The 72,089-nt window shown below is 42.5% G+C and overlaps 2 long non-coding RNA genes across 2 annotated transcripts; both read right to left on the bottom strand.

Moving 5' to 3' along the window:
• Positions 1-28,615: 28,615 nt before the first annotated feature.
• On the bottom strand, positions 28,616-42,334 carry LOC142485005 (uncharacterized). Its single transcript, XR_012798341.1, has 7 exons — positions 42,245-42,334; positions 40,691-40,802; positions 36,999-37,118; positions 35,915-36,012; positions 34,251-34,361; positions 31,027-31,136; positions 28,616-29,658 (listed from the first exon to the last, which is right to left on the bottom strand). It is a non-coding gene; the product is annotated as an uncharacterized LOC142485005 (long non-coding RNA).
• Positions 42,335-66,448: 24,114 nt separating this feature from the next.
• Positions 66,449-69,984, bottom strand: LOC142485010 (uncharacterized). Its single transcript, XR_012798350.1, has 3 exons — positions 69,461-69,984; positions 68,345-68,440; positions 66,449-66,900 (listed from the first exon to the last, which is right to left on the bottom strand). It is a non-coding gene; the product is annotated as an uncharacterized LOC142485010 (long non-coding RNA).
• Between the last annotated feature and the right edge of the window lie 2,105 nt (positions 69,985-72,089).

The following is a 72,089-nucleotide window of genomic DNA, read 5'->3' as shown; positions in this document are numbered from 1 at the left end:
TATCGTATTCCCCTATAACCCTGGGCCAAACAAAAATAGAAAAATAATCCTAACTTTCAACCCTAACTTTCAACCCTAACTTTCAACCCTAACTTTCAACCCTAACTTTCAACCCTAACTCTTCTCTGATTGGTTAGTACCCAAATGAGTCACATACCTAAATTTTCGTATTCCCCTATAACCCTGGGCCAAACAAAAATAGAAAAATAATCCTAAGTGTCAACCCTAACTTTCAACCCTAACTTTCAACCCTAACTTTCAACCCTAACTCTTCTCTGATTGGTTAGTACCCAAATGAGTCACATACCTAAATTTTCGTATTCCCCTATAACCCTGGGCCAAACAAAAATAGAAAAATAATCCTAAGTGTCAACCCTAACTTTCAACCCTAACTTTCAACCCTAACTTTCAACCCTAACTCTTCTCTGATTGGTTAGTACCCAAATGAGTCACATACCTAAATTTTCGTATTCCCCTATAACCCTGGGCCAAACAAAAATAGAAAAATAATCCTAAGTGTCAACCCTAACTTTCAACCCTAACTTTCAACCCTAACTTTCAACCCTAACTTTCAACCCTAACTCTTATCTGATTGGTTAGTACCCAAATGAGTCACATACCTAAATTTTCGTATTCCCCTATAACCCTGGGCCAAACAAAAATAGAAAAATAATCCTAAGTGTCATCCCTAACTTTCAACCCTAACTTTCAACCCTAACTTTCAACCCTAACTTTCAACCCTAACTTTCAACCCTAACTCTTCTCTGATTGGTTAGTACCCAAATGAGTCACATACCTAAATTTTCGTATTCCCCTATAACCCTAACCCTAACCCTAACCCTAACCCTAACCCCTATAACCCTGGGCCAAACAAAAATAGAAAAATAATCCTAAGTGTCAACCCTAACTTTCAACCCTAACTTTCAACCCTAACTTTCAACCCTAACTCTTCTCTGATTGGTTAGTACCCAAATGAGTCACATACCTAAATTTTCGTATTCCCCTATAACCCTGGGCCAAACAAAAATAGAAAAATAATCCTAAGTGTCAACCCTAACTTTCAACCCTAACTTTCAACCCTAACTTTTAACCCTAACTCTTCTCTGATTGGTTAGTACCCAAATGAGTCACATACCTAAATTTTCGTATTCCCCTATAACCCTAACCCTAACCCTAACCCAAACAAAAATAGAAAAATAATCCTAAGTGTCAACCCTAACTTTCAACCCTAACTTTCAACCCTAACTTTCAACCCTAACTTTCAACCCTAACTTTCAACCCTAACTCTTATCTGATTGGTTAGTACCCAAATGAGTCACATACCTAAATTTTCGTATTCCCCTATAACCCTGGGCCAAACAAAAATAGAAAAATAATCCTAAGTGTCAACCCTAACTTTCAACCCTAACTTTCAACCCTAACTTTCAACCCTAACTCTTCTCTGATTGGTTAGTACCCAAATGAGTCACATACCTAAATTATCGTATTCCCCTATAACCCTGGGCCAAACAAAAATAGAAAAATAATCCTAACTTTCAACCCTAACTTTCAACCCTAACTTTCAACCCTAACTTTCAACCCTAACTTTCAACCCTAACTCTTCTCTGATTGGTTAGTACCCAAATGAGTCACATACCTAAATTTTCGTATTCCCCTATAACCCTGGGCCAAACAAAAATAGAAAAATAATCCTAAGTGTCAACCCTAACTTTCAACCCTAACTTTCAACCCTAACTTTCAACCCTAACTCTTCTCTGATTGGTTAGTACCCAAATGAGTCACATACCTAAATTTTCGTATTCCCCTATAACCCTGGGCCAAACAAAAATAGAAAAATAATCCTAAGTGTCAACCCTAACTTTCAACCCTAACTTTCAACCCTAACTTTCAACCCTAACTCTTCTCTGATTGGTTAGTACCCAAATGAGTCACATACCTAAATTTTCGTATTCCCCTATAACCCTGGGCCAAACAAAAATAGAAAAATAATCCTAAGTGTCAACCCTAACTTTCAACCCTAACTTTCAACCCTAACTTTCAACCCTAACTTTCAACCCTAACTCTTATCTGATTGGTTAGTACCCAAATGAGTCACATACCTAAATTTTCGTATTCCCCTATAACCCTGGGCCAAACAAAAATAGAAAAATAATCCTAAGTGTCAACCCTAACTTTCAACCCTAACTTTCAACCCTAACTTTCAACCCTAACTTTCAACCCTAACTTTCAACCCTAACTCTTCTCTGATTGGTTAGTACCCAAATGAGTCACATACCTAAATTTTCGTATTCCCCTATAACCCTAACCCTAACCCTAACCCTAACCCTAACCCCTATAACCCTGGGCCAAACAAAAATAGAAAAATAATCCTAAGTGTCAACCCTAACTTTCAACCCTAACTTTCAACCCTAACTTTCAACCCTAACTCTTCTCTGATTGGTTAGTACCCAAATGAGTCACATACCTAAATTTTCGTATTCCCCTATAACCCTGGGCCAAACAAAAATAGAAAAATAATCCTAAGTGTCAACCCTAACTTTCAACCCTAACTTTCAACCCTAACTTTCAACCCTAACTCTTCTCTGATTGGTTAGTACCCAAATGAGTCACATACCTAAATTTTCGTATTCCCCTATAACCCTGGGCCAAACAAAAATAGAAAAATAATCCTAAGTGTCAACCCTAACTTTCAACCCTAACTTTCAACCCTAACTTTCAACCCTAACTCTTCTCTGATTGGTTAGTACCCAAATGAGTCACATACCTAAATTTTCGTATTCCCCTATAACCCTGGGCCAAACAAAAATAGAAAAATAATCCTAAGTGTCAACCCTAACTTTCAACCCTAACTTTCAACCCTAACTTTCAACCCTAACTTTCAACCCTAACTCTTATCTGATTGGTTAGTACCCAAATGAGTCACATACCTAAATTTTCGTATTCCCCTATAACCCTGGGCCAAACAAAAATAGAAAAATAATCCTAAGTGTCAACCCTAACTTTCAACCCTAACTTTCAACCCTAACTTTCAACCCTAACTTTCAACCCTAACTTTCAACCCTAACTCTTCTCTGATTGGTTAGTACCCAAATGAGTCACATACCTAAATTTTCGTATTCCCCTATAACCCTAACCCTAACCCTAACCCTAACCCTAACCCCTATAACCCTGGGCCAAACAAAAATAGAAAAATAATCCTAAGTGTCAACCCTAACTTTCAACCCTAACTTTCAACCCTAACTTTCAACCCTAACTCTTCTCTGATTGGTTAGTACCCAAATGAGTCACATACCTAAATTTTCGTATTCCCCTATAACCCTGGGCCAAACAAAAATAGAAAAATAATCCTAAGTGTCAACCCTAACTTTCAACCCTAACTTTCAACCCTAACTTTCAACCCTAACTCTTCTCTGATTGGTTAGTACCCAAATGAGTCACATACCTAAATTTTCGTATTCCCCTATAACCCTAACCCTAACCCTAACCCAAACAAAAATAGAAAAATAATCCTAAGTGTCAACCCTAACTTTCAACCCTAACTTTCAACCCTAACTTTCAACCCTAACTTTCAACCCTAACTTTCAACCCTAACTCTTATCTGATTGGTTAGTACCCAAATGAGTCACATACCTAAATTTTCGTATTCCCCTATAACCCTGGGCCAAACAAAAATAGAAAAATAATCCTAAGTGTCAACCCTAACTTTCAACCCTAACTTTCAACCCTAACTTTCAACCCTAACTCTTCTCTGATTGGTTAGTACCCAAATGAGTCACATACCTAAATTATCGTATTCCCCTATAACCCTGGGCCAAACAAAAATAGAAAAATAATCCTAACTTTCAACCCTAACTTTCAACCCTAACTTTCAACCCTAACTTTCAACCCTAACTTTCAACCCTAACTCTTCTCTGATTGGTTAGTACCCAAATGAGTCACATACCTAAATTTTCGTATTCCCCTATAACCCTGGGCCAAACAAAAATAGAAAAATAATCCTAAGTGTCAACCCTAACTTTCAACCCTAACTTTCAACCCTAACTTTCAACCCTAACTCTTCTCTGATTGGTTAGTACCCAAATGAGTCACATACCTAAATTTTCGTATTCCCCTATAACCCTGGGCCAAACAAAAATAGAAAAATAATCCTAAGTGTCAACCCTAACTTTCAACCCTAACTTTCAACCCTAACTTTCAACCCTAACTCTTATCTGATTGGTTAGTACCCAAATGAGTCACATACCTAAATTTTCGTATTCCCCTATAACCCTGGGCCAAACAAAAATAGAAAAATAATCCTAAGTGTCAACCCTAACTTTCAACCCTAACTTTCAACCCTAACTTTCAACCCTAACTTTCAACCCTAACTTTCAACCCTAACTCTTCTCTGATTGGTTAGTACCCAAATGAGTCACATACCTAAATTTTCGTATTCCCCTATAACCCTAACCCTAACCCTAACCCTAACCCTAACCCCTATAACCCTGGGCCAAACAAAAATAGAAAAATAATCCTAAGTGTCAACCCTAACTTTCAACCCTAACTTTCAACCCTAACTTTCAACCCTAACTCTTCTCTGATTGGTTAGTACCCAAATGAGTCACATACCTAAATTTTCGTATTCCCCTATAACCCTGGGCCAAACAAAAATAGAAAAATAATCCTAAGTGTCAACCCTAACTTTCAACCCTAACTTTCAACCCTAACTTTCAACCCTAACTCTTCTCTGATTGGTTAGTACCCAAATGAGTCACATACCTAAATTTTCGTATTCCCCTATAACCCTGGGCCAAACAAAAATAGAAAAATAATCCTAAGTGTCAACCCTAACTTTCAACCCTAACTTTCAACCCTAACTTTCAACCCTAACTCTTCTCTGATTGGTTAGTACCCAAATGAGTCACATACCTAAATTTTCGTATTCCCCTATAACCCTGGGCCAAACAAAAATAGAAAAATAATCCTAAGTGTCAACCCTAACTTTCAACCCTAACTTTCAACCCTAACTTTCAACCCTAACTTTCAACCCTAACTCTTATCTGATTGGTTAGTACCCAAATGAGTCACATACCTAAATTTTCGTATTCCCCTATAACCCTGGGCCAAACAAAAATAGAAAAATAATCCTAAGTGTCAACCCTAACTTTCAACCCTAACTTTCAACCCTAACTTTCAACCCTAACTTTCAACCCTAACTCTTCTCTGATTGGTTAGTACCCAAATGAGTCACATACCTAAATTTTCGTATTCCCCTATAACCCTAACCCTAACCCTAACCCTAACCCTAACCCTAACCCCTATAACCCTGGGCCAAACAAAAATAGAAAAATAATCCTAAGTGTCAACCCTAACTTTCAACCCTAACTTTCAACCCTAACTTTCAACCCTAACTCTTCTCTGATTGGTTAGTACCCAAATGAGTCACATACCTAAATTTTCGTATTCCCCTATAACCCTGGGCCAAACAAAAATAGAAAAATAATCCTAAGTTTCAACCCTAACTTTCAACCCTAACTTTCAACCCTAACTTTTCTCTGATTGGTTAGTACCCAAATGAGTCACATACCTAAATTTTCGTATTCCCCTATAACCCTAACCCTAACCCTAACCCTAACCCTAACCCTAACCCTAACCCTAACCCTAACTTTCAACCCTAACTTTCAACCCTAACTTTCAACCCTAACTCTTCTCTGATTGGTTAGTACCCAAATGAGTCACATACCTAAATTTTCGTATTCCCCTATAACCCTGGGCCAAACAAAAATAGAAAAATAATCCTAAGTGTCAACCCTAACTTTCAACCCTAACTTTCAACCCTAACTCTTCTCTGATTGGTTAGTACCCAAATGAGTCACATACCTACATTTTCGTATTCCCCTATAACCCTGGGCCAAACAAAAATAGAAAAATAATCCTAAGTGTCAACCCTAACTTTCAACCCTAACTTTCAACCCTAACTTTCAACCCTAACTCTTCTCTGATTGGTTAGTACCCAAATGAGTCACATACCTAAATTTTCGTATTCCCCTATAACCCTGGGCCAAACAAAAATAGAAAAATAATCCTAAGTGTCAACCCTAACTTTCAACCCTAACTTTCAACCCTAACTTTCAACCCTAACTTTCAACCCTAACTCTTCTCTGATTGGTTAGTACCCAAATGAGTCACATACCTAAATTTTCGTATTCCCCTATAACCCTAACCCTAACCCTAACCCTAACCCTAACCCTAACCCTAACTTTCAACCCTAACTTTCAACCCTAACTTTCAACCCTAACTTTCAACCCTAACTCTTCTCTGATTGGTTAGTACCCAAATGAGTCACATACCTAAATTTTCGTATTCCCCTATAACGCTGGGCCAAACAAAAATAGAAAAATAATCCTAAGTGTCAACCCTAACTTTCAACCCTAACTTTCAACCCTAACTTTCAACCCTAACTTTCAACCCTAACTCTTCTCTGATTGGTTAGTACCCAAATGAGTCACATACCTAAATTTTCGTATTCCCCTATAACCCTGGGCCAAACAAAAATAGAAAAATAATCCTAAGTGTCAACCCTAACTTTCAACCCTAACTTTCAACCCTAACTTTCAACCCTAACTCTTCTCTGATTGGTTAGTACCCAAATGAGTCACATACCTAAATTTTCGTATTCCCCTATAACCCTGGGCCAAACAAAAATAGAAAAATAATCCTAAGTGTCAACCCTAACTTTCAACCCTAACTTTCAACCCTAACTTTCAACCCTAACTTTCAACCCTAACTCTTCTCTGATTGGTTAGTACCCAAATGAGTCACATACCTAAATTTTCGTATTCCCCTATAACCCTGGGCCAAACAAAAATAGAAAAATAATCCTAACTTTCAACCCTAACTTTCAACCCTAACTTTCAACCCTAACTTTCAACCCTAACTTTCAACCCTAACTTTCAACCCTAACTCTTCTCTGATTGGTTAGTACCCAAATGAGTCACATACCTAAATTTTCGTATTCCCCTATAACCCTGGGCCAAACAAAAATAGAAAAATAATCCTGTCAACCCTAACTTTCAACCCTAACTTTCAACCCTAACTCTTCTCTGATTGGTTAGTACCCAAATGAGTCACATACCTAAATTTTCGTATTCCCCTATAACCCTAACCCTAACCCTAACCCTAACCCTAACCCTAACCCTAACCCTAACCCTAACCCTAACCCTAACCCTAACCCTAACTTTCAACCCTAACTCTTCTCTGATTGGTTAGTACCCAAATGAGTCACATACCTAAATTTTCGTATTCCCCTATAACCCTGGGCCAAACAAAAATAGAAAAATAATCCTAAGTGTCAACCCTAACTTTCAACCCTAACTTTCAACCCTAACTTTCAACCCTAACTTTCAACCCTAACTTTCAACCCTAACTTTCAACCCTAACTCTTCTCTGATTGGTTAGTACCCAAATGAGTCACATACCTAAATTTTCGTATTCCCCTATAACCCTGGGCCAAACAAAAATAGAAAAATAATCCTAACTTTCAACCCTAACTTTCAACCCTAACTTTCAACCCTAACTTTCAACCCTAACTCTTCTCTGATTGGTTAGTACCCAAATGAGTCACATACCTAAATTTTCGTATTCCCCTATAACCCTGGGCCAAACAAAAATAGAAAAATAATCCTAAGTGTCAACCCTAACTTTCAACCCTAACTTTCAACCCTAACTTTCAACCCTAACTTTCAACCCTAACTCTTCTCTGATTGGTTAGTACCCAAATGAGTCACATACCTAAATTTTCGTATTCCCCTATAACCCTGGGCCAAACAAAAATAGAAAAATAATCCTAAGTGTCAACCCTAACTTTCAACCCTAACTCTTCTCTGATTGGTTAGTACCCAAATGAGTCACATACCTAAATTTTCGTATTCCCCTATAACCCTGGGCCAAACAAAAATAGAAAAATAATCCTAAGTGTCAACCCTAACTTTCAACCCTAACTTTCAACCCTAACTTTCAACCCTAACTCTTCTCTGATTGGTTAGTACCCAAATGAGTCACATACCTAAATTTTCGTATTCCCCTATAACCCTGGGCCAAACAAAAACAGAAAAATAATCCTAAGTGTCAACCCTAACTTTCAACCCTAACTTTCAACCCTAACTTTCAACCCTAACTCTTCTCTGATTGGTTAGTACCCAAATGAGTCACATACCTAAATTTTCGTATTCCCCTATAACCCTAACCCTAACCCTAACCCTAAGTGTCAACCCTAACTTTCAACCCTAACTTTCAACCCTAACTTTCAACCCTAACTTTCAACCCTAACTCTTCTCTGATTGGTTAGTACCCAAATGAGTCACATACCTAAATTTTCGTATTCCCCTATAACCCTGGGCCAAACAAAAATAGAAAAATAATCCTAAATTTCAACCCTAACTTTCAACCCTAACTTTCAACCCTAACTTTCAACCCTAACTTTCAACCCTAACTTTCAACCCTAACTCTTCTCTGATTGGTTAGTACCCAAATGAGTCACATACCTAAATTTTCGTATTCCCCTATAACCCTGGGCCAAACAAAAATAGAAAAATAATCCTAAGTGTCAACCCTAACTTTCAACCCTAACTTTCAACCCTAACTTTCAACCCTAACTCTTCTCTGATTGGTTAGTACCCAAATGAGTCACATACCTAAATTTTCGTATACCCCTATAACCCTGGGCCAAACAAAAATAGAAAAATAATCCTAACTTTCAACCCTAACTTTCAACCCTAACTTTCAACCCTAACTTTCAACCCTAACTTTCAACCCTAACTTTCAACCCTAACTCTTCTCTGATTGGTTAGTACCCAAATGAGTCACATACCTAAATTTTCGTATTCCCCTATAACCCTGGGCCAAACAAAAATAGAAAAATAATCCTAAGTGTCAACCCTAACTTTCAACCCTAACTTTCAACCCTAACTTTCAACCCTAACTCTTCTCTGATTGGTTAGTACCCAAATGAGTCACATACCTAAATTTTCGTATTCCCCTATAACCCTGGGCCAAACAAAAACAGAAAAATAATCCTAAGTGTCAACCCTAACTTTCAACCCTAACTTTCAACCCTAACTTTCAACCCTAACTCTTCTCTGATTGGTTAGTACCCAAATGAGTCACATACCTAAATTTTCGTATTCCCCTATAACCCTAACCCTAACCCTAACCCTAAGTGTCAACCCTAACTTTCAACCCTAACTTTCAACCCTAACTTTCAACCCTAACTTTCAACCCTAACTCTTCTCTGATTGGTTAGTACCCAAATGAGTCACATACCTAAATTTTCGTATTCCCCTATAACCCTGGGCCAAACAAAAATAGAAAAATAATCCTAAATTTCAACCCTAACTTTCAACCCTAACTTTCAACCCTAACTTTCAACCCTAACTTTCAACCCTAACTTTCAACCCTAACTCTTCTCTGATTGGTTAGTACCCAAATGAGTCACATACCTAAATTTTCGTATTCCCCTATAACCCTGGGCCAAACAAAAATAGAAAAATAATCCTAAGTGTCAACCCTAACTTTCAACCCTAACTTTCAACCCTAACTTTCAACCCTAACTCTTCTCTGATTGGTTAGTACCCAAATGAGTCACATACCTAAATTTTCGTATACCCCTATAACCCTGGGCCAAACAAAAATAGAAAAATAATCCTAACTTTCAACCCTAACTTTCAACCCTAACTTTCAACCCTAACTTTCAACCCTAACTTTCAACCCTAACTTTCAACCCTAACTCTTCTCTGATTGGTTAGTACCCAAATGAGTCACATACCTAAATTTTCGTATTCCCCTATAACCCTGGGCCAAACAAAAATAGAAAAATAATCCTAAGTGTCAACCCTAACTTTCAACCCTAACTTTCAACCCTAACTCTTCTCTGATTGGTTAGTACCCAAATGAGTCACATACCTAAATTTTCGTATTCCCCTATAACCCTGGGCCAAACAAAAATAGAAAAATAATCCTAAGTGTCAACCCTAACTTTCAACCCTAACTTTCAACCCTAACTTTCAACCCTAACTCTTCTCTGATTGGTTAGTACCCAAATGAGTCACATACCTAAATTTTCGTATTCCCCTATAACCCTGGGCCAAACAAAAATAGAAAAATAATCCTAAGTGTCAACCCTAACTTTCAACCCTAACTTTCAACCCTAACTTTCAACCCTAACTTTCAACCCTAACTTTCAACCCTAACTTTCAACCCTAACTCTTCTCTGATTGGTTAGTACCCAAATGAGTCACATACCTAAATTTTCGTATTCCCCTATAACCCTGGGCCAAACAAAAATAGAAAAATAATCCTAACTTTCAACCCTAACTTTCAACCCTAACTTTCAACCCTAACTTTCAACCCTAACTCTTCTCTGATTGGTTAGTACCCAAATGAGTCACATACCTAAATTTTCGTATTCCCCTATAACCCTGGGCCAAACAAAAATAGAAAAATAATCCTAAGTGTCAACCCTAACTTTCAACCCTAACTTTCAACCCTAACTTTCAACCCTAACTTTCAACCCTAACTTTCAACCCTAACTTTCAACCCTAACTCTTCTCTGATTGGTTAGTACCCAAATGAGTCACATACCTAAATTTTCGTATTCCCCTATAACCCTAACCCTAACCCTAACCCTAACCCAAATGAGTCACATACCTAAATTTTCGTATTCCCCTATAACCCTAACCCTAACCCTAACCCTAACCCTAACCCTAACCCTAACCCTAACCCTAACCCTAACCCTAACCCTAACCCTAACCCTAACCCTAACCCTAACCCTGGGCCAAACAAAAATAGAAAAATAATCCTAACTTTCAACCCTAACTTTCAACCCTAACTTTCAACCCTAACTTTCAACCCTAACTCTTCTCTGATTGGTTAGTACCCAAATGAGTCACATACCTAAATTTTCGTATTCCCCTATAACCCTGGGCCAAACAAAAATAGAAAAATAATCCTAAGTGTCAACCCTAACTTTCAACCCTAACTTTCAACCCTAACTTTCAACCCTAACTTTCAACCCTAACTCTTCTCTGATTGGTTAGTACCCAAATGAGTCACATACCTAAATTTTCGTATTCCCCTATAACCCTAACCCTAACCCTAACCCTAACCCTAACCCTAACCCTAACTTTCAACCCTAACTTTCAACCCTAACTTTCAACCCTAACTTTCAACCCTAACTCTTCTCTGATTGGTTAGTACCCAAATGAGTCACATACCTAAATTTTCGTATTCCCCTATAACCCTGGGCCAAACAAAAATAGAAAAATAATCCTAAGTGTCAACCCTAACTTTCAACCCTAACTTTCAACCCTAACTTTCAACCCTAACTTTCAACCCTAACTCTTCTCTGATTGGTTAGTACCCAAATGAGTCACATACCTAAATTTTCGTATTCCCCTATAACCCTGGGCCAAACAAAAATAGAAAAATAATCCTAAGTGTCAACCCTAACTTTCAACCCTAACTTTCAACCCTAACTTTCAACCCTAACTCTTCTCTGATTGGTTAGTACCCAAATGAGTCACATACCTAAATTTTCGTATTCCCCTATAACCCTGGGCCAAACAAAAATAGAAAAATAATCCTAAGTGTCAACCCTAACTTTCAACCCTAACTTTCAACCCTAACTTTCAACCCTAACTTTCAACCCTAACTCTTCTCTGATTGGTTAGTACCCAAATGAGTCACATACCTAAATTTTCGTATTCCCCTATAACCCTGGGCCAAACAAAAATAGAAAAATAATCCTAACTTTCAACCCTAACTTTCAACCCTAACTTTCAACCCTAACTTTCAACCCTAACTTTCAACCCTAACTTTCAACCCTAACTCTTCTCTGATTGGTTAGTACCCAAATGAGTCACATACCTAAATTTTCGTATTCCCCTATAACCCTGGGCCAAACAAAAATAGAAAAATAATCCTGTCAACCCTAACTTTCAACCCTAACTTTCAACCCTAACTCTTCTCTGATTGGTTAGTACCCAAATGAGTCACATACCTAAATTTTCGTATTCCCCTATAACCCTGGGCCAAACAAAAATAGAAAAATAATCCTAAGTGTCAACCCTAACTTTCAACCCTAACTTTCAACCCTAACTTTCAACCCTAACTTTCAACCCTAACTCTTCTCTGATTGGTTAGTACCCAAATGAGTCACATACCTAAATTTTCGTATTCCCCTATAACCCTGGGCCAAACAAAAATAGAAAAATAATCCTAAGTGTCAACCCTAACTTTCAACCCTAACTTTCAACCCTAACTTTCAACCCTAACTTTCAACCCTAACTTTCAACCCTAACTCTTCTCTGATTGGTTAGTACCCAAATGAGTCACATACCTAAATTTTCGTATTCCCCTATAACCCTGGGCCAAACAAAAATAGAAAAATAATCCTAAGTGTCAACCCTAACTTTCAACCCTAACTTTCAACCCTAACTTTCAACCCTAACTTTCAACCCTAACTCTTCTCTGATTGCTTAGTACCCAAATGAGTCACATACCTAAATTTTCGTATTCCCCTATAACCCTGGGCCAAACAAAAATAGAAAAATAATCCTAAGTGTCAACCCTAACTTTCAACCCTAACTTTCAACCCTAACTTTCAACCCTAACTTTCAACCCTAACTTTCAACCCTAACTTTCAACCCTAACTCTTCTCTGATTGGTTAGTACCCAAATGAGTCACATACCTAAATTTTCGTATTCCCCTATAACCCTGGGCCAAACAAAAATAGAAAAATAATCCTAAGTGTCAACCCTAACTTTCAACCCTAACTTTCAACCCTAACTTTCAACCCTAACTCTTCTCTGATTGGTTAGTACCCAAATGAGTCACATACCTAAATTTTCGTATTCCCCTATAACCCTGGGCCAAACAAAAATAGAAAAATAATCCTAAGTGTCAACCCTAACTTTCAACCCTAACTTTCAACCCTAACTTTCAACCCTAACTTTCAACCCTAACTTTCAACCCTAACTCTTCTCTGATTGGTTAGTACCCAAATGAGTCACATACCTAAATTTTCGTATTCCCCTATAACCCTGGGCCAAACAAAAATAGAAAAATAATCCTGTCAACCCTAACTTTCAACCCTAACTTTCAACCCTAACTCTTCTCTGATTGGTTAGTACCCAAATGAGTCACATACCTAAATTTTCGTATTCCCCTATAACCCTGGGCCAAACAAAAATAGAAAAATAATCCTAAGTGTCAACCCTAACTTTCAACCCTAACTTTCAACCCTAACTTTCAACCCTAACTTTCAACCCTAACTCTTCTCTGATTGGTTAGTACCCAAATGAGTCACATACCTAAATTTTCGTATTCCCCTATAACCCTGGGCCAAACAAAAATAGAAAAATAATCCTAAGTGTCAACCCTAACTTTCAACCCTAACTTTCAACCCTAACTTTCAACCCTAACTCTTCTCTGATTGGTTAGTACCCAAATGAGTCACATACCTAAATTTTCGTATTCCCCTATAACCCTGGGCCAAACAAAAATAGAAAAATAATCCTGTCAACCCTAACTTTCAACCCTAACTTTCAACCCTAACTCTTCTCTGATTGGTTAGTACCCAAATGAGTCACATACCTAAATTTTCGTATTCCCCTATAACCCTGGGCCAAACAAAAATAGAAAAATAATCCTAACTTTCAACCCTAACTTTCAACCCTAACTTTCAACCCTAACTTTCAACCCTAACTCTTCTCTGATTGGTTAGTACCCAAATGAGTCACATACCTAAATTTTCGTATTCCCCTATAACCCTGGGCCAAACAAAAATAGAAAAATAATCCTAAGTGTCAACCCTAACTTTCAACCCTAACTTTCAACCCTAACTTTCAACCCTAACTCTTCTCTGATTGGTTAGTACCCAAATGAGTCACATACCTAAATTTTCGTATTCCCCTATAACCCTAACCCTAACCCTAACCCTAACCCTAACCCTAAACAAAAATAGAAAAATAATCCTAAGTGTCAACCCTAACTTTCAACCCTAACTTTCAACCCTAACTTTCAACCCTAACTTTCAACCCTAACTTTCAACCCTAACTCTTCTCTGATTGGTTAGTACCCAAATGAGTCACATACCTAAATTTTCGTATTCCCCTATAACCCTGGGCCAAACAAAAATAGAAAAATAATCCTAACTTTCAACCCTAACTTTCAACCCTAACTTTCAACCCTAACTTTCAACCCTAACTTTCAACCCTAACTCTTCTCTGATTGGTTAGTACCCAAATGAGTCACATACCTAAATTTTCGTATTCCCCTATAACCCTAACCCTAACCCTAACCCTAACCCTAACCCTAACCCTAACCCTAACCCTAACCCCTATAACCCTGGGCCAAACAAAAATAGAAAAATAATCCTAAGTGTCAACCCTAACTTTCAACCCTAACTTTCAACCCTAACTTTCAACCCTAACTTTCAACCCTAACTCTTCTCTGATTGGTTAGTACCCAAATGAGTCACATACCTAAATTTTCGTATTCCCCTATAACCCTGGGCCTAACAAAAATAGAAAAATAATCCTAAGTGTCAACCCTAACTTTCAACCCTAACTTTCAACCCTAACTTTCAACCCTAACTTTCAACCCTAACTTTCAACCCTAACTCTTCTCTGATTGGTTAGTACCCAAATGAGTCACATACCTAAATTTTCGTATTCCCCTATAACCCTGGGCCAAACAAAAATAGAAAAATAATCCTAAGTGTCAACCCTAACTTTCAACCCTAACTTTCAACCCTAACTTTCAACCCTAACTCTTCTCTGATTGGTTAGTACCCAAATGAGTCACATACCTAAATTTTCGTATTCCCCTATAACCCTGGGCCAAACAAAAATAGAAAAATAATCCTAAGTGTCAACCCTAACTTTCAACCCTAACTTTCAACCCTAACTTTCAACCCTAACTTTCAACCCTAACTCTTCTCTGATTGGTTAGTACCCAAATGAGTCACATACCTAAATTTTCGTATTCCCCTATAACCCTGGGCCAAACAAAAACAGAAAAATAATCCTAAGTGTCAACCCTAACTTTCAACCCTAACTTTCAACCCTAACTTTCAACCCTAACTTTCAACCCTAACTCTTCTCTGATTGGTTAGTACCCAAATGAGTCACATACCTAAATTTTCGTATTCCCCTATAACCCTAACCCTAACCCTAACCCTAAGTGTCAACCCTAACTTTCAACCCTAACTTTCAACCCTAACTTTCAACCCTAACTCTTCTCTGATTGGTTAGTACCCAAATGAGTCACATACCTAAATTTTCGTATTCCCCTATAACCCTGGGCCAAACAAAAATAGAAAAATAATCCTAAATTTCAACCCTAACTTTCAACCCTAACTTTCAACCCTAACTTTCAACCCTAACTTTCAACCCTAACTCTTCTCTGATTGGTTAGTACCCAAATGAGTCACATACCTAAATTTTCGTATTCCCCTATAACCCTGGGCCAAACAAAAATAGAAAAATAATCCTAAGTGTCAACCCTAACTTTCAACCCTAACTTTCAACCCTAACTTTCAACCCTAACTCTTCTCTGATTGGTTAGTACCCAAATGAGTCACATACCTAAATTTTCGTATACCCCTATAACCCTGGGCCAAACAAAAATAGAAAAATAATCCTAACTTTCAACCCTAACTTTCAACCCTAACTTTCAACCCTAACTTTCAACCCTAACTTTCAACCCTAACTCTTCTCTGATTGGTTAGTACCCAAATGAGTCACATACCTAAATTTTCGTATTCCCCTATAACCCTGGGCCAAACAAAAATAGAAAAATAATCCTAAGTGTCAACCCTAACTTTCAACCCTAACTTTCAACCCTAACTTTCAACCCTAACTCTTCTCTGATTGGTTAGTACCCAAATGAGTCACATACCTAAATTTTCGTATTCCCCTATAACCCTGGGCCAAACAAAAATAGAAAAATAATCCTAAGTGTCAACCCTAACTTTCAACCCTAACTTTCAACCCTAACTTTCAACCCTAACTTTCAACCCTAACTCTTCTCTGATTGGTTAGTACCCAAATGAGTCACATACCTAAATTTTCGTATTCCCCTATAACCCTGGGCCAAACAAAAACAGAAAAATAATCCTAAGTGTCAACCCTAACTTTCAACCCTAACTTTCAACCCTAACTTTCAACCCTAACTCTTCTCTGATTGGTTAGTACCCAAATGAGTCACATACCTAAATTTTCGTATTCCCCTATAACCCTAACCCTAACCCTAACCCTAAGTGTCAACCCTAACTTTCAACCCTAACTTTCAACCCTAACTTTCAACCCTAACTCTTCTCTGATTGGTTAGTACCCAAATGAGTCACATACCTAAATTTTCGTATTCCCCTATAACCCTAACCCTAACCCTAACCCTAACCCTAACCCTAACCCTAACCCTAACCCTAACCCTAACTTTCAACCCTAACTTTCAACCCTAACTTTCAACCCTAACTCTTCTCTGATTGGTTAGTACCCAAATGAGTCACATACCTAAATTTTCGTATTCCCCTATAACCCTGGGCCAAACAAAAATAGAAAAATAATCCTAAGTGTCAACCCTAACTTTCAACCCTAACTTTCAACCCTAACTTTCAACCCTAACTCTTCTCTGATTGGTTAGTACCCAAATGAGTCACATACCTAAATTTTCGTATTCCCCTATAACCCTGGGCCAAACAAAAATAGAAAAATAATCCTAAGTGTCAACCCTAACTTTCAACCCTAACTTTCAACCCTAACTTTCAACCCTAACTCTTCTCTGATTGGTTAGTACCCAAATGAGTCACATACCTAAATTTTCGTATTCCCCTATAACCCTGGGCCAAACAAAAATAGTAAAATAATCCTAAGTGTCAACCCTAACTTTCAACCCTAACTTTCAACCCTAACTTTCAACCCTAACTTTCAACCCTAACTTTCAACCCTAACTCTTCTCTGATTGGTTAGTACCCAAATGAGTCACATACCTACATTTTCGTATTCCCCTATAACCCTGGGCCAAACAAAAATAGAAAAATAATCCTAAGTGTCAACCCTAACTTTCAACCCTAACTTTCAACCCTAACTCTTCTCTGATTGGTTAGTACCCAAATGAGTCACATACCTAAATTTTCGTATTCCCCTATAACCCTAACCCTAACCCTAACCCAAACAAAAATAGAAAAATAATCCTAAGTGTCAACCCTAACTTTCAACCCTAACTTTCAACCCTAACTTTCAACCCTAACTTTCAACCCTAACTTTCAACCCTAACTCTTATCTGATTGGTTAGTACCCAAATGAGTCACATACCTAAATTTTCGTATTCCCCTATAACCCTGGGCCAAACAAAAATAGAAAAATAATCCTAAGTGTCAACCCTAACTTTCAACCCTAACTTTCAACCCTAACTTTCAACCCTAACTCTTCTCTGATTGGTTAGTACCCAAATGAGTCACATACCTAAATTATCGTATTCCCCTATAACCCTGGGCCAAACAAAAATAGAAAAATAATCCTAACTTTCAACCCTAACTTTCAACCCTAACTTTCAACCCTAACTTTCAACCCTAACTTTCAACCCTAACTCTTCTCTGATTGGTTAGTACCCAAATGAGTCACATACCTAAATTTTCGTATTCCCCTATAACCCTGGGCCAAACAAAAATAGAAAAATAATCCTAAGTGTCAACCCTAACTTTCAACCCTAACTTTCAACCCTAACTTTCAACCCTAACTCTTCTCTGATTGGTTAGTACCCAAATGAGTCACATACCTAAATTTTCGTATTCCCCTATAACCCTGGGCCAAACAAAAATAGAAAAATAATCCTAAGTGTCAACCCTAACTTTCAACCCTAACTTTCAACCCTAACTTTCAACCCTAACTCTTCTCTGATTGGTTAGTACCCAAATGAGTCACATACCTAAATTTTCGTATTCCCCTATAACCCTGGGCCAAACAAAAATAGAAAAATAATCCTAAGTGTCAACCCTAACTTTCAACCCTAACTTTCAACCCTAACTTTCAACCCTAACTTTCAACCCTAACTCTTATCTGATTGGTTAGTACCCAAATGAGTCACATACCTAAATTTTCGTATTCCCCTATAACCCTGGGCCAAACAAAAATAGAAAAATAATCCTAAGTGTCAACCCTAACTTTCAACCCTAACTTTCAACCCTAACTTTCAACCCTAACTTTCAACCCTAACTTTCAACCCTAACTCTTCTCTGATTGGTTAGTACCCAAATGAGTCACATACCTAAATTTTCGTATTCCCCTATAACCCTAACCCTAACCCTAACCCTAACCCTAACCCCTATAACCCTGGGCCAAACAAAAATAGAAAAATAATCCTAAGTGTCAACCCTAACTTTCAACCCTAACTTTCAACCCTAACTTTCAACCCTAACTCTTCTCTGATTGGTTAGTACCCAAATGAGTCACATACCTAAATTTTCGTATTCCCCTATAACCCTGGGCCAAACAAAAATAGAAAAATAATCCTAAGTGTCAACCCTAACTTTCAACCCTAACTTTCAACCCTAACTTTCAACCCTAACTCTTCTCTGATTGGTTAGTACCCAAATGAGTCACATACCTAAATTTTCGTATTCCCCTATAACCCTAACCCTAACCCTAACCCAAACAAAAATAGAAAAATAATCCTAAGTGTCAACCCTAACTTTCAACCCTAACTTTCAACCCTAACTTTCAACCCTAACTTTCAACCCTAACTTTCAACCCTAACTCTTATCTGATTGGTTAGTACCCAAATGAGTCACATACCTAAATTTTCGTATTCCCCTATAACCCTGGGCCAAACAAAAATAGAAAAATAATCCTAAGTGTCAACCCTAACTTTCAACCCTAACTTTCAACCCTAACTTTCAACCCTAACTCTTCTCTGATTGGTTAGTACCCAAATGAGTCACATACCTAAATTATCGTATTCCCCTATAACCCTGGGCCAAACAAAAATAGAAAAATAATCCTAACTTTCAACCCTAACTTTCAACCCTAACTTTCAACCCTAACTTTCAACCCTAACTTTCAACCCTAACTCTTCTCTGATTGGTTAGTACCCAAATGAGTCACATACCTAAATTTTCGTATTCCCCTATAACCCTGGGCCAAACAAAAATAGAAAAATAATCCTAAGTGTCAACCCTAACTTTCAACCCTAACTTTCAACCCTAACTTTCAACCCTAACTCTTCTCTGATTGGTTAGTACCCAAATGAGTCACATACCTAAATTTTCGTATTCCCCTATAACCCTGGGCCAAACAAAAATAGAAAAATAATCCTAAGTGTCAACCCTAACTTTCAACCCTAACTTTCAACCCTAACTTTCAACCCTAACTCTTCTCTGATTGGTTAGTACCCAAATGAGTCACATACCTAAATTTTCGTATTCCCCTATAACCCTGGGCCAAACAAAAATAGAAAAATAATCCTAAGTGTCAACCCTAACTTTCAACCCTAACTTTCAACCCTAACTTTCAACCCTAACTTTCAACCCTAACTCTTATCTGATTGGTTAGTACCCAAATGAGTCACATACCTAAATTTTCGTATTCCCCTATAACCCTGGGCCAAACAAAAATAGAAAAATAATCCTAAGTGTCAACCCTAACTTTCAACCCTAACTTTCAACCCTAACTTTCAACCCTAACTTTCAACCCTAACTTTCAACCCTAACTCTTCTCTGATTGGTTAGTACCCAAATGAGTCACATACCTAAATTTTCGTATTCCCCTATAACCCTAACCCTAACCCTAACCCTAACCCTAACCCCTATAACCCTGGGCCAAACAAAAATAGAAAAATAATCCTAAGTGTCAACCCTAACTTTCAACCCTAACTTTCAACCCTAACTTTCAACCCTAACTCTTCTCTGATTGGTTAGTACCCAAATGAGTCACATACCTAAATTTTCGTATTCCCCTATAACCCTGGGCCAAACAAAAATAGAAAAATAATCCTAAGTGTCAACCCTAACTTTCAACCCTAACTTTCAACCCTAACTTTCAACCCTAACTCTTCTCTGATTGGTTAGTACCCAAATGAGTCACATACCTAAATTTTCGTATTCCCCTATAACCCTGGGCCAAACAAAAATAGAAAAATAATCCTAAGTGTCAACCCTAACTTTCAACCCTAACTTTCAACCCTAACTTTCAACCCTAACTCTTCTCTGATTGGTTAGTACCCAAATGAGTCACATACCTAAATTTTCGTATTCCCCTATAACCCTGGGCCAAACAAAAATAGAAAAATAATCCTAAGTGTCAACCCTAACTTTCAACCCTAACTTTCAACCCTAACTTTCAACCCTAACTTTCAACCCTAACTCTTATCTGATTGGTTAGTACCCAAATGAGTCACATACCTAAATTTTCGTATTCCCCTATAACCCTGGGCCAAACAAAAATAGAAAAATAATCCTAAGTGTCAACCCTAACTTTCAACCCTAACTTTCAACCCTAACTTTCAACCCTAACTTTCAACCCTAACTCTTCTCTGATTGGTTAGTACCCAAATGAGTCACATACCTAAATTTTCGTATTCCCCTATAACCCTAACCCTAACCCTAACCCTAACCCTAACCCTAACCCCTATAACCCTGGGCCAAACAAAAATAGAAAAATAATCCTAAGTGTCAACCCTAACTTTCAACCCTAACTTTCAACCCTAACTTTCAACCCTAACTCTTCTCTGATTGGTTAGTACCCAAATGAGTCACATACCTAAATTTTCGTATTCCCCTATAACCCTGGGCCAAACAAAAATAGAAAAATAATCCTAAGTTTCAACCCTAACTTTCAACCCTAACTTTCAACCCTAACTTTTCTCTGATTGGTTAGTACCCAAATGAGTCACATACCTAAATTTTCGTATTCCCCTATAACCCTAACCCTAACCCTAACCCTAACCCTAACCCTAACCCTAACCCTAACTTTCAACCCTAACTTTCAACCCTAACTTTCAACCCTAACTCTTCTCTGATTGGTTAGTACCCAAATGAGTCACATACCTAAATTTTCGTATTCCCCTATAACCCTGGGCCAAACAAAAATAGAAAAATAATCCTAAGTGTCAACCCTAACTTTCAACCCTAACTTTCAACCCTAACTCTTCTCTGATTGGTTAGTACCCAAATGAGTCACATACCTACATTTTCGTATTCCCCTATAACCCTGGGCCAAACAAAAATAGAAAAATAATCCTAAGTGTCAACCCTAACTTTCAACCCTAACTTTCAACCCTAACTTTCAACCCTAACTCTTCTCTGATTGGTTAGTACCCAAATGAGTCACATACCTAAATTTTCGTATTCCCCTATAACCCTGGGCCAAACAAAAATAGAAAAATAATCCTAAGTGTCAACCCTAACTTTCAACCCTAACTTTCAACCCTAACTTTCAACCCTAACTCTTCTCTGATTGGTTAGTACCCAAATGAGTCACATACCTAAATTTTCGTATTCCCCTATAACCCTGGGCCAAACAAAAACAGAAAAATAATCCTAAGTGTCAACCCTAACTTTCAACCCTAACTTTCAACCCTAACTTTCAACCCTAACTCTTCTCTGATTGGTTAGTACCCAAATGAGTCACATACCTAAATTTTCGTATTCCCCTATAACCCTGGGCCAAACAAAAATAGAAAAATAATCCTAAGTGTCAACCCTAACTTTCAACCCTAACTTTCAACCCTAACTTTCAACCCTAACTTTCAACCCTAACTCTTCTCTGATTGGTTAGTGCCCAAATGAGTCACATACCTAAATTTTCGTATTCCCCTATAACCCTAACCCTAACCCTAACGTTTATCTCTATGGCAATGAACAGACCCGCTTATTGCCCCCCGGTCCGACCCCCCAGAGATGGACTCCAACTGGACAAGCACAGTCTCACCAAGTATGTGGAGGGCACTGATCGGATTGACATGTTTCTAAGGAACTTTGAAATGCAGTGCCGGCGGTACGGGGTGCTTCCCCAGCATAGGGTTGCACGCCTGGACCCGCTACTCTCCAGCTTGGCTAAACAGACTTTGATGGCGCTTACAGAGGAGTTTGCTGATGACTATGACCACCTGAAAGAACTTTTGCTGTTTCAGCATGGTTTTACCCCTGAAGCTTACCGGGGTAAGTTCCGGCTGGAGGAGAGGCACCCTCAGGAGACCTATGTCACTTATGTGACCCGCATGGCTTTGTATGGGTTACACTGGGTGGAGGGCTCTGAGGCCAAGACTTACCAACGCCTGCTGGACCTCATCTTTCAGGAGCAGCTCATGCAGCAGTGCCCGCCGGCGGTGAGGGCTTTTGTGTATGATAAAAAGCCCAAGACCTACACCGAGGCGGCGAGGATGGCAGATGACTATGTGGTCAGCCGGTCCCAGATGACCGCCAAGGTACCAGCCAAAGCGGTAACCCCACCGGCGCCGGCCAAGAAAGCTGTGAGTACCCCCCAGTGGACCCAAAAGCCGCCTGCGGGCAGCGGGTCACAGAAGGCGGGAGAGCTCCGGCATGAGCGCCGGTGCTACAATTGCAACAGCACTGGTCACATCAGACCAGATTGCCCGGAACCCCTGCGTTCCAACGGACCCTATCGAGGGCAACGCACCCCAGCTGCAAAGCCGGTAGCCCGCGTGCGGGTGGCTTCCACCAAAGAACCAGGACCGGTCATGGAAACAACTCCCAGCGAGACGTCCCATGTCACCCCTACCCCGGTTTCTTCAGTGCCTACAGCCAGGAGCGGAGGACATCACAGCGCAGACCTGCAGCAGACGGACGGCAGGAGCAAGCATCTCACCCCGGTCACAGTCGGTGACCGGCAAGCAGTTGGCTTACTTGATTCAGGAGCTGCAGTGACCCTGGTCCGACCCGATATGGTCCGGCCAGAGGAATTGATCCCAGGCCCTGGGATACAGATCACTGTGGCTGACGGAGAGCCACGTTTCCTGCAGGTGGCCCGCATTTTTTTGGATTGGGGGGTGGGCAAGGGTGTGCGGGAGGTGGGGGTTTTACCAGGTTTGGATGCTGAAATTCTTTTGGGCAATGACCTGGGACCGATGACCTGCACCTACGACCGTGTGCCCCAGCCCGCTGCAGTGGCGGCGGTTACCCGGAGCCAGACCGCGGCAATGTCGGCGGTGGCCACCCCAGTCCCCCAGCCTTTGGGACCAACGTTAGCGGAGGGCACAGAGGAGCCCAGGGAGGTAAGCCAGGATCAGTTGCAACCACAGGCTGACTTACTGTTCCCCCTTACCGTGTCCCCTTCCCCTGACAATGACATGACTGGGGGGGGGCAGATTTAGGAGCCCAGTTTAGGGAGGCAGTGAAGGCAGACCCTACCCTGGCCGGCGTGAGACTTCGGGCGTCCGAATCTCAGGCAGGGGAAGGCACTGAGCGCTGCCTATGGCATAAGGGACTCCTATACAGAGAAGAAGGGAACCCGAGAATAGAGAAGGGATTGACCGGTAAGCGACAGCTAGTAGTACCCCAGGGGTACCGACAGCAATTGTTATGGGTAGCTCACTCTATTCCGTTAGCGGGACATCAGGGGGTCACCAGAACGCGAGCCCGGTTATTGCAGCGTTATTTCTGGCCGGGGGCATCCAGGGATGCGGCTGATTTCTGCCGCTCCTGTGATGCCTGCCAGCGAGTAGGTAAGGCGGGCGACCGTGTGAAGGCACCCCTGAGACCCCTACCGATAATAGGGGAACCCTTCCAGAAGGTAGCGATGGACCTGATAGGACCCCTCATGATTCCTAGCAGGTCAGGGAAGTGCTACATCCTCACGGTGGTGGATTTTGCCACCCGGTACCCTGAGGCGGTAGCGCTGGGCACCATAAGTGCCAAGACAGTGGCAGCAGCTTTGCTGAACATTTTTGCTAGGGTAGGTTTCCCTAGTGAGATCCTAACTGATCAGGGGTCGCAGTTCATGAGTGAACTGTTACATTGTCTCTGGGATGCCTGCGGTGTACAGCACCAGCGCACTACCCCTTACCATCCCCAAACAAACGGATTATGTGAGAGGTTTAATGGTACCCTGAAGCAGATGCTTCGGACCTTTATAGAGGCGGAGGGGAAAGACTGGGAGATTCACCTGCAGCACTTGCTGTTTGCATACCGAGAGGTACCGCAAGAATCTACAGGCTTCTCCCCCTTCGAGCTACTATATGGCCGCAGGGTACGTGGACCTCTGGACCTCTTCCGTGAGGGATGGGAGGGGAAGACTACTGCTACTGATGCTTCAGTGATCCAGTATGTAGTAGATCTCAGAGACCGGTTAGAGATGCTTATGGGGGTGGCCCAGGACCACCTCAGGGCTGCTCAGACCAAGCAGAAGCAATGGTATGACCAGCAGGCCGTAGCAGAGAATTCATCCCAGGACAGCAGGTGCTTGTTCTCAAACCCACTCGGGAGAACAAGCTGATGGCTGCCTGGTCGGGACCGTACCCGGTTATCCGAAAGGTGAATGAGTGCAACTATGTTGTACAGGTAGCGCCTGAGAGGCACAAGACATATCACATTAATATGTTAAAGGAATACAGAGCACCGAGTATGGGAGCAGTAATGGCCATTTGTAGCCCACTGCTGGAGGATCCGGCGAGCAATGCTCTGCCTGATCTCCTAGGGGAGGCAAAGCAAGGAAACACTGTTGAGCAGGTAGAGATCGGGGCACAGTTGAGTGCTAGGCAGAAGGGAGAAGCCAGGGACATGCTAGCTCAGTATAGCGCCCTCTTCACTGACATGCCAGGGACCACACATCTCACCAAACACCCAGTACACACAGGGGACCTGCAGCCTCTGCATAAGCACGCTTATAGAGTGTCAGCAGAGGTCAAGACAAGTATGGAGAGAGAGATTGAGGAGATGCTGACCCTAGGGGTAATTACTCCGTCCCAGAGCCCTTGGGCAAGTCCAGTAGTCCTAGTGCCTAAGAAGGACAAAACCACCCGGTTTTGTGTGGACTACCGGTTGCTCAACGCTGGGACGGTGTCAGATGCTTACCCCATGCCCCGCATGGATGAGTTACTAGATGAACTCGCGGGGGCAAAGTATCTGACCACCATGGATCTGAGCAAAGGCTACTGGCAGATTCCCCTGACCCTGGAGGCTAGGGAGAAGTCAGCATTCTTCACTCCAAGTGGCCTCTATGAGTTTTTGGTGATGCCATTTGGGATGAAGAATGCCCCGGCTACCTTCCAACGCCTGGTCAATAGGTTACTGGAAGGGATGCAGAGCTATGCCAGGGCTTACTTAGATGACATTGCTGTCTTTAGTAATTCCTGGGAATCCCACATAGGACATGTAGCTGCGGTGCTGGATAGAATCAGGGAGGCTGGGCTTACCTTAAAACCCACTAAGTGTATGGTAGGTATGGCAGAAGTCCTGTACTTAGGGCACAGGGTGGGTGGAGGGCATTTCAAGCCAGAGCCAGCCAAGGTAGAAGCCATAGTTCAGTGGCCTGTTCCAAAAACCAAGAAACAGGTCATGGCCTTTTTGGGCACCGCAGGGTACTACAGGAAATTTGTCCCACAGTACAGCGCCGTGGCCAAACCCCTGACTGATCTGACTAAGAAGCAACTGCCTGTGCTTATTACCTGGTCTCCTGCTGTGAAACTGCTTTCCAGGCACTGAAAGCTGCGCTTGCTGAGGCCCCCATCCTGGCTGCCCCAGATTATACCAAGCATTTTCTTATTCAGACTGATGCCTCAGACTTTGGTGTGGGGGCTGTGTTGAGCCAGGTGGGGGACGACAGCAAAGAGCACCCTGTGGTGTATCTCAGTCGCAAACTGCTCCCCAGGGAGGTGGCATATGCCACCATTGAAAAGGAGTGCTTGGCCATTGTGTGGGCACTCAAAAAGCTCCAGCCCTATGTCTATGGGAGGGCTTTCACGGTCATTACCGACCACAATCCCCTGAGCTGGCTACAGAGGGTATCAGGGGAAAATGCCAAACTGCTGAGATGGAGCTTGGCTTTGCAAGAATTTGAATTCACCATTCAGCACAAAAAGGGTAGTGAAAACAGCAATGCTGATGGACTTTCACGCCAGGACTATCCCTCTGAGACTGAATTCATTAATGGTGCCAGCAGTGCCCCACTCCCCGTCAGGGCCAGTGGGCCACAGGACACGCATTAAGAAGGGGAGGTGTAGAGGGAGAGAGGGCGTGGCCCGGTTTTAAAGGGGTTGCACCCCATTTGGCCACCCCTGACCGCACCAGGGAGACAAGGGGTTAACTGGGCTGAGGTCCAGAAATGTGATGTAACCCTTGTTATGACATGTAAATGTATTTTCCCCTGTTCCATTGTAATGTCTGGTTACTCAGTGTTTGCATCACACACACACTAGAATCCATCCGGGAGCACAAGGGTTAATAATTCTTTAATGATTATAGCTCTTTGTGTAAGTTTCCCGCCTTTTCGGGCACCATTTTGCAGGTCCCCATTGGCCGCCATTAGGGCTCAATGCATTTCAATAGGAATTTGTGCTGTTTTCGTCCTGTTTCCTGTAGTGACCAGCAGGTGGCGTCCGAGAGGGAGAGCGGCGGTTTCCCATTGAAAGTCAATGGGCTCATTGACTTCAATGGAGATGCCTCGAGGTAACCTAGTTGGCTGCCGTCCAGACCGCAAACCGCAAAGCGGATACAATGTCCTTCAAAAGAGCTAAAATCACTGGGTCAAGTTCAACGTCAATTAGCGGGGAAATAAACTGTTTTAGGGCACCTAGGGATAAAATTCTTTTTGCCCCTAGTTCCTAAGCGTCCCCCCACTCGACCACCACCGGGTCCCCGAATCCTGGACCCCCGATAAGGGTCGAACCAGATAGAGCGGGTCGCGCCATAGGCTTTGCCGGCGGCGGCAGAAACGGCTCAGAAAAATGACTAAGTGAGAAATGCTGAATTTTAGGAATCCATATCTCCGGTTCCGGAGGGTTCAGCGGATCAGGGTTTGGGGTATCTGTAGCCACTGCTCCGGCATCGCTGCAGAACCATCCTTGACCCGCTTGGACCAACCCGACGGAGTATGGACCCCCTTGAAGTTCGGGACTTTTCCCATAAACTTCAATGGCAGAAAACCCCCATTGACTTCAATGGCGGCGATTTACCATTGAAAGTCTATGGCGGAGCTGCCCGTTGTTTTCAATGGGGATTTAGTGAAAAGCTGAGATTTCTTTTTCAATGGAGATTTTTGTATTAAAATGATTTAATGTGCATTGGTGTAACTCCGGTTTCTTAGGTCGTAGCAAGTCGCTTTTTGGACCATATGGTGTCCCAGTTCTGGCAATGCGAACTGGGAAGTTTGGACCTGCTAAACCTAACGGAACCGGATATTTTAATACGTTTATGTTTTATGCTTAATAGTGTATCTTAAGGTATGGACAAAGACCCAGAAGAGATTCTTTTGGGCCATAAGGTAGCAGATGGCCCTGGGGACGCCGCTATGTCTAGGATTTAAGTGCTGTTCAAAGAGTTTTATCACCCTCACTGTTTATCCGAAGCCCAAACCAGGGCAGGTCTTAAGTGTTCCAGTTAACACCTTTCAACAAAGGTTTTCCTGCCAGAACTCCAAATGGTAGACTGTCTGGCATTCCTGACGTAAATGTGGGGCTTCAGAAATGAGACCCCCAGAGTTCTACTGCGCATGTGCCAACTAGCAGGGGGGCATGGGTCAGAATGCTTTCCCACGTTAGTGAGTGGCTGGAGGTAATTGTAAACCAATCCCCTGTGCTTAAGGTTAAGAATAGAAGGAGAATGGTTTATAAACTGCTGTCCACCCATATATCCTTTGTCTTCGTTTGCTGATATGGTTACCTGATATCACCTGAATGATTTCCTCACTGCTGAAAGAAATGCTACATCATACTTCTCATTCCCCAACCCTTAAGTAAGTGTACTTCTTGTTCGTTACTGTATTATCTGTTGTGTTCACCTATATTCTAAGGAATAAATACAATTTATTATATCTTAAGCCTCGTTCAGTTCAAACCCAATTATTTTTGTGTAATATTAATAAGCCTGTGGAAGCTATCGTCACAAGGAGGTATTATAGTGTGTATTGTGGGGAGAATTAGTGTGTGTGTTGTTTGGGAGTGATATTCGGGAGGATTGTGTATGCAGAAGGAAGAATGAGTGAGGGGGGAGTAAGGGAGCAGGATTGAATGAGAGGGGGTCATTGAGTGATAGCGGGGAGGGGAGGGAAGAGTGAGGAGAGTGGGTGTAGGAGGGAGCAGTGCAAGAGACCGTCGGGGGCAGAATACATGGTGAGAAGGGAGGCTGCCTAGAAGCATAAAAATCTACTTCACCACTGTTCTGTACTCTCTTCAATACTCTGTGTTACAGATCTCTCTGGCAAGAAATGGGGTCCAATGGCAAAGACTGCTCTAAATAAGATAGTATAAATGAACACAGAGAGAAATTCCAAAGAGTAACCCAAGAAAATACAAGTGAAATCTAATCGTAAGGTAATTAGTCCCATTAAGTGAAATACATAAAGGAATAGTCCATAAAAAAGCACAAAGGAAAAAAATAGGAGTACTTTATTGTGATGTTACATTTCAGAGAATATAAAATTATAGGAAAACAATTCCACTTTGTTCAGAAAACCAGAAAGTCTTGGTCCCAGGTGGACTGAATTTTTATTGCAAATAAGTTCCTTAATACACAAGTAAAGAATATAGTTACTTATTCTATTCTCTACTGTAAGACGTGCCACATTGCCCAATATTTGGGTACAGTGCCCAGATTGTGACCATGCACTACAGAGGTGAGATTCCCCCAACTCCAATTTGCTACACACTCCAAGAGAGATTATTGTGATCAGAGGTGGAATGAGAGGGGTGAGAAGGGTCGCTGCCCAGGGAGTAGCCTGACAGGGGGTACAGAAATCTCTTTTGGTGCATATATTGCGGAGCTGCATTGATTGACTTGTCAATCAGCTCTGCTGCCTATCCCATTGACATCATGATCCGGCACTGTGATCAGCTGCAGCGCTGACCCAGGTGTGTTAGTGCAGCACTTTACAGGGAGGGAACAGAGGTTGTGGATGACAGATGCTGGGGATAGGCCATGAGTACGGGCCAGAGTAAGGTGGAGACTTTCTGTACTCTGCATACAGGACACTGCATGCATGACAGTGTCTGTGTGTGTGTGTGTGTGTGTGTATTCCAAGTGTCAGTGTGCATAAGTAAGTGTGCTCTGTAAGTATGCCTGTGTGGCAGGTATAGGGGGGTGGTTCAGCTGGAGGAACTTATCCAGGCACAAAAGCACATAGATGCCCCAGATTATACCACCCCAAATGCTGATAATATCCTGCTGCACTTTACAGAAGATGATGCAGATGTCAGTGGGTGGTGGGTTCATTAAATCCATCCATCATATCATAGCCACACTGTGCATATGATGTACTGAATCAATCACAGGAAGACATCTCCATGGTAGGGGTAGAAGTTAACAGAATATGTCCAGCACTGTGGTGTGTAGCCCATAAATAATAATTGTGCACATTACAGAACATACTTGCAACTGCAAGATCATTTTGCTGCTTGTAGTGTTTGCTCTTGTCCTGTGCAGTGTTGTCGTAGATCCGTCTCTTCAGTGTTCACTGCAATAAAAGTAAGACATTGCATTAATATTACAGAAGTTTGGGAGCTGAAATCCCACTATGCTGCAGACATTTTCCCTTTGCATAAGATTCTTGTGATTATATCTCAATGATGATCAATAACAACTACATCATAACACAGCCGCTCAATACAAAATATGTATTTGCTATCAATGGTCATGGAGGCCAAACGTCACACAATGTACAGATATACTGCTGCGGCCGAGTTTATTCGAGCATTTGCCCGTTCTTGGCCGCAGCAGTAACCTGGCGCGCGCCGGAGGGTGCCGGGCGCACGCCGAAGCAGCGGAGCGCCCTCCGATCGGGGCTTTCTCCCTTCCGCTGCCGGGTCCGTCGGGTCCCCCGGAACCCCCTGCCGCTGTCCCCCACATCGCGGGACACCAGTGCTCCCTCGGGGAGCCCTGGACGCGCGTGCAGGGGGCGCAGGCACCCGATGACGCGTGACCGTGCATAGGTGATGCGCGGCACGCTGAGGGAGTGCGGCTAGCACGCCGGGGCATCCCCCGGCTTGCGGTGCTAGCCGTGCTTCAATAAAACGTGTCGGTAGTGTAGCAAGGATTATTTCTTCCTCTGGTGCATTATGATGGGATGTGTTGTAAGATTCTGCATTATTAGCATCACTGAATCTTTTGGAAACTGAGTAATATTCTATGTTTTAATGCAATATTATGGATGATCAGCCGGTAAAATAAAGCTTACTGTATCTGTAGCCATGCTCTACCCATGATGTGCTGAATCAATGACTGCAGAGTGATTCAGAGTGGTAAACATGACTGGAACTCATCTCTGAATAGAGGACAGAACAGCAGTGCAGAGTAGGAGGTGAATGTATCTCAAATGGAAGACTTAGTAGCTGTGTGGGGAGTAGACAGTACAGACTGATCAAATAAATAGTTAAAGGAGTATCTTCAACATTACTTGGCTTTGTTATCAACATTGAAGTTTCTCTTGTTTTTTCTGTTCTTTAAATCACTACTACTGATGCCATGTGTAACCTGTACTGAGAGATATACTCTACTGGCCTAGATGAAACCATATGATGCAAACAGGATTCATCCCACTCCAGATTCATATGATTGCACCACTTCAACCTTTAATAAAACACATAGAACTACAGCAGTGCGCTACTGCACATGTTCTTGTTATGAATGGTAGTAGATGTGGTCCTTGGGTCAATACTTCATACAGCAGCCACACTCTACTCATGATGTATTGAATCAACAAAAACCTGCATGGTACAGATCACAGGAAGGGTAGAGTAGAGGGGAATATGTCCAATGCGAAACCCTTAGCAGCTGGATTGTGTGGAGTCAACAAAACGACAAATACTAAATGAGAAATATACACATTGCTTATCTGTCTCTGTGTAGTCATTTTCCTCCTCTTCAACTGTCTTTCAAAATTTCTCTTCTGACAGAAAAGAAACACATGGCTTCAATATTCACTGTTCTTCCCTCCTGAAATAAAAGTTAAGCATTGCATGGTTATGATCATACATACAATGAACCTTGCGCCAAACCATGTGATCCAAAGTAAATCCACCTCCCTCCCATAGCTGTGTTCCTTCTAGAGCTTCTACCACACAAGTCATTAATGTTCGTGACACTGTACTGCAGTCACAGTCTGCACACAAAGTACTGAATCAATTACATCACACTGAAAAGGCAGTCTACATGATGCAATAGTTAACCATAATAACTCTGTCATGCAAATGACAGGAAAACCTATATGTATATCATTAGGGGAGAGGGGAAAAATAATTAAAAAATAAGTGCGACAAATAAAAACAGATTATAGGAAAGTAAATCCTTGCCCTGGGAACTTTACAATCTAATAGAAATGTTAGAAGACTTAAAGAGAGGCAGCAGTTGGGGGAAGAAGTGCAGTAGAAGTGCAGTAGATGACAATGCTTGTCCTTAATGGTGGGTACAAGTGAGAGAACAGTAGAGGTGAAAGAAGTTTACAGGAGACAGTTATGGTTATAGTGCAAGAGACAAGCAAGGGCATAACGAGAGATCAAAGATGATATGCAAGAAGGAGCAGATTAATGGAGAGCCTTAACAAAAAGGTAAGGAGGAGAACTTTGTAGGTGATACAAAAACTTGATGGGATGCCAGGACAGGGATTTAAGGAGATGAGCAGAGACTGTTGTGGGAGAAAGTGAGATAATTCAAGCAGCAGAGTTTTGCATAGGAGAAAGTTGTGAAGCATGGAGGCCTGTTAGTAGTATGTTAAAATAACCTATAGGATAACAGTATACATTGGAGTTTTAGCAGTAGGTTGAGAGGGGAAAGGGAAGATCTTGGCAATATTACAGAGAAAGAGGCAACACATTTTACCCATAGCCGTGCATGTGAATGGAGATGGAATTGAAGAGCCAAATGTTACTCCTATGCAACATGTTTGATGACAAGATAGATGGTAGTACTGTTTACTGTGATGGAGAAAGGGGATAATATGAGCCCAGTGTTAGACATTAAGTTTAAGGCAGTGGAGTGCCATCCATGAGCATATAGCCAGGAGACAACCCAAGAGTAGGGACTGGATTGCAGGAGTGAGAACAGGGGTGGATAGATTTGTGTGTGTATCATCCGCATAGAGATTATATCTAAGGCCAAAAGCATTGATGAAGTCACCAAATGATAGTATGTAGAGAGAAAGAGAGATCTCAGAACAGAGCCCTGATGTATACCCACAGACAGATCAATAGAAGACGAAGACATGTTAGCAACAGAGATGGAGAATGTGTGACAGGAAAGTTATGATGAAAACCAGGATAGAACTTTGTTACTGATACCAAGAGAGAGTTTAGAATATGAAGGAGGAGAGTGATTGAGAGCATCAAATGCAGCCGATAGATCAAGTAGGCTTAGTAGGGAAAAACCTTGGGAATTAGCTTTAAGCACAGTCTGTAGAACGTGCTGTACGAAAGGCAGGTTGTAAAGGATCCAGGAGGGCATGTGATTTAAGAATGTTGACATTCTAGCAATTAGAAGGCAAACAGCATGAGGGATACAGAGCGGTAGTTAGTAAGGCACATAGGGTGTAGTTTGTTTCTGACAAAAGGGTGACCGCTACAGGCTTAAAGTAAGAGGGCAAAAATCCAGAGAATAGGGAGAAATTGAAGATGTGGGTGAGAGTGGGGACTAAGAGATGCAGTAAGGTGTGAGGGGATACGATCTAGAGGGCATGTGGTAGAGGGAGAATAGAAGATGATTAGCTTCCAGCTCTGTAAGAGAAGAAAAGGAGTCAAGTGCAGAAGGAGATTTGGGTAGAAGGAGAGAAGGGGGAAGGGACAGAAGGAATCTCCTTTTGGGTGGCATCCACCTTGCCTCTGAAGTAGTCAAATGCTTGAGGAGAAGTGAAGGAAGGATGGCAAGTGGGAGGAGAAGGTCAGTGGAGGGAGTCAAATACAGAGAAAAAAAACAGCGTAAATTAAATTTGAGTGTTGATGAGTGTGGAAAAAAGTAGTGTATTTAGCCCTAGAGAGCAGCTTTATACAGGACAGGAGACATTTTTACTGTAGAAAAATCAAACAAAGTGTGAGATTTCCTCCGTAGGTATTAAGAACAGCGAGTGGAAGTGTGATGAGTGTGTTTGGGAATTTAGCCAAAGGTGTGGGTTAGAGGGATGAGTGTGTCAGAGCCTATAGGGGGCATATAGATAGGAGGATAGCATTGTAAGAGTTAATAAGATTGTTAGTTTAAGCAGAAAGAAAGAGAGAGAAGAGAGAAGAGAGGTTAGAGTAGATGTCAGAGGAGAGTTTAATTAAGCAGAGGCAAATCAGTGGGACAGGTAAGATGCGGTGAGGGGAATGACTGATTGTGACTGATGAGAGCAGAAGAGGTTATGTACAACTAGAGCCTTGTTATTAAGAGTGGACATTCCAGAGGGCACAGGAGAAGGGAAGAGAAAAGTAAGGAAAGGAATGTGGATTACATTAGATAGGTTAACACTCTTAGTAGGGAGGCCTGATGTGTATATGAGCCGGTCCAAGATTATAAGAGATATCCCCCAACATCAGCGAGCATAGAAGGAGACACAGAGATAGGTGTAGAGAGAGACAGAGATAGGGATATGTAGAGAGAGAAGGGCGTCAAGAGAATGAGACAGATAGGCGTAGAGAGATGAGACATAGAGAGAGGGGGCTTTGAGAGGGGGGCGTAGAGAATGAGGGAAGGTGGAAGAGAATAGGATGTGCAGGAGTGCATTTCATTGAGCAGTGCAGAAATAGCTGCAATAGAGGTCTGTACAAATGGTGCTTTGTGTAGACACATGCAAAGGTAGGGGAAGGAAAGTGTATAGAACATGTGGATAAAAGCAGGAGTGTGGAAGTTAGAGAAATTAGAAAAGTTTTACAGAGGAGTGAGGAAACAGTAAACAGAAAGAACAAGAGAGAGGTTACATTGGGATGACGTGCTGTGGTAGAGAGAAATGCTAGGAGAGAGCCTCCAGATATTAGAGGACATGAATTGAGAGAGCAAATGTATAAATCAAAACCGGAGGGGGAGGTATAGCACGAAAGCTTGCACAGCAGTTGATGAAGATTATAGTCTTAAAGTTGCGTGTACCTGTCAGGGCACTCAAGAAGGTCAATGCTCACAAGTGCAGAGTTCATGAAGAAATGCTGAATCCAGTTCCCCTCCAATTTAATTTTAATATAACTTTTTCATTCTTCATTACTGCAAAAAGCAAACAAAACAAAACCACATTGCATTACTATTTTCAAAATGGATTGAATGACATATTCAACAGTAACTGTGTGATGCCAATATTGCCTTCTCACTCGTAGGCCAGTACGGTCAGGTACCCAGTACTGATAAAACAATAAGTGCCCGTACTAAGTACCAATATGAATTATAAGGAAATGTAAAATCTCCAGGTCTCTCTCCATCTCTGCAACAGATATATGGATAAGCCCATATTAAGGCATCACGTGACCGGAGCCGTCACTGACTGGGTATACGCAAAGATGCAGGGAGATGCAAAGAAAGGGAGGGAGAGAGACAGGGAGAAGATGGGAAACGGAGGGAGGCACGGATGGCAGGCCTCTCTCTTTCACTGGTGCATGCAAGGAGCTGGTCCCAACATCCACAAAGTGTGTGTGTATTATTGGTTGTGTTTTATGGCGGTAGGAGGATAGTGTGTATATTGTGTGTGTGTGGGAGTATTATATTGTGTGTAGGGTATTATAGTGTGTATATTATGTTGAGGTGCAGAGGAGAGTGTTAGATTGGGTATCTTGTGTTAGGGGGTATTGTGTATATTGTGTTTAAGACTATAATATTATTGGGGAGATTATTATTGAGGAGGTATTAAAGTGTGTATTGTGGGGAGTATTAGTGTATGTATTATTTGTGGGTGACAGATGCTGTGGGTAGGCCAAGAGTACGGGCCAGACTAAGGTGGAGACTTTCTGTACTCTGCATACAGGACTCTACATGCACTGCAGAGGTGAAATTCCCCCAACTCCAATTTGCTACACTCTCCAAGAGAGAATATTGTGATCAGAGGTGGAAGATGAGCAGGGTCACTGCCCAGGGAGTAGCCTGTCAGGGGGCATGGAAATCTCTTTTGGTGCGTATGTTGCCACGTGGCATTGATTGACCGGTCAATTAGCACTGCTTCCTATCACAGTGACATGATCCGGTGCTGTGATCGGTTGCAGCGCTGACCAAGGTGTGTTAGTGCAGCAATTTACAGGGAGGGAACAGAGGTTGTGGGTGACAGATGCTGGGGGTAGGCCAAGAGTACGGGCCAGAGCAAGGTGGAGATATTCTGTACTCTGCATGCCCAGGACTCTGCATGCATGCCAGTGGCTGTGGGGTGTGTGTGTGTAGGTATGCCAAGTGTCAGTGTGCATAAGTAAGTGTGCTGTGTGTGTAAGTAAGTTTGCCTGTGTGGCAGGAGGTGTAGGGGGGTGGGGGGCGGGGGGCGGTTCAGCTGGAGGACTTTACCCAGCACAAAAGCACATAGATGCCTCTGATTATATCACCCCAAATGCTGATAATATCCTGCTGTAGATGCACTTTACAGAAGATGATACAGATGTCATCAGTGTTTGGTGGGTTCATTAAATCAATCCATCATATAATAGCCACACTATGCATATGATGTACTGAATCAGTAACACCAATCACAGGAAGACATCTCCATGGTAGGGGTAGTGTTGAAGTTAACAAAATATGTCCAGCACTGTGGTGTGGAGCCCATACATAATAATTGTGCACATTACCAGAACAACATATTGTCAACTGCATGATCATTTTGCTGCTTGTAGTGTATACTCTTGTCCTGTGCAGTGTTGTAGTAGATCCGTCTCTTCGGTGTTCACTGCAATAAAAGTAAGACATTGCATTAATATTACAGAAGTTTGGGGGCTGAAATCCCACTATGCTAATGACAGTTTCCCTTTGCATAAGATTCTTGTGATTATATCTCAATGATGATCAATAACAACTACATCATAACACAGCTGCTCTATACAGAATATGTATTTGCCATCAATGGTCATGGAGGCAATATGTCACACAATGTACATATATAGCAAGGATTATTTCTTCCTCTGGTGTATTATGATGGGAGGGTGAGATTCTGCATTATCAGCATCAGTAAATCTGTAGGAAACTGAGTGATATTCTATTTTTTAATGCAATATTAGGGTAAAATAAAGCTTGCTGTATCTATAGCCATGCTCTACCCATGATGTGCTGAATCAATGACTGCAGAGCGATTTAGAGTGGTAAACATGACTTGAACTCATCTCTGAATAGAGGGTAGCACAGTAGTGCAGAGTAGAAGGTGAATGTATCTCAAATGGAAACCCTTAGCAGCTGTGTGGGGAGTAGACAGTACAGACTGACCAAGTAAATAGTAAAAAGTAGTAACTTCAACATTACTTGGTTTTGTTCTCCACTCCTGTTTTTCTGTTCTTTAAATCACTAATACTGATGCCATATGTAACCTGTACTGAGAGTTATATACTCTACTGGCCTAGATCAAATTAAATGATGCAAACAGGATCCCTCCCACTCAAGATTCATATGATTGCACCACCTCAACCTTTCATAGCAATAACATAGAACTGCAGCAGTGCGCTACTGCACATGTTCTTGTTATGAATGGTAGTAGATGTGGTCCTTGGGTCAGTACTTCATACTGTAGCCACACTCTATTCATGATGTATTGAATCAACAAAAATCTGCATGGTACAGATCACAGGAAGGGGTGGAGTAGAGGTGAATATGTCCAATGCGAAACCCTTAGCAGCCGGATTTTTTGGAGTCAATAAAACGACAAATACTAAATGAGAAATATACACATTGCTTATCTGTCTCTGTGTAGTCATTTTCCTCCTCTTCAACTGTCCTTCAATTTTCTATTTTGCAAGAAAATGAACACATGGCTTCAATATTCACTTCTGTTCTGCAGTCTTTCCTCTTGAAATAAAAAAGTTAAGCATTGCATTATTATTATTATAATTATTATTGACGATACATACAATGAACCTTGCTCCAAACCATGTGATACAAAGCAAATCCACCTCCCTCCCACAGCTGTGCTCCTTCTAGAGCTTCTACCACACAAGTTATTCATGTCAGTGAAACTGTACTGCAGTCCCGGTCTGCACACAATCTACTGAATCAATGACATCACACTGTGTCACACAATGTCATGCTAACGACAGGAAACAATCTTTGTATATATCTTTGTATATATAATAATAATAATAATAATAATAATAAAAAAAATAAGACAGGACAGACACTCCTACATTGCAATCAATAGAAAATAACTGGGACAGGCACTTCAAGGATGCATACGGTCCCGGATAAACTGTAGCTACCTATACACGTGTGCCTTGTCTCTAGACTCTGCAAATATCTCTATTTATATACCACCCATTGTGTACTCAGCGCTTTACAAGAGAGACCAAAAAGTACAGGAAATTATTATACAATAAGTTCAACAAACAAAAACAGACAATAGGAAAGTAAATCCCTGTCCTGGGTAGTTTACAATCTAAGAGAAATGTAAGGAGACTTACAGAGAGACAACAGGTGGGGGAACAAGTGCAGTAGATGACAATGCTTTTCCTTAATGGTGGGTACTTGTAGTATAAAGCACTTCTTGGGAACAATAGTTAGTGACTGAATGAGTGACAGTAGCAACGAGTAAAAGCTATTGAAATGCTTCATTTAAGTTGTGAATTTTAAGGTTGATCTTAAATGTGGGTGGAAGAGGGTATGTTGGCATATACTGAGTGTGTGTGAGTTTCACAGGTAAATTGATGGGAAAGGGTTTCAGGCAAGAGAGCGAGTGCGCAGTAGAGGTGTAAGAAGTATAATGGAGACAGTTATTAGTAGAGCTTAGGAGACGAGGAAGGGCATAACGAGACCAAAGATGATATGTAGGAAGGAGCAGATGAATAGAGAATAGTGTTGGACTGGGTCCTCAACTATAAAAAAATGGGTAACGGGTACCCGGCCAAAATGAAAGGTTCTACCCGGTCGGGTACACGGTTTGGCACTTACCTTCCGGGTGGCGGTGACATCTAGGATCAGCAGCAGTCCTGTGACGGTGGCAGCATCTGTGGTGTCTTCAGCCGGCGGGGGAGCTGCAGGCTCACAGACACAGCTTACCTGCTTCGGTGCTGTGGAAGTGATTCCTGCAGCTCCCCCCGCCAGGTGAAGACACCTCTGATGCTGCCAACATCAGAGGACTGCTGCTGCTGATCCTAGATGTCTTAGGAAAGGTAAGTATAAAAGATTATTTCCAGCTGCCCTGACATTACCCGACGCCGGGTATTACCCGGCCAAGTCCACTTCTCAGTGGCCGGTTTCGAGTAATGTCCGGGTAGCTGGAAATGTGTTGGGTAACGCCGGGTACTCGGTACACCACTAATAGAGAACCTTAACAAAAAGGTAAGGAGGAGAACTTTGTAGGTGATCTGAAACTTGATGGGAAGCAAGGAGAGGGATTTAAGGAGGAGGAGGAGATGAGCAGATACTGTTGTGGGAGAAAGGGAAATTATTCAAGCAGCAGAGTTTTGGATAGATTGCAAATGAGAAAGTTGTGAAGCAGGGAGCCCTGTTAGCAGTATGTTAACCCATACGATAAGGGCATGCATTGGCGTTTTAGCAGTAGATTGACAGAGAAAAGGGCAAATCTTGGAAATATTACAGAGAAAGAATCGACAAACTTTAGCCAGTGTCGTGAATGAAGATGGAAAGGGAAGAGTCAAATGTTACTCCTAGGCAATGTGCTTTCATGACAGGATGATGGTAGTACTGTTTACTGCGATGGAGAAAGGTGATATTAGGCCAGATTTAGGGGGAAATATGAGGAGCTCAGTTTTAGACATTAGGTTTAAGGCAGAAGAGTGTCATCCATGGAGGATATAGCCAGGAGGCGACCCGAAACTAGGAACTAAATTGCAGGAGTGACGGTAGGGTGGATAGGTGTGTGTATCATCTGCATAGAGATGATATCAAGGGCCAAAATAGTTGATAAGGTCAACTAGTGATAGTATGTAGTGAGAGAGGTCCCAGAACAGAGTCCTGAGGTATACCAACAGACAAAACAACAGGAGACAAAGACACGTTAGCAACAGAGATGGAGAATGTGTGATGGAGAAGTATGATGAAAACCAGGATATAAGTTTGCTGCGGATACGAAGAAAGAGTTTAGAATATGAATGAGAAGAGTGATTGACAGTATCAAAAGCAGAAGAGAGATCAAGCAGGATTAGTAAGTAAAATGGACCTTGGGAATTTTCTTTATGTACATAATTGGTTACATTGGGAAAGGCAGATTGTGAAGGGCCCAGAGGAGCATGTGATTTAAGAATGTTGATCAAACGGGAGATCACAAGACGTTCTAGCAATTAGGAGGCAAATGGTAGGACGGATACAGGGCGATAGTTAGAAATTCACACAAGGTCAAGGTTATTTTTGAGAATAGGGGTGACCACTGCATGCTTAAAAGGAAGAGTTGAAAGAGCCAAAGGATATGGAGGAATTGAAGATGTGGGTGAGAGTGAGAATATAGGATTGAGAGGGCATGTGGTAGAGGGAGAAGAGAAGATCAGGTTCCAGCTTTGTGACAGGAGAAAAGGAGTCAAGAGTGCAATGAGATCTAGATAGAAAAAGAGAGAGGGGGAAGGGAGAGAACGAATCTACTTGTGGATGGCATCCACCTTGCCTCAAGTGAGCAAAGGCTTGAGGAGAAATAAAGGATGGATGTTAAGTGGGAGGAGAAAGTCAGTGGTGGGACTCAAATACATAGAAGACAGTGTGAATGAAATTGGAGTGTTGATGAGTGAGGAAAAAGTAGTGTTTGACCTTAAAAAAAGGAGCAGAGTTTTACAGAACAGGACAAAGGTTTAGTGTAGAAAATCAGACTGTGAGATTTCCTCCATAGGTGTTAAGAGCAGCAGTGTGATGTGATGAAGTGTGATGAGAGCGTGCTTGTGAATTAAACCAATGCATGGGTTAGGCTGCGTCTATAGTAAGCACGCAACAGAAGGCAAAGTTAGCGCATGCCTGTCGCTCCAGCAATCCCTGCACTGAGGTCCGAGGCGACGGGGAGGCCCTGCATCGCTCGCACGCACTGTGGACGACCAAGCGTGTGCCCATGATAATCACGGCCTTAGAGGGATGAGTGTGTCAGAGCCTAGAAGGGGCATATAGATGATGGAGGAGGAGGGAGGAGGAGATGATAGCATTGTAAGAGTTAACAAGATAGTTAGTTTAAGCAGAAAGTGAGGAGAGGTTAGAGATAAGGGTAGATGTCAGAGGAGAGAGTTCAATTAAGCTGAGGTATCGAGTAGGACAGGGGTGAGGGGAATGAGAAGTGGTGGACATTCCAGAGGGCACGTGAGAAGGGAAGAGTAAAGTGAGACAAGGAATGTGGATTACATAAGATGGGTTAATACGCTTAGCAGGGAGGTGGAGAGAGAGGCAAGAGGCAGAGGGTGGTGTAGGGGTAGAGGAAGAGATGTTGCATGTACCTTGTCAGAACATTAAAGAACGTCAATTCACACTGGTGCAGAGTTGATGATGAAATGCTGAATCCAGTTCACGTCCAATTCAATTTTAACAGAACTTTTTCATTCTTCATTACTGCAAAAAAAAAAGTAAAAAACAATGCATTACTATTTTCAAAATGGATTGAATTCCCCCACCAATGACTATGTGTTACCAATATATCCCTCTCAGTCCCACTGCAGCACATACTGTACCAGTGTGAAAGTAGGAAGGTACACAGTACCGGTAAAACAATACGTGCCGGTACTATGCACCATATGAATTATAAGGGGATGTAAATCTCCCAGTCTCTCTCCATATCCGCAACAGAGCGGGCTCCGGTCAGTGGCATGGATGCCCATATATGGGTATGCTCATATTTGGGCATCCCATGTCACTGACCGGAGCCGGCTCTGAGTATAGGGATATATGCGGAGACGCAGAGGTGCAAGGAAATGGGAGGAGGCACGGTGAGAAACAGGGAGAGACCACAGGAAGATAGAGGGCAACAACTTCCACAAGGTACTTGTATGGGTATAATTGTTTGTATTTTGTGCAGAGGGGGTAATTTCAGATAAAATACAATTCTCCACCCTCTACGAAACAATTCCACTTTGTTCAGTAAGCCAGAAAGTCTTGGTCCCATGTGGACTGAATTTAATGCAAATAAGGTCCTTAATACACAAGTAAAGAATAAAGTTACTTATTCTCTACTGTAAGAAGTGCCACATTGCCCACTATTTGGGTCCTGTGCCCAGATTGTGACCATGCATGGCAGAGGTGAGATTCCCCCAACTCCAATTTGCTACACTCTCCAAGAGAGATAATTGTGATCAGAGGTGGAACTAGGGGAGGGTGTGAGCAGGGTCACTGCCCAGGGAGTAACCTGACTGGGGGCACGGAAATCTCATTTAGTGCATATGTTGCGGCACTGCATTGATTGACCGGTCAATCTGCACTGCTGCCTGTCACAGTGACATCCTGATCGGGCACTGTGATCAGCTATAGCACTGACCCAGGTGAGATAGTTCAGCACTTTACAAGGAGGGAACAGATGTTGTGGGTGACAGATGCTGGAGGTAGGCCAAGACTGTTGGCCAGAGTAACGTGGAGACTTACTGCACTCTGCATGCCCATCCTCTCCCTGACATCAGGGGAAGGAAGTGGCCCTGGGGTGTGTGTAGGTATGCCAGATGTCAGTGTATGCATAAGTAAGTATGCCTGTGTAGTGGGAGGTGTAGGGGCGTTAAGCTGGAGGACTTAAAACAGGCACAAAAGCACATAGATACCTCTGATTATACCGCACCAAATGCTGATAATATCATGCTGTAGCTGCACTTTACAGAAGATGATGCAGATGTCATCATTGGTTGGTGGGTTCATTAAATCAATCCATCATATCATAACCACACTGTGCATATGATGTACTGAATCAGTAACACCAGGAAGACATCTCCATGTTAGGAGTAGAGTTGAAGTTAACAGAATATGTCCAGCACTGTGGTGTGTAGCCCATAAATAATAATTGTGCACATTACCAGAACAACATACTGTCAACTGCAAGATCATTTTGCTGCTTGTAGCGTATGCTCATCCTGTACAGTGTTGTAGTAGATCCGTCTCTTCAGTGTTCACTGCAACAAAAGTAAGACATTGCATTAATATTACAGACGTTTGGGGGCTGAAATCTCACTTCGCTGCGGACAATTTCCCTTTGCATAAGATTCTTGTGATTATGTCAATGATGATCAATAACTGCATCATAACACAGCCGCTCTATACAGAAGATGTACTTGCTCTCAATGGTCATGGAGGTAATACGTCACACAATGTACAGATATAGCAAGGATTATTTCTCCCACTGGTGCATTATGGCATTATGATGGGAAATGTTGTGAGATTCTGCATTATCAGCATCACTGAATCTTTTGGAAATTAAGTGATATTCTATGTTTTAATGCAATATTATGGATGATCAGCCGGTAAAATAATAATAGCTTGCTGTATCTGTAGCCATGCTCTACCCATGATGTGCTGAACCAATGACTGCAGAGAGATTCAGAGTGGTAAACATGACTGGAACGCATCTCTGAATAATGGGCAGCAAAGCAGTGCAGAATAGGAGGTGAAAGTATTTAAAATGGAAGATCCTTAGCAGCTGTGTGGGGAGTAGACAGTACAGACTGACCAAGTAAATGGTAAAAGGAGTAACTTCAACATTACTTGGCTTTGTTCTCCACATTGAAGCTTTCCTCCTCTTTAAATCACTAATACTGATGCCATGTGTAACCTGTACTGAAAGTTATATAATCTACTGGCCTAGATGAAACCATATGATGCAAACAGGATCCATCCCACTCCAGATTCATAGAATTGAACCACCTCAACCTTTCATAACAATCACATAGAACTGCAGCTGTGCGCTACTGCACATGTTCTTGTTATGAATGGTAGTAGATGTGGTCCTTGGGTCTTTACTTCATACTGTAGCCACCCTCTACTCATGATGTATTGAATCAACGAAAACTTGCATGGTTCAGATCACAGGAAGGGGTAGAGTAGAGATGAAAATATTCAATGTGAAACCCGTAGCAGCCGGATTGTGTGGAGTCAATAAAACGACAAATACTAAATGGTAAATGAGAAATATACACATTGCTTATCTGTCTCTGTGTAGTAATTTTCCTTCTCTTCAACTGTCCTTCAAATTTTCTCTTTTGCAAGAAAAGGAACACATGGCTTCAATATTCACTTCTGTTCTGCAGTCATCCCTCCTGAAATAAAAGTTAAGCATTGCATTGTTATTATGATAATACATACAATAAACCTTGCTCCAAACCATTTGATGCAAAGCAAATCCACCTCCCACCCACAGCTGTGCTCCTTCTAGAGCATGCATGTCAAACTCCAGTCCTCGAGGGTCCCAAACAGGCCAGGTTTTCAGTAGGGATATCCTGAAAACCTGGCCTGTTTGCTGCCCTCGAGGACTGGAGTTTGACATCCTTGTTCTTGAGCTTCTACCACGCAAGTCATCCATGTGAGTGACACTGTACTGCAGTCCTGGTCTGCACACAATCTACTGAATCAATGACATCACACTGTAAAGGCAATCTACAAGATGTATTAGTTGTCCACACTTCCGAAATGTTACTTTTATGTCCAAATCACTTATTCCCATGACCTGATATTTGTATTTGTTATTTATAGGATTGTCACAAAGAGTTGATGAGGTCACCAAATGATAGTATGTAGAGAGAAAGAGATCTCAGAACAGAGCCCTGATGTATACCCACAGACAGATCAATAGAAGACGAAGACATGTTAGCAACAGAGATGGAGAATGTGTGACAGGAAAGTTATGATGAAAACCAGGATAGAACTGTGTTACGGATACCAAGAGAGAGTTTAGAATATGAAGGAGGAGAGTGATTGAGAGCATCAAACGCAGCAGATAGATCAAGTAGGATTAGTAGGGAAAAGTGACCTTGGGAATTTGCTTTAAGCACAGTCTGTAGAACGAGCTGTACGAAAGGCAGGTTGTAAAGGATCCAGGAGGGAATGTGATTTAAGAATGTTGACATTCTAGCAATTAGGAGACAAACAGCAGGAGGGATACAGGGCGGTAGTTAGTAAGGCACATAGGGTGTAGGTTGTTTCTGAGAAAAGGGTGACCACTACAGGCTTAAAGTAAGAGGGTAAAGAGCCAGAGAATAGGGAGGAATTGAAGATGTGGGTGAGAGTGGGGACTAAGAGATGCAGTAAGGTGTGAGGGGATACGATCTAGAGGGCATGTGGTAGAGGGAGAAGAGAAGATGATTAGCTTCCAGCTCTGTAAGAGAAGAAAAGGAGTCAAATGCAGAAGGAGAATTAGGTAGAAGGAGAGAAGGGGGAAGGGACAGAAGGAATCTCCTTGTGGGTGGCATCCACCTTGCCTCTGAAGTAGTCAAATGCTTGAGGAGAAGTGAAGGAAGGATGGCAAGTGTGAGGAGAAGGTTAGTGGAGGGAGTCAAATACAGGGAAAAAAAGACAGCGTAAATTAAATTTGAGTGTTGATGAATGTGAAAAAAAAGTAGTGTGGTTTGGCCCCAGAGAGCAGCTTTATACAGGACTGGAGACATTTTTACTGTAGAAAAATCAAATATCAATTGTGTGATTTCCTTCATAGGCATTAAGAACAGCGAGTGAAAGTGTGATGAACATGTTTGGGAATTTAGCCAAGGGTGTGGGCTAGAGGGACAAGTGTGTCAGAGCCTAGAGGGGGCATATAGATAGGAGGATAGCATTGTAAGAGTTAATAAGATTGTTAGTTTAAGCGGAAAGAGAGAGAGAGCAGAGAGGTTAGAGTAGATGTCAGAGGAGAGTTTAATTAAGCAGAGGCAAATCAGTGGGACAGGTAAGATGGGGTGAGGGGAATGACTGATTGTGAATGATGAGAGCAGAAGAGGTCATGTACAACTAGAGCCTTGTTAGTCAGAGAACGGACATTCCAGATGGCATAGGAGAAGGGAAGAGAAAAGTAAGGAAAGGAATGTGGATTACATTAGATAGGTTAACACTCTTAGCAGGGAGGCAGAGGCAGGGAGGCCCGATGTGTATATGAGCAGGTTCAAGATTATAAGAGATATCCCACACATCAGCAAACATAGAAGGAGACACAGAGATAGGTGTAGAGAGAGACAGAGATAGCTCTATGTAGAGAGAGAGGGACGTAGAGAGAATGAGACAGATAGGCGCAGAGAGAGGGGGCGCAGAGAGAGGAGGCGCCAAAAGAGGGGGCGCAGAGAGAGGGGGCACAGAGAATAGGATATTAAAGAGTGCTTTTCATTGAGCAGTGCAGAAATAGCTGCAATAGAGGTCTGTACAAATGGTGCAGTGTGTAGACACATGCAAAGGTAGGGGAAGGAAAGAGGAGAACATGTGGATAAAAGCAGGAGTGTGGAAGTTAGAGAAATTAGAAAAGTTTAACAGAGGAGTGAGGAAACAGCAAGCAGAAAGAACAAGAGAGAGGTTACATTGGGATGACGTTCTGTGGTAAAGAGAAAATGCTAGGAGAGAGCTTTCAAATATTAGAGGACATGAATTGAGGGAGCAAATGTATAAATCAAAACCTGAGGGGGAGGTATAGCACGAAAGCTTGCACAGCAGATTATAGTCTTAATGTTGCGTGTACCTGTCAGGGTATTCAAGAAGTTAAATTCTCACAAGTGCAGAGTTCATGATGAAATGCTGAATCTAGTCCCCCTCCAATTTAATTTTAATATAACTTTTCCATTCTTCATTACTGCAAAAAGCAAACAAAACAAAACCACATTGCATTACTATTTTCAAAATGGATTGAATGGCATATTCAACAGTGACTGTGTGATGCCAATATTCCCCACTCACTCGTAGTGAAGCACATATTGTACTAGTGTTGAAAGTAGGCCGGTAGAGTCAGGTACGCAGTACTGATAAAACAATAAGTGCCCGTCGTAAGTACCAGCTCCGCAACAGTGCGGGCATCACATTAGTGACGTGGATGAACATATATGGATAAGCCCATATTAAGGCATCACGTGACCAGAGCCGTCACTGACTGGGTATACGTAAAGACGCAGGGAGATGCAAGGAAAGGGAGGGAGAGAGACAGGGAGAAGATGTGAAACGGAGGAAGGCACGGATGGAGGGAGTTCTTCCGAGCTTCTGCGGGCCTCGCTCTTTCACTGGTGCATGCCGGGAGCTGGTCCCAACATCCACAAAGTGTGTGTGTATTATTGGTTGTATTTTATGGGGGTAGGAGGGTAGTGTGTATATTGTGTGTGTGGGAGTATTATATTGTGTGTAGAGGTGCAGAGGAGAGTACTAGATTGTGTATCTTGTGTAAGGGTGTTGTGTATATTGTGTTTGGAGCTATAATATTATTGGGGAGATTAGTATTGAGGAGGTATTATAGTGTGTATTGTGGGGAGTATTAGTGTGTGTATTGTTTGTGGCTGACAGATGCTGGGGGTATGCAGCAATCCCTGCACTGAGGTCCGAGGCGGCTCTGCATCGCTCGCACGCACTGTGGACGACCAAGCATGTGCCCATGATAATCATGGCCTTAGAGGGATGAGTGTGTCAGAGCCTAGAAGGGGTATATATATAATGGAGGAGGGAGGAGGAAGGAGGAGGAGGGAGGAGGAGATGATAGCATTGTAAAAGTTAACAAGATAGTTAGTTTAAGCAGAAAGTGAGGAGAGGTTAGAGATAAGGGTAGATGTCAGAGGAGAGAGTTCAATTAAGCTGAGGTATCGAGTAGGACAGGGGTGAGGGGAATGAGAGGTGGTGGATGAGAGCAGAAGAGGTCATGTACAAATAGACCTTGTTAGTCAGAGAGCAGTCATTCCAGAGGGCACGTGAGAAGTGAAGAGTAAAGTGAGACATGGAATGTGGATTACATTAGATGGGTTAATACGCTTAGCAGGGAGGTGGAGAGAGAGAGGCAAGAGGCAGAGAGTGGTGCAGGGGTTGAGGAAGAGATGTTGCATGTACCTTATCAGAACATTAAAGAACATCAATTCACACTGGTGCAGAGTTGATGATGAATCCAGTTCACCTCCAATTCAATTTTAACAGAAATGTTTCATTCTTCATTACTGAAAAAAAAGAAAAGTAAAAAACATTTCATTACTATTTTCAAAATGGATTGAATTCCCCCAACAATGACTATGTGTTACCAATATATCCCTCTCAGTCCCACTGCAGCATATACTGTACCAGTGTGAAAGTAGGAAGGTACACAGTACCGGTAAAACAATACGTGCCGGTACTATGCACCATATGAATTATAAGGGGATGTAAATCTCCCAGTCTCTCTCCATATCCGCAACAGAGCGGGCTCCGGTCAGTGGCATGGATGCCCATATATGGGTATGCTCATATTTGGGCATCCCATGTCACTGACCGGAGCCGGCTCTGAGTATAGGGATATATGCGGAGACGCAGAGGTGCAAGGAAATGGGAGGAGGCACGGTGAGAAACAGGGAGAGACCACAGGAAGATAGAGGGCAACAACTTCCACAAGGTACTTGTATGGGTATAATTGTTTGTATTTTGTGCAGAGGGGGTAATTTCAGATAAAATACAATTCTCCACCCTCTACGAAACAATTCCACTTTGTTCAGTAAGCCAGAAAGTCTTGGTCCCATGTGGACTGAATTTAATGCAAATAAGGTCCTTAATACACAAGTAAAGAATAAAGTTACTTATTCTCTACTGTAAGAAGTGCCACATTGCCCACTATTTGGGTCCTGTGCCCAGATTGTGACCATGCATGGCAGAGGTGAGATTCCCCCAACTCCAATTTGCTACACTCTCCAAGAGAGATAATTGTGATCAGAGGTGGAACTAGGGGAGGGTGTGAGCAGGGTCACTGCCCAGGGAGTAACCTGACTGGGGGCACGGAAATCTCATTTAGTGCATATGTTGCGGCACTGCATTGATTGACCGGTCAATCTGCACTGCTGCCTGTCACAGTGACATCCTGATCGGGCACTGTGATCAGCTATAGCACTGACCCAGGTGAGATAGTTCAGCACTTTACAAGGAGGGAACAGATGTTGTGGGTGACAGATGCTGGAGGTAGGCCAAGACTGTTGGCCAGAGTAACGTGGAGACTTACTGCACTCTGCATGCCCATCCTCTCCCTGACATCAGGGGAAGGAAGTGGCCCTGGGGTGTGTGTAGGTATGCCAGATGTCAGTGTATGCATAAGTAAGTATGCCTGTGTAGTGGGAGGTGTAGGGGCGTTAAGCTGGAGGACTTAAAACAGGCACAAAAGCACATAGATACCTCTGATTATACCGCACCAAATGCTGATAATATCATGCTGTAGCTGCACTTTACAGAAGATGATGCAGATGTCATCATTGGTTGGTGGGTTCATTAAATCAATCCATCATATCATAACCACACTGTGCATATGATGTACTGAATCAGTAACACCAGGAAGACATCTCCATGTTAGGAGTAGAGTTGAAGTTAACAGAATATGTCCAGCACTGTGGTGTGTAGCCCATAAATAATAATTGTGCACATTACCAGAACAACATACTGTCAACTGCAAGATCATTTTGCTGCTTGTAGCGTATGCTCATCCTGTACAGTGTTGTAGTAGATCCGTCTCTTCAGTGTTCACTGCAACAAAAGTAAGACATTGCATTAATATTACAGACGTTTGGGGGCTGAAATCTCACTTCGCTGCGGACAATTTCCCTTTGCATAAGATTCTTGTGATTATGTCAATGATGATCAATAACTGCATCATAACACAGCCGCTCTATACAGAAGATGTACTTGCTCTCATTGGTCATGGAGGTAATACGTCACACAATGTACAGATATAGCAAGGATTATTTCTCCCACTGGTGCATTATGGCATTATGATGGGAAATGTTGTGAGATTCTGCATTATCAGCATCACTGAATCTTTTGGAAATTAAGTGATATTCTATGTTTTAATGCAATATTATGGATGATCAGCCGGTAAAATAATAATAGCTTGCTGTATCTGTAGCCATGCTCTACCCATGATGTGCTGAACCAATGACTGCAGAGAGATTCAGAGTGGTAAACATGACTGGAACGCATCTCTGAATAATGGGCAGCAAAGCAGTGCAGAATAGGAGGTGAAAGTATTTAAAATGGAAGATCCTTAGCAGCTGTGTGGAGAGTAGACAGTACAGACTGACCAAGTAAATGGTAAAAGGAGTAACTTCAACATTACTTGGCTTTGTTCTCCACATTGAAGCTTTCCTCCTCTTTAAATCACTAATACTGATGCCATGTGTAACCTGTACTGAGAGTTATATAATCTACTGGCCTAGATGAAACCATATGATGCAAACAGGATCCATCCCACTCCAGATTCATAGAATTGAACCACCTCAACCTTTCATAACAATCACATAGAACTGCAGCTGTGCGCTACTGCACATGTTCTTGTTATGAATGGTAGTAGATGTGGTCCTTGGGTCTTTACTTCATACTGTAGCCACCCTCTACTCATGATGTATTGAATCAACGAAAACTTGCATGGTTCAGATCACAGGAAGGGGTAGAGTAGAGATGAAAATATTCAATGTGAAACCCGTAGCAGCCGGATTGTGTGGAGTCAATAAAACGACAAATACTAAATGGTAAATGAGAAATATACACATTGCTTATCTGTCTCTGTGTAGTAATTTTCCTTCTCTTCAACTGTCCTTCAAATTTTCTCTTTTGCAAGAAAAGGAACACATGGCTTCAATATTCACTTCTGTTCTGCAGTCATCCCTCCTGAAATAAAAGTTAAGCATTGCATTGTTATTATGATAATACATACAATAAACCTTGCTCCAAACCATTTGATGCAAAGCAAATCCACCTCCCACCCACAGCTGTGCTCCTTCTAGAGCATGCATGTCAAACTCCAGTCCTCGAGGGTCCCAAATAGGCCAGGTTTTCAGTAGGGATATCCTGAAAACCTGGCCTGTTTGCTGCCCTCGAGGACTGGAGTTTGACATCCTTGTTCTTGAGCTTCTACCACGCAAGTCATCCATGTGAGTGACACTGTACTGCAGTCCTGGTCTGCACACAATCTACTGAATCAATGACATCACACTGTAAAGGCAATCTACAAGATGTATTAGTTGTCCACACTTCCGAAATGTTACTTTTATGTCCAAATCACTTATTCCCATGACCTGATATTTGTATTTGTTATTTATAGGATTGTCACAAAGAGTTGATGAGGTCACCAAATGATAGTATGTAGAGAGAAAGAGAGATCTCAGAACAGAGCCCTGATGTATACCCACAGACAGATCAATAGAAGACGAAGACATGTTAGCAACAGAGATGGAGAATGTGTGACAGGAAAGTTATGATGAAAACCAGGATAGAACTGTGATACGGATACCAAGAGAGAGTTTAGAATATGAAGGAGGAGAGTGATTGAGAGCATCAAACGCAGCAGATAGATCAAGTAGGATTAGTAGGGAAAAGTGACCTTGGGAATTTGCTTTAAGCACAGTCTGTAGAACGAGCTGTACGAAAGGCAGGTTGTAAAGGATCCAGGAGGGAATGTGATTTAAGAATGTTGACATTCTAGCAATTAGGAGACAAACAGCAGGAGGGATACAGGGCGGTAGTTAGTAAGGCACATAGGGTGTAGGTTGTTTCTGAGAAAAGGGTGACCACTACAGGCTTAAAGTAAGAGGGTAAAGAGCCAGAGAATAGGGAGGAATTGAAGATGTGGGTGAGAGTGGGGACTAAGAGATGCAGTAAGGTGTGAGGGGATACGATCTAGAGGGCATGTGGTAGAGGGAGAAGAGAAGATGATTAGCTTCCAGCTCTGTAAGAGAAGAAAAGGAGTCAAATGCAGAAGGAGAATTAGGTAGAAGGAGAGAAGGGGGAAGGGACAGAAGGAATCTCCTTGTGGGTGGCATCCACCTTGCCTCTGAAGTAGTCAAATGCTTGAGGAGAAGTGAAGGAAGGATGGCAAGTGTGAGGAGAAGGTTAGTGGAGGGAGTCAAATACAGGGAAAAAAAGACAGCGTAAATTAAATTTGAGTGTTGATGAATGTGAAAAAAAAGTAGTGTGGTTTGGCCCCAAAGAGCAGCTTTATACAGGACTGGAGACATTTTTACTGTAGAAAAATCAAATATCAATTGTGTGATTTCCTTCATAGGCATTAAGAACAGCGAGTGGAAGTGTGATGAACATGTTTGGGAATTTAGCCAAGGGTGTGGGCTAGAGGGACAAGTGTGTCAGAGCCTAGAGGGGGCATATAGATAGGATTATAGCATTGTAAGAGTTAATAAGATTGTTAGTTTAAGCGGAAAGAGAGAGAGAGCAGAGAGGTTAGAGTAGATGTCAGAGGAGAGTTTAATTAAGCAGAGGAAAATCAGTGGGACAGGTAAGATGGGGTGAGGGGAATGACTGATTGTGAATGATGAGAGCAGAAGAGGTCATGTACAACTAGAGCCTTGTTAGTCAGAGAACGGGCATTCCAGATGGCATAGGAGAAGGGAAGAGAAAAGTAAGGAAAGGAATGTGGATTACATTAGATAGGTTAACACTCTTAGCAGGGAGGCAGAGGCAGGGAGGCCCGATGTGTATATGAGCAGGTTCAAGATTATAAGAGATATCCCACACATCAGCAAACATAGAAGGAGACACAGAGATAGGTGTAGAGAGAGACAGAGATAGCTCTATGTAGAGAGAGAGGGACGTAGAGAGAATGAGACAGATAGGCGCAGAGAGAGGGGGCGCAGAGAGAGGAGGCGCCAAAAGTGGGGGCGCAGAGAGAGGGGGCACAGAGAATAGGATATTAAAGAGTGCTTTTCATTGAGCAGTGCAGAAATAGCTGCAATAGAGGTCTGTACAAATGGTGCAGTGTGTAGACACATGCAAAGGTAGGGGAAGGAAAGAGGAGAACATGTGGATAAAAGCAGGAGTGTGGAAGTTAGAGAAATTAGAAAAGTTTAACAGAGGAGTGAGGAAACAGCAAGCAGAAAGAACAAGAGAGAGGTTACATTGGGATGATGTTCTGTGGTAAAGAGAAAATGCTAGGAGAGAGCTTTCAAATATTAGAGGACATGAATTGAGGCAGCAAATGTATAAATCAAAACCTGAGGGGGAGGTATAGCACGAAAGCTTGCACAGCAGATTATAGTCTTAATGTTGCGTGTACCTGTCAGGGTATTCAAGAAGTTAAATTCTCACAAGTGCAGAGTTCATGATGAAATGCTGAATCTAGTCCCCCTCCAATTTAATTTTAATATAACTTTTCCATTCTTCATTACTGCAAAAAGCAAACAAAACAAAACCACATTGCATTACTATTTTCAAAATGGATTGAATGGCATATTCAACAGTGACTGTGTGATGCCAATATTCCCCACTCACTCGTAGTGAAGCACATATTGTACTAGTGTTGAAAGTAGGCCGGTAGAGTCAGGTACGCAGTACTGATAAAACAATAAGTGCCCGTCGTAAGTACCAGCTCCGCAACAGTGCGGGCATCACATTAGTGACGTGGATGAACATATATGGATAAGCCCATATTAAGGCATCACGTGACCAGAGCCGTCACTGACTGGGTATACGTAAAGACGCAGGGAGATGCAAGGAAAGGGAGGGAGAGAGAGAGACAGGGAGAAGATGTGAAACGGAGGAAGGCACGGATGGAGAGAGGGAGTTCTTCCGAGCTTCTGCGGGCCTCTCTCTTTCACTGGTGCATGCTGGGAGCTGGTCCCAACATCCACAAAGTATGTGTGTATTATTGGTTGTATTTTATGGGGGTAGGAGGGTAGTGTGTATATTGTGTGTGTGGGAGTATTATATTGTGTGTAGAGGTGCAGAGGAGAGTACTAGATTGTGTATCTTGTGTAAGGGTGTTGTGTATATTGTGTTTGGAGCTATAATATTATTGGGGAGATTAGTATTGAGGAGGTATTATAGTGTGTATTGTGGGGAGTATTAGTGTGTGTATTGTTTGTGGGTGACAGATGCTGGGGGTATGCAGCAATCCCTGCACTGAGGTCCGAGGCGGCTCTGCATCGCTCGCACACACTGTGGACGACCAAGCATGTGCCCATGATAATCATGGCCTTAGAGGGATGAGTGTGTCAGAGCCTAGAAGGGGCATATATATGATGGAGGAGGGAGGAGGAGGGAGGAGATGATAGCATTGTAAAAGTTAACAAGATAGTTAGTTTAAGCAGAAAGTGAGGAGAGGTTAGAGATAAGGGTAGATGTCAGAGGAGAGAGTTCAATTAAGCTGAGGTATCGAGTAGGACAGGGGTGAGGGGAATGAGAGGTGGTGGATGATGAGAGCAGAAGAGGTCATGTACAAATAGACCTTGTTAGTCAGAGAGCAGTCATTCCAGAGGGCACGTGAGAAGTGAAGAGTAAAGTGAGACATGGAATGTGGATTACATTAGATGGGTTAATACGCTTAGCAGGGAGGTGGAGAGAGAGAGGCAAGAGGCAGAGAGTGGTGCAGGGGTTGAGGAAGAGATGTTGCATGTACCTTATCAGAACATTAAAGAACATCAATTCACACTGGTGCAGAGTTGATGATGAATCCAGTTCACCTCCAATTCAATTTTAACAGAAATGTTTCATTCTTCATTACTGAAAAAAAAGAAAAGTAAAAAACATTTCATTACTATTTTCAAAATGGATTGAATTCCCCCAACAATGACTATGTGTTACCAATATATCCCTCTCAGTCCCACTGCAGCATATACTGTACCAGTGTGAAAGTAGGAAGGTACACAGTACCGGTAAAACAATACGTGCCGGTACTATGCACCATATGAATTATAAGGGGATGTAAATCTCCCAGTCTCTCTCCATATCCGCAACAGAGCGGGCTCCGGTCAGTGGCATGGATGCCCATATATGGGTATGCTCATATTTGGGCATCCCATGTCACTGACCGGAGCCGGCTCTGAGTATAGGGATATATGCGGAGACGCAGAGGTGCAAGGAAATGGGAGGAGGCACGGTGAGAAACAGGGAGAGACCACAGGAAGATAGAGGGCAACAACTTCCACAAGGTACTTGTATGGGTATAATTGTTTGTATTTTGTGCAGAGGGGGTAATTTCAGATAAAATACAATTCTCCACCCTCTACGAAACAATTCCACTTTGTTCAGTAAGCCAGAAAGTCTTGGTCCCATGTGGACTGAATTTAATGCAAATAAGGTCCTTAATACACAAGTAAAGAATAAAGTTACTTATTCTCTACTGTAAGAAGTGCCACATTGCCCACTATTTGGGTCCTGTGCCCAGATTGTGACCATGCATGGCAGAGGTGAGATTCCCCCAACTCCAATTTGCTACACTCTCCAAGAGAGATAATTGTGATCAGAGGTGGAACTAGGGGAGGGTGTGAGCAGGGTCACTGCCCAGGGAGTAACCTGACTGGGGGCACGGAAATCTCATTTAGTGCATATGTTGCGGCACTGCATTGATTGACCGGTCAATCTGCACTGCTGCCTGTCACAGTGACATCCTGATCGGGCACTGTGATCAGCTATAGCACTGACCCAGGTGAGATAGTTCAGCACTTTACAAGGAGGGAACAGATGTTGTGGGTGACAGATGCTGGAGGTAGGCCAAGACTGTTGGCCAGAGTAACGTGGAGACTTACTGCACTCTGCATGCCCATCCTCTCCCTGACATCAGGGGAAGGAAGTGGCCCTGGGGTGTGTGTAGGTATGCCAGATGTCAGTGTATGCATAAGTAAGTATGCCTGTGTAGTGGGAGGTGTAGGGGCGTTAAGCTGGAGGACTTAAAACAGGCACAAAAGCACATAGATACCTCTGATTATACCGCACCAAATGCTGATAATATCATGCTGTAGCTGCACTTTACAGAAGATGATGCAGATGTCATCATTGGTTGGTGGGTTCATTAAATCAATCCATCATATCATAACCACACTGTGCATATGATGTACTGAATCAGTAACACCAGGAAGACATCTCCATGTTAGGAGTAGAGTTGAAGTTAACAGAATATGTCCAGCACTGTGGTGTGTAGCCCATAAATAATAATTGTGCACATTACCAGAACAACATACTGTCAACTGCAAGATCATTTTGCTGCTTGTAGCGTATGCTCATCCTGTACAGTGTTGTAGTAGATCCGTCTCTTCAGTGTTCACTGCAACAAAAGTAAGACATTGCATTAATATTACAGACGTTTGGGGGCTGAAATCTCACTTCGCTGCGGACAATTTCCCTTTGCATAAGATTCTTGTGATTATGTCAATGATGATCAATAACTGCATCATAACACAGCCGCTCTATACAGAAGATGTACTTGCTCTCAATGGTCATGGAGGTAATACGTCACACAATGTACAGATATAGCAAGGATTATTTCTCCCACTGGTGCATTATGGCATTATGATGGGAAATGTTGTGAGATTCTGCATTATCAGCATCACTGAATCTTTTGGAAATTAAGTGATATTCTATGTTTTAATGCAATATTATGGATGATCAGCCGGTAAAATAATAATAGCTTGCTGTATCTGTAGCCATGCTCTACCCATGATGTGCTGAACCAATGACTGCAGAGAGATTCAGAGTGGTAAACATGACTGGAACGCATCTCTGAATAATGGGCAGCAAAGCAGTGCAGAATAGGAGGTGAAAGTATTTAAAATGGAAGATCCTTAGCAGCTGTGTGGGGAGTAGACAGTACAGACTGACCAAGTAAATGGTAAAAGGAGTAACTTCAACATTACTTGGCTTTGTTCTCCACATTGAAGCTTTCCTCCTCTTTAAATCACTAATACTGATGCCATGTGTAACCTGTACTGAAAGTTATATAATCTACTGGCCTAGATGAAACCATATGATGCAAACAGGATCCATCCCACTCCAGATTCATAGAATTGAACCACCTCAACCTTTCATAACAATCACATAGAACTGCAGCTGTGCGCTACTGCACATGTTCTTGTTATGAATGGTAGTAGATGTGGTCCTTGGGTCTTTACTTCATACTGTAGCCACCCTCTACTCATGATGTATTGAATCAACGAAAACTTGCATGGTTCAGATCACAGGAAGGGGTAGAGTAGAGATGAAAATATTCAATGTGAAACCCGTAGCAGCCGGATTGTGTGGAGTCAATAAAACGACAAATACTAAATGGTAAATGAGAAATATACACATTGCTTATCTGTCTCTGTGTAGTAATTTTCCTTCTCTTCAACTGTCCTTCAAATTTTCTCTTTTGCAAGAAAAGGAACACATGGCTTCAATATTCACTTCTGTTCTGCAGTCATCCCTCCTGAAATAAAAGTTAAGCATTGCATTGTTATTATGATAATACATACAATAAACCTTGCTCCAAACCATTTGATGCAAAGCAAATCCACCTCCCACCCACAGCTGTGCTCCTTCTAGAGCATGCATGTCAAACTCCAGTCCTCGAGGGTCCCAAACAGGCCAGGTTTTCAGTAGGGATATCCTGAAAACCTGGCCTGTTTGCTGCCCTCGAGGACTGGAGTTTGACATCCTTGTTCTTGAGCTTCTACCACGCAAGTCATCCATGTGAGTGACACTGTACTGCAGTCCTGGTCTGCACACAATCTACTGAATCAATGACATCACACTGTAAAGGCAATCTACAAGATGTATTAGTTGTCCACACTTCCGAAATGTTACTTTTATGTCCAAATCACTTATTCCCATGACCTGATATTTGTATTTGTTATTTATAGGATTGTCACAAAGAGTTGATGAGGTCACCAAATGATAGTATGTAGAGAGAAAGAGAGATCTCAGAACAGAGCCCTGATGTATACCCACAGACAGATCAATAGAAGACGAAGACATGTTAGCAACAGAGATGGAGAATGTGTGACAGGAAAGTTATGATGAAAACCAGGATAGAACTGTGTTACGGATACCAAGAGAGAGTTTAGAATATGAAGGAGGAGAGTGATTGAGAGCATCAAACGCAGCAGATAGATCAAGTAGGATTAGTAGGGAAAAGTGACCTTGGGAATTTGCTTTAAGCACAGTCTGTAGAACGAGCTGTACGAAAGGCAGGTTGTAAAGGATCCAGGAGGGCATGTGATTTAAGAATGTTGACATTCTAGCAATTAGGAGACAAACAGCAGGAGGGATACAGGGCGGTAGTTAGTAAGGCACATAGGGTGTAGGTTGTTTCTGAGAAAAGGGTGACCACTACAGGCTTAAAGTAAGAGGGTAAAGAGCCAGAGAATAGGGAGGAATTGAAGATGTGGGTGAGAGTGGGGACTAAGAGATGCAGTAAGGTGTGAGGGGATACGATCTAGAGGGCATGTGGTAGAGGGAGAAGAGAAGATGATTAGCTTCCAGCTCTGTAAGAGAAGAAAAGGAGTCAAATGCAGAAGGAGAATTAGGTAGAAGGAGAGAAGGGGGAAGGGACAGAAGGAATCTCCTTGTGGGTGGCATCCACCTTGCCTCTGAAGTAGTCAAATGCTTGAGGAGAAGTGAAGGAAGGATGGCAAGTGTGAGGAGAAGGTTAGTGGAGGGAGTCAAATACAGGGAAAAAAAGACAGCGTAAATTAAATTTGAGTGTTGATGAATGTGAAAAAAAAGTAGTGTGGTTTGGCCCCAGAGAGCAGCTTTATACAGGACTGGAGACATTTTTACTGTAGAAAAATCAAATATCAATTGTGTGATTTCCTTCATAGGCATTAAGAACAGCGAGTGGAAGTGTGATGAACATGTTTGGGAATTTAGCCAAGGGTGTGGGCTAGAGGGACAAGTGTGTCAGAGCCTAGAGGGGGCATATAGATAGGAGGATAGCATTGTAAGAGTTAATAAGATTGTTAGTTTAAGCGGAAAGAGAGAGAGAGCAGAGAGGTTAGAGTAGATGTCAGAGGAGAGTTTAATTAAGCAGAGGCAAATCAGTGGGACAGGTAAGATGGGGTGAGGGGAATGACTGATTGTGAATGATGAGAGCAGAAGAGGTCATGTACAACTAGAGCCTTGTTAGTCAGAGAACGGACATTCCAGATGGCATAGGAGAAGGGAAGAGAAAAGTAAGGAAAGGAATGTGGATTACATTAGATAGGTTAACACTCTAAGCAGGGAGGCAGAGGCAGGGAGGCCCGATGTGTATATGAGCAGGTTCAAGATTATAAGAGATATCCCACACATCAGCAAACATAGAAGGAGACACAGAGATAGGTGTAGAGAGAGACAGAGATAGCTCTATGTAGAGAGAGAGGGACGTAGAGAGAATGAGACAGATAGGCGCAGAGAGAGGGGGCGCAGAGAGAGGAGGCGCCAAAAGAGGGGGCGCAGAGAGAGGGGGCACAGAGAATAGGATATTAAAGAGTGCTTTTCAATGAGCAGTGCAGAAATAGCTGCAATAGAGGTCTGTACAAATGGTGCAGTGTGTAGACACATGCAAAGGTAGGGGAAGGAAAGAGGAGAACATGTGGATAAAAGCAGGAGTGTGGAAGTTAGAGAAATTAGAAAAGTTTAACAGAGGAGTGAGGAAACAGCAAGCAGAAAGAACCAAGAGAGAGGTTACATTGGGATGACGTTCTGTGGTAAAGAGAAAATGCTAGGAGAGAGCTTTCAAATATTAGAGGACATGAATTGAGGGAGCAAATGTATAAATCAAAACCTGAGGGGGAGGTATAGCACGAAAGCTTGCACAGCAGATTATAGTCTTAATGTTGCGTGTACCTGTCAGGGTATTCAAGAAGTTAAATTCTCACAAGTGCAGAGTTCATGATGAAATGCTGAATCTAGTCCCCCTCCAATTTAATTTTAATATAACTTTTCCATTCTTCATTACTGCAAAAAGCAAACAAAACAAAACCACATTGCATTACTATTTTCAAAATGGATTGAATGGCATATTCAACAGTGACTGTGTGATGCCAATATTCCCCACTCACTCGTAGTGAAGCACATATTGTACTAGTGTTGAAAGTAGGCCGGTAGAGTCAGGTACGCAGTACTGATAAAACAATAAGTGCCCGTCGTAAGTACCAGCTCCGCAACAGTGCGGGCATCACATTAGTGACGTGGATGAACATATATGGATAAGCCCATATTAAGGCATCACGTGACCAGAGCCGTCACTGACTGGGTATACGTAAAGACGCAGGGAGATGCAAGGAAAGGGAGGGAGAGAGACAGGGAGAAGATGTGAAACGGAGGAAGGCACGGATGGAGGGAGTTCTTCCGAGCTTCTGCGGGCCTCTCTCTTTCACTGGTGCATGCCGGGAGCTGGTCCCAACATCCACAAAGTGTGTGTGTATTATTGGTTGTATTTTATGGGGGTAGGAGGGTAGTGTGTATATTGTGTGTGTGGGAGTATTATATTGTGTGTAGAGGTGCAGAGGAGAGTACTAGATTGTGTATCTTGTGTAAGGGTGTTGTGTATATTGTGTTTGGAGCTATAATATTATTGGGGAGATTAGTATTGAGGAGGTATTATAGTGTGTATTGTGGGGAGTATTAGTGTGTGTATTGTTTGTGGGTGACAGATGCTGGGGGTATGCAGCAATCCCTGCACTGAGGTCCGAGGCGGCTCTGCATCGCTCGCACGCACTGTGGACGACCAAGCATGTGCCCATGATAATCATGGCCTTAGAGGGATGAGTGTGTCAGAGCCTAGAAGGGGTATATATATAATGGAGGAGGGAGGAGGAAGGAGGAGGAGGGAGGAGGAGATGATAGCATTGTAAAAGTTAACAAGATAGTTAGTTTAAGCAGAAAGTGAGGAGAGGTTAGAGATAAGGGTAGATGTCAGAGGAGAGAGTTCAATTAAGCTGAGGTATCGAGTAGGACAGGGGTGAGGGGAATGAGAGGTGGTGGATGAGAGCAGAAGAGGTCATGTACAAATAGACCTTGTTAGTCAGAGAGCAGTCATTCCAGAGGGCACGTGAGAAGTGAAGAGTAAAGTGAGACATGGAATGTGGATTACATTAGATGGGTTAATACGCTTAGCAGGGAGGTGGAGAGAGAGAGGCAAGAGGCAGAGAGTGGTGCAGGGGTTGAGGAAGAGATGTTGCATGTACCTTATCAGAACATTAAAGAACATCAATTCACACTGGTGCAGAGTTGATGATGAATCCAGTTCACCTCCAATTCAATTTTAACAGAAATGTTTCATTCTTCATTACTGAAAAAAAAGAAAAGTAAAAAACATTTCATTACTATTTTCAAAATGGATTGAATTCCCCCAACAATGACTATGTGTTACCAATATATCCCTCTCAGTCCCACTGCAGCATATACTGTACCAGTGTGAAAGTAGGAAGGTACACAGTACCGGTAAAACAATACGTGCCGGTACTATGCACCATATGAATTATAAGGGGATGTAAATCTCCCAGTCTCTCTCCATATCCGCAACAGAGCGGGCTCCGGTCAGTGGCATGGATGCCCATATATGGGTATGCTCATATTTGGGCATCCCATGTCACTGACCGGAGCCGGCTCTGAGTATAGGGATATATGCGGAGACGCAGAGGTGCAAGGAAATGGGAGGAGGCACGGTGAGAAACAGGGAGAGACCACAGGAAGATAGAGGGCAACAACTTCCACAAGGTACTTGTATGGGTATAATTGTTTGTATTTTGTGCAGAGGGGGTAATTTCAGATAAAATACAATTCTCCACCCTCTACGAAACAATTCCACTTTGTTCAGTAAGCCAGAAAGTCTTGGTCCCATGTGGACTGAATTTAATGCAAATAAGGTCCTTAATACACAAGTAAAGAATAAAGTTACTTATTCTCTACTGTAAGAAGTGCCACATTGCCCACTATTTGGGTCCTGTGCCCAGATTGTGACCATGCATGGCAGAGGTGAGATTCCCCCAACTCCAATTTGCTACACTCTCCAAGAGAGATAATTGTGATCAGAGGTGGAACTAGGGGAGGGTGTGAGCAGGGTCACTGCCCAGGGAGTAACCTGACTGGGGGCACGGAAATCTCATTTAGTGCATATGTTGCGGCACTGCATTGATTGACCGGTCAATCTGCACTGCTGCCTGTCACAGTGACATCCTGATCGGGCACTGTGATCAGCTATAGCACTGACCCAGGTGAGATAGTTCAGCACTTTACAAGGAGGGAACAGATGCTGTGGGTGACAGATGCTGGAGGTAGGCCAAGACTGTTGGCCAGAGTAACGTGGAGACTTACTGCACTCTGCATGCCCATCCTCTCCCTGACATCAGGGGAAGGAAGTGGCCCTGGGGTGTGTGTAGGTATGCCAGATATCAGTGTATGCATAAGTAAGTATGCCTGTGTAGTGGGAGGTGTAGGGGCGTTAAGCTGGAGGACTTAAACCAGGCACAAAAGCACATAGATACCTCTGATTATACCGCACCAAATGCTGATAATATCATGCTGTAGCTGCACTTTACAGAAGATGATGCAGATGTCATCATTGGTTGGTGGGTTCATTAAATCAATCCATCATATCATAACCACACTGTGCATATGATGTACTGAATCAGTAACACCAGGAAGACATCTCCATGTTAGGAGTAGAGTTGAAGTTAACAGAATATGTCCAGCACTGTGGTGTGTAGCCCATAAATAATAATTGTGCACATTACCAGAACAACATACTGTCAACTGCAAGATCATTTTGCTGCTTGTAGCGTATGCTCATCCTGTACAGTGTTGTAGTAGATCCGTCTCTTCAGTGTTCACTGCAACAAAAGTAAGACATTGCATTAATATTACAGACGTTTGGGGGCTGAAATCTCACTTCGCTGCGGACAATTTCCCTTTGCATAAGATTCTTGTGATTATGTCAATGATGATCAATAACTGCATCATAACACAGCCGCTCTATACAGAAGATGTACTTGCTCTCAATGGTCATGGAGGTAATACGTCACACAATGTACAGATATAGCAAGGATTATTTCTCCCACTGGTGCATTATGGCATTATGATGGGAAATGTTGTGAGATTCTGCATTATCAGCATCACTGAATCTTTTGGAAATTAAGTGATATTCTATGTTTTAATGCAATATTATGGATGATCAGCCGGTAAAATAATAATAGCTTGCTGTATCTGTAGCCATGCTCTACCCATGATGTGCTGAACCAATGACTGCAGAGAGATTCAGAGTGGTAAACATGACTGGAACGCATCTCTGAATAATGGGCAGCAAAGCAGTGCAGAATAGGAGGTGAAAGTATTTAAAATGGAAGATCCTTAGCAGCTGTGTGGGGAGTAGACAGTACAGACTGACCAAGTAAATGGTAAAAGGAGTAACTTCAACATTACTTGGCTTTGTTCTCCACATTGAAGCTTTCCTCCTCTTTAAATCACTAATACTGATGCCATGTGTAACCTGTACTGAAAGTTATATAATCTACTGGCCTAGATGAAACCATATGATGCAAACAGGATCCATCCCACTCCAGATTCATAGAATTGAACCACCTCAACCTTTCATAACAATCACATAGAACTGCAGCTGTGCGCTACTGCACATGTTCTTGTTATGAATGGTAGTAGATGTGGTCCTTGGGTCTTTACTTCATACTGTAGCCACCCTCTACTCATGATGTATTGAATCAACGAAAACTTGCATGGTTCAGATCACAGGAAGGGGTAGAGTAGAGATGAAAATATTCAATGTGAAACCCGTAGCAGCCGGATTGTGTGGAGTCAATAAAACGACAAATACTAAATGGTAAATGAGAAATATACACATTGCTTATCTGTCTCTGTGTAGTAATTTTCCTTCTCTTCAACTGTCCTTCAAATTTTCTCTTTTGCAAGAAAAGGAACACATGGCTTCAATATTCACTTCTGTTCTGCAGTCATCCCTCCTGAAATAAAAGTTAAGCATTGCATTGTTATTATGTTACTACATACAATAAACCTTGCTCCAAACCATTTGATGCAAAGCAAATCCACCTCCCACCCACAGCTGTGCTCCTTCTAGAGCATGCATGTCAAACTCCAGTCCTCGAGGGTCCCAAACAGGCCAGGTTTTCAGTAGGGATATCCTGAAAACCTGGCCTGTTTGCCGCCCTCGAGGACTGGAGTTTGACATCCTTGTTCTTGAGCTTCTACCACGCAAGTCATCCATGTGAGTGACACTGTACTGCAGTCCTGGTCTGCACACAATCTACTGAATCAATGACATCACACTGTAAAGGCAATCTACAAGATGTATTAGTTGTCCACACTTCCGAAATGTTACTTTTATGTCCAAATCACTTATTCCCATGACCTGATATTTGTATTTGTTATTTATAGGATTGTCACAAAGAGTTGATGAGGTCACCAAATGATAGTATGTAGAGAGAAAGAGAGATCTCAGAACAGAGCCCTGATGTATACCCACAGACAGATCAATAGAAGACGAAGACATGTTAGCAACAGAGATGGAGAATGTGTGACAGGAAAGTTATGATGAAAACCAGGATAGAACTGTGTTACGGATACCAAGAGAGAGTTTAGAATATGAAGGAGGAGAGTGATTGAGAGCATCAAACGCAGCAGATAGATCAAGTAGGATTAGTAGGGAAAAGTGACCTTGGGAATTTGCTTTAAGCACAGTCTGTAGAACGAGCTGTACGAAAGGCAGGTTGTAAAGGATCCAGGAGGGAATGTGATTTAAGAATGTTGACATTCTAGCAATTAGGAGACAAACAGCAGGAGGGATACAGGGCGGTAGTTAGTAAGGCACATAGGGTGTAGGTTGTTTCTGAGAAAAGGGTGACCACTACAGGCTTAAAGTAAGAGGGTAAAGAGCCAGAGAATAGGGAGGAATTGAAGATGTGGGTGAGAGTGGGGACTAAGAGATGCAGTAAGGTGTGAGGGGATACGATCTAGAGGGCATGTGGTAGAGGGAGAAGAGAAGATGATTAGCTTCCAGCTCTGTAAGAGAAGAAAAGGAGTCAAATGCAGAAGGAGAATTAGGTAGAAGGAGAGAAGGGGGAAGGGACAGAAGGAATCTCCTTGTGGGTGGCATCCACCTTGCCTCTGAAGTAGTCAAATGCTTGAGGAGAAGTGAAGGAAGGATGGCAAGTGTGAGGAGAAGGTTAGTGGAGGGAGTCAAATACAGGGAAAAAAAGACAGCGTAAATTAAATTTGAGTGTTGATGAATGTGAAAAAAAAGTAGTGTGGTTTGGCCCCAGAGAGCAGCTTTATACAGGACTGGAGACATTTTTACTGTAGAAAAATCAAATATCAATTGTGTGATTTCCTTCATAGGCATTAAGAACAGCGAGTGGAAGTGTGATGAACATGTTTGGGAATTTAGCCAAGGGTGTGGGCTAGAGGGACAAGTGTGTCAGAGCCTAGAGGGGGCATATAGATAGGAGGATAGCATTGTAAGAGTTAATAAGATTGTTAGTTTAAGCGGAAAGAGAGAGAGAGCAGAGAGGTTAGAGTAGATGTCAGAGGAGAGTTTAATTAAGCAGAGGCAAATCAGTGGGACAGGTAAGATGGGGTGAGGGGAATGACTGATTGTGAATGATGAGAGCAGAAGAGGTCATGTACAACTAGAGCCTTGTTAGTCAGAGAACGGACATTCCAGATGGCATAGGAGAAGGGAAGAGAAAAGTAAGGAAAGGAATGTGGATTAGATTAGATAGGTTAACACTCTTAGCAGGGAGGCAGAGGCAGGGAGGCCCGATGTGTATATGAGCAGGTTCAAGATTATAAGAGATATCCCACACATCAGCAAACATAGAAGGAGACACAGAGATAGGTGTAGAGAGAGACAGAGATAGCTCTATGTAGAGAGAGAGGGACGTAGAGAGAATGAGACAGATAGGCGCAGAGAGAGGGGGCGCAGAGAGAGGAGGCGCCAAAAGAGGGGGCGCAGAGAGAGGGGGCACAGAGAATAGGATATTAAAGAGTGCTTTTCATTGAGCAGTGCAGAAATAGCTGCAATAGAGGTCTGTACAAATGGTGCAGTGTGTAGACACATGCAAAGGTAGGGGAAGGAAAGAGGAGAACATGTGGATAAAAGCAGGAGTGTGGAAGTTAGAGAAATTAGAAAAGTTTAACAGAGGATTGAGGAAACAGCAAGCAGAAAGAACAAGAGAGAGGTTACATTGGGATGACGTTCTGTGGTAAAGAGAAAATGCTAGGAGAGAGCTTTCAAATATTAGAGGACATGAATTGAGGGAGCAAATGTATAAATCAAAACCTGAGGGGGAGGTATAGCACGAAAGCTTGCACAGCAGATTATAGTCTTAATGTTGCGTGTACCTGTCAGGGTATTCAAGAAGTTAAATTCTCACAAGTGCAGAGTTCATGATGAAATGCTGAATCTAGTCCCCCTCCAATTTAATTTTAATATAACTTTTCCATTCTTCATTACTGCAAAAAGCAAACAAAACAAAACCACATTGCATTACTATTTTCAAAATGGATTGAATGGCATATTCAACAGTGACTGTGTGATGCCAATATTCCCCACTCACTCGTAGTGAAGCACATATTGTACTAGTGTTGAAAGTAGGCCGGTAGAGTCAGGTACGCAGTACTGATAAAACAATAAGTGCCCGTCGTAAGTACCAGCTCCGCAACAGTGCGGGCATCACATTAGTGACGTGGATGAACATATATGGATAAGCCCATATTAAGGCATCACGTGACCAGAGCCGTCACTGACTGGGTATACGTAAAGACGCAGGGAGATGCAAGGAAAGGGAGGGAGAGAGACAGGGAGAAGATGTGAAACGGAGGAAGGCACGGATGGAGGGAGTTCTTCCGAGCTTCTGCGGGCCTCTCTCTTTCACTGGTGCATGCCGGGAGCTGGTCCCAACATCCACAAAGTGTGTGTGTATTATTGGTTGTATTTTATGGGGGTAGGAGGGTAGTGTGTATATTGTGTGTGTGGGAGTATTATATTGTGTGTAGAGGTGCAGAGGAGAGTACTAGATTGTGTATCTTGTGTAAGGGTGTTGTGTATATTGTGTTTGGAGCTATAATATTATTGGGGAGATTAGTATTGAGGAGGTATTATAGTGTGTATTGTGGGGAGTATTAGTGTGTGTATTGTTTGTGGGTGACAGATGCTGGGGGTATGCAGCAATCCCTGCACTGAGGTCCGAGGCGGCTCTGCATCGCTCGCACGCACTGTGGACGACCAAGCATGTGCCCATGATAATCATGGCCTTAGAGGGATGAGTGTGTCAGAGCCTAGAAGGGGTATATATATAATGGAGGAGGGAGGAGGAAGGAGGAGGAGGGAGGAGGAGATGATAGCATTGTAAAAGTTAACAAGATAGTTAGTTTAAGCAGAAAGTGAGGAGAGGTTAGAGATAAGGGTAGATGTCAGAGGAGAGAGTTCAATTAAGCTGAGGTATCGAGTAGGACAGGGGTGAGGGGAATGAGAGGTGGTGGATGATGAGAGCAGAAGAGGTCATGTACAAATAGACCTTGTTAGTCAGAGAGCAGTCATTCCAGAGGGCACGTGAGAAGTGAAGAGTAAAGTGAGACATGGAATGTGGATTACATTAGATGGGTTAATACGCTTAGCAGGGAGGTGGAGAGAGAGAGGCAAGAGGCAGAGAGTGGTGCAGGGGTTGAGGAAGAGATGTTGCATGTACCTTATCAGAACATTAAAGAACATCAATTCACACTGGTGCAGAGTTGATGATGAATCCAGTTCACCTCCAATTCAATTTTAACAGAAATGTTTCATTCTTCATTACTGAAAAAAAAGAAAAGTAAAAAACATTTCATTACTATTTTCAAAATGGATTGAATTCCCCCAACAATGACTATGTGTTACCAATATATCCCTCTCAGTCCCACTGCAGCATATACTGTACCAGTGTGAAAGTAGGAAGGTACACAGTACCGGTAAAACAATACGTGCCGGTACTATGCACCATATGAATTATAAGGGGATGTAAATCTCCCAGTCTCTCTCCATATCCGCAACAGAGCGGGCTCCGGTCAGTGGCATGGATGCCCATATATGGGTATGCTCATATTTGGGCATCCCATGTCACTGACCGGAGCCGGCTCTGAGTATAGGGATATATGCGGAGACGCAGAGGTGCAAGGAAATGGGAGGAGGCACGGTGAGAAACAGGGAGAGACCACAGGAAGATAGAGGGCAACAACTTCCACAAGGTACTTGTATGGGTATAATTGTTTGTATTTTGTGCAGAGGGGGTAATTTCACATAAAATACAATTCTCCACCCTCTACGAAACAATTCCACTTTGTTCAGTAAGCCAGAAAGTCTTGGTCCCATGTGGACTGAATTTAATGCAAATAAGGTCCTTAATACACAAGTAAAGAATAAAGTTACTTATTCTCTACTGTAAGAAGTGCCACATTGCCCACTATTTGGGTCCTGTGCCCAGATTGTGACCATGCATGGCAGAGGTGAGATTCCCCCAACTCCAATTTGCTACACTCTCCAAGAGAGATAATTGTGATCAGAGGTGGAACTAGGGGAGGGTGTGAGCAGGGTCACTGCCCAGGGAGTAACCTGACTGGGGGCACGGAAATCTCATTTAGTGCATATGTTGCGGCACTGCATTGATTGACCGGTCAATCTGCACTGCTGCCTGTCACAGTGACATCCTGATCGGGCACTGTGATCAGCTATAGCACTGACCCAGGTGAGATAGTTCAGCACTTTACAAGGAGGGAACAGATGTTGTGGGTGACAGATGCTGGAGGTAGGCCAAGACTGTTGGCCAGAGTAACGTGGAGACTTACTGCACTCTGCATGCCCATCCTCTCCCTGACATCAGGGGAAGGAAGTGGCCCTGGGGTGTGTGTAGGTATGCCAGATGTCAGTGTATGCATAAGTAAGTATGCCTGTGTAGTGGGAGGTGTAGGGGCGTTAAGCTGGAGGACTTAAAACAGGCACAAAAGCACATAGATACCTCTGATTATACCGCACCAAATGCTGATAATATCATGCTGTAGCTGCACTTTACAGAAGATGATGCAGATGTCATCATTGGTTGGTGGGTTCATTAAATCAATCCATCATATCATAACCACACTGTGCATATGATGTACTGAATCAGTAACACCAGGAAGACATCTCCATGTTAGGAGTAGAGTTGAAGTTAACAGAATATGTCCAGCACTGTGGTGTGTAGCCCATAAATAATAATTGTGCACATTACCAGAACAACATACTGTCAACTGCAAGATCATTTTGCTGCTTGTAACGTATGCTCATCCTGTACAGTGTTGTAGTAGATCCGTCTCTTCAGTGTTCACTGCAACAAAAGTAAGACATTGCATTAATATTACAGACGTTTGGGGGCTGAAATCTCACTTCGCTGCGGACAATTTCCCTTTGCATAAGATTCTTGTGATTATGTCAATGATGATCAATAACTGCATCATAACACAGCCGCTCTATACAGAAGATGTACTTGCTCTCATTGGTCATGGAGGTAATACGTCACACAATGTACAGATATAGCAAGGATTATTTCTCCCACTGGTGCATTATGGCATTATGATGGGAAATGTTGTGAGATTCTGCATTATCAGCATCACTGAATCTTTTGGAAATTAAGTGATATTCTATGTTTTAATGCAATATTATGGATGATCAGCCGGTAAAATAATAATAGCTTGCTGTATCTGTAGCCATGCTCTACCCATGATGTGCTGAACCAATGACTGCAGAGAGATTCAGAGTGCTAAACATGACTGGAACGCATCTCTGAATAATGGGCAGCAAAGCAGTGCAGAATAGGAGGTGAAAGTATTTAAAATGGAAGATCCTTAGCAGCTGTGTGGGGAGTAGACAGTACAGACTGACCAAGTAAATGGTAAAAGGAGTAACTTCAACATTACTTGGCTTTGTTCTCCACATTGAAGCTTTCCTCCTCTTTAAATCACTAATACTGATGCCATGTGTAACCTGTACTGAAAGTTATATAATCTACTGGCCTAGATGAAACCATATGATGCAAACAGGATCCATCCCACTCCAGATTCATAGAATTGAACCACCTCAACCTTTCATAACAATCACATAGAACTGCAGCTGTGCGCTACTGCACATGTTCTTGTTATGAATGGTAGTAGATGTGGTCCTTGGGTCTTTACTTCATACTGTAGCCACCCTCTACTCATGATGTATTGAATCAACGAAAACTTGCATGGTTCAGATCACAGGAAGGGGTAGAGTAGAGATGAAAATATTCAATGTGAAACCCGTAGCAGCCGGATTGTGTGGAGTCAATAAAACGACAAATACTAAATGGTAAATGAGAAATATACACATTGCTTATCTGTCTCTGTGTAGTAATTTTCCTTCTCTTCAACTGTCCTTCAAATTTTCTCTTTTGCAAGAAAAGGAACACATGGCTTCAATATTCACTTCTGTTCTGCAGTCATCCCTCCTGAAATAAAAGTTAAGCATTGCATTGTTATTATGTTACTACATACAATAAACCTTGCTCCAAACCATTTGATGCAAAGCAAATCCACCTCCCACCCACAGCTGTGCTCCGTCTAGAGCATGCATGTCAAACTCCAGTCCTCGAGGGTCCCAAACAGGCCAGGTTTTCAGTAGGGATATCCTGAAAACCTGGCCTGTTTGCTGCCCTCGAGGACTGGAGTTTGACATCCTTGTTCTTGAGCTTCTACCACGCAAGTCATCCATGTGAGTGACACTGTACTGCAGTCCTGGTCTGCACACAATCTACTGAATCAATGACATCACACTGTAAAGGCAATCTACAAGATGTATTAGTTGTCCACACTTCCGAAATGTTACTTTTATGTCCAAATCACTTATTCCCATGACCTGATATTTGTATTTGTTATTTATAGGATTGTCACAAAGAGTTGATGAGGTCACCAAATGATAGTATGTAGAGAGAAAGAGAGATCTCAGAACAGAGCCCTGATGTATACCCACAGACAGATCAATAGAAGACGAAGACATGTTAGCAACAGAGATGGAGAATGTGTGACAGGAAAGTTATGATGAAAACCAGGATAGAACTGTGTTACGGATACCAAGAGAGAGTTTAGAATATGAAGGAGGAGAGTGATTGAGAGCATCAAACGCAGCAGATAGATCAAGTAGGATTAGTAGGGAAAAGTGACCTTGGGAATTTGCTTTAAGCACAGTCTGTAGAACGAGCTGTACGAAAGGCAGGTTGTAAAGGATCCAGGAGGGCATGTGATTTAAGAATGTTGACATTCTAGCAATTAGGAGACAAACAGCAGGAGGGATACAGGGCGGTAGTTAGTAAGGCACATAGGGTGTAGGTTGTTTCTGAGAAAAGGGTGACCACTACAGGCTTAAAGTAAGAGGGTAAAGAGCCAGAGAATAGGGAGGAATTGAAGATGTGGGTGAGAGTGGGGACTAAGAGATGCAGTAAGGTGTGAGGGGATACGATCTAGAGGGCATGTGGTAGAGGGAGAAGAGAAGATGATTAGCTTCCAGCTCTGTAAGAGAAGAAAAGGAGTCAAATGCAGAAGGAGAATTAGGTAGAAGGAGAGAAGGGGGAAGGGACAGAAGGAATCTCCTTGTGGGTGGCATCCACCTTGCCTCTGAAGTAGTCAAATGCTTGAGGAGAAGTGAAGGAAGGATGGCAAGTGTGAGGAGAAGGTTAGTGGAGGGAGTCAAATACAGGGAAAAAAAGACAGCGTAAATTAAATTTGAGTGTTGATGAATGTGAAAAAAAAGTAGTGTGGTTTGGCCCCAGAGAGCAGCTTTATACAGGACTGGAGACATTTTTACTGTAGAAAAATCAAATATCAATTGTGTGATTTCCTTCATAGGCATTAAGAACAGCGAGTGGAAGTGTGATGAACATGTTTGGGAATTTAGCCAAGGGTGTGGGCTAGAGGGACAAGTGTGTCAGAGCCTAGAGGGGGCATATAGATAGGAGGATAGCATTGTAAGAGTTAATAAGATTGTTAGTTTAAGCGGAAAGAGAGAGAGAGCAGAGAGGTTAGAGTAGATGTCAGAGGAGAGTTTAATTAAGCAGAGGCAAATCAGTGGGACAGGTAAGATGGGGTGAGGGGAATGACTGATTGTGAATGATGAGAGCAGAAGAGGTCATGTACAACTAGAGCCTTGTTAGTCAGAGAACGGACATTCCAGATGGCATAGGAGAAGGGAAGAGAAAAGTAAGGAAAGGAATGTGGATTACATTAGATAGGTTAACACTCTTAGCAGGGAGGCAGAGGCAGGGAGGCCCGATGTGTATATGAGCAGGTTCAAGATTATAAGAGATATCCCACACATCAGCAAACATAGAAGGAGACACAGAGATAGGTGTAGAGAGAGACAGAGATAGCTCTATGTAGAGAGAGAGGGACGTAGAGAGAATGAGACAGATAGGCGCAGAGAGAGGGGGCGCAGAGAGAGGAGGCGCCAAAAGAGGGGGCGCAGAGAGAGGGGGCACAGAGAATAGGATATTAAAGAGTGCTTTTCATTGAGCAGTGCAGAAATAGCTGCAATAGAGGTCTGTACAAATGGTGCAGTGTGTAGACACATGCAAAGGTAGGGGAAGGAAAGAGGAGAACATGTGGATAAAAGCAGGAGTGTGGAAGTTAGAGAAATTAGAAAAGTTTAACAGAGGAGTGAGGAAACAGCAAGCAGAAAGAACAAGAGAGAGGTTACATTGGGATGACGTTCTGTGGTAAAGAGAAAATGCTAGGAGAGAGCTTTCAAATATTAGAGGACATGAATTGAGGGAGCAAATGTATAAATCAAAACCTGAGGGGGAGGTATAGCACGAAAGCTTGCACAGCAGATTATAGTCTTAATGTTGCGTGTACCTGTCAGGGTATTCAAGAAGTTAAATTCTCACAAGTGCAGAGTTCATGATGAAATGCTGAATCTAGTCCCCCTCCAATTTAATTTTAATATAACTTTTCCATTCTTCATTA

This window comes from Ascaphus truei, unplaced genomic scaffold (genome assembly GCF_040206685.1).
Source record: "Ascaphus truei isolate aAscTru1 unplaced genomic scaffold, aAscTru1.hap1 HAP1_SCAFFOLD_509, whole genome shotgun sequence".
In the NCBI taxonomy this organism is placed as follows: domain Eukaryota; kingdom Metazoa; phylum Chordata; class Amphibia; order Anura; family Ascaphidae; genus Ascaphus; species Ascaphus truei.
The sequence above is the reverse complement of the archived record's forward strand: the minus strand, read 5'-3'. Positions and strand labels throughout refer to the sequence as shown.